The sequence below is a fragment of the Phaenicophaeus curvirostris genome, chromosome 1, assembly GCF_032191515.1.
Source record: "Phaenicophaeus curvirostris isolate KB17595 chromosome 1, BPBGC_Pcur_1.0, whole genome shotgun sequence".
Classification (NCBI taxonomy): domain Eukaryota; kingdom Metazoa; phylum Chordata; class Aves; order Cuculiformes; family Cuculidae; genus Phaenicophaeus; species Phaenicophaeus curvirostris.
Window position 1 is genome coordinate 95,498,824 of NC_091392.1, and position 71,554 is coordinate 95,570,377.

A 71,554-nucleotide genomic window follows, 5' to 3' on the forward strand; every position below is an offset into this window, starting at 1 on the left:
ATATGAAATTCAGACCCAACATGCAGATCAGATGAGCAGACCTTATTCTTAGACCTACCTTAGCTGATCCAGGTGGATGAACTTTACTGCACCTTGAAAGGAGGCTTGTGGAAAAAGGAAAATAGGTATACAGCAGTAGACCGAAGCTCCTTGGTGAAGCGTGTGGCAAAATAACTGAGTCCCCAGTTTGTTGATGGGAAGGCTTTCTTCACAATCAAGGAATGAACCAGCCTTTTAATGATGATTCATCCAATGCAATGAACCAGCCTTTTAATGATGATTCATCCAATGCGCACTTAACTATAATGTGCACAAATTGAGGGATACGTTACATTTTTGTCCCATGTGTCTTGAGGGAGGCTGGTAGTAGTAAGCTCAGCTACAGTGTTCCACTGTAGTTGTCTGCATGGGTGGCATGAATCCCACACCAGAATCTGGGTCCAGGGAGAAAATGACAAGGTCAGGTTTGGGATGCTCGACCATATGCCATGTGGCAAAGAAGGTTTTATTTTACATTTGGGATAGCTACTTTCTGAAGAACAAAGAAACTCTGAGGAAAGATGAGCATGTTTTGAAATACTGTATCTGTCACAGACAAAACTGGATGGGAGCAGAAAATGCAGAGAAAGTAAATTCAATAGAAACATGTTATTTTAAGAAAATCAAAAGAAGTCAATTATTTTAGCAGTTAATTTGGGATAGCCAAGTAGAAGCAAGCTCTGCAGATGAGACAGCCTTTTAGCAGGTTGGAGATGGGAATTGGGACCTGTGGCAACCAGGGAGTCACCAAAATGAAAGACATTCAGCTCCCTGCCTTGCCTTTGTGTGGCCAGGCACAGCTGGGGCTCAAGGGAGGGCTGGGACGGGGCAACTTTCATCCTTTTAGGGGATTCCTCTGGCTCAAGAAAGACAGACAGTGACAAAGGTATTGATAAGAATCTGGTGCTGTTTCTATTTGAGATATTACTTTCTGAATGATACAGTCTTTCATTGACACCAGAATGATTAAAAAGCATGGACTTAGAGAAAAGACTTGAAACAGATTAAGTACTGTAAGATGTTTTTTGTGTTATTTTGCTAAGCAATGAGAGTTATTCTGTCAAAAGAAAGGAACTGAAAATGATCCCCTAGCTGGTAGTGCTGAGACTGCTCAGAGTAAACCTGTTTAGCCCTGAAATTTCAACATTTTGAGGGGGTGGGTTCTCTCTGGGCAAATAACATTTCAGGTGAAGGAGCAAATGGGTGAGGGATTAAAGGTATAATTTGATGTATAAGGGTTTGGTTTTGTTCTTAATCGATGAAAAACACCTTTGGCTGGTGGCATGTCATCCTGTCTTCCAAAGAACTGCAGAAAAGTACCTGCTGTTCCCTAAAACGACCAGGCTCTGTTCATGCAGTGTCACTGTGCACGGTTCAGTGGCATCTCGAAGCAGGTGCCATGCCTTCTTTCAGCACTGTGAGACAGGATTTGAGGTTGTTTGGGTGCAGGGGGGTTGTGCCTGTGCTCTGCTGCCCTCACTGGATTTAGGAGGGCCGGTCTGCAGGCTTGGCTCACAGCTTGGGGCTGGAGGGGGAGGACCCTGCAGTCCAGCTCGCAGGGTGGGAGGACGCCGCTGGTGCTCGATTCATGACGTTTTCTGCCATCTAGTGGTCCATCAAAGCAGAAATTTTCTGCCCAACGTTTTTAAGAGGAGGAAGGAGATGGACAGGTGGCAGAGGTTTTTGGTCACTCATTCTGAAGCACTGAATTGGAGGGTGGTGGTATCACAGCACAGGGGTTTTTTTGGTCCTTGGTGTTATCGGTGTGGGTGAAGCAGCATCCTCCAGGCTTGAGCACCCTGATGTTCAGCTTGGCCACAAGTTTGCTTCCAGCATTGCTACCTGCTACCTCATAGCAATGGGTGGGTAAAATACTAGCAAACACTGGGAAAAAATTCACCGGTGTAAGCAAATGCTCCCTGCAGTCTTCCTTGATATTTGGCATGTAGCATCCACTCTTTTTGTACGACTTTACCATCACTTAAGTATTTGAGGATAACTCTTCCATTAGGATGGTTAATTCATAGAATCATAGAATAACCAGGTTGGAAGAGACCCACCTGATCACCGAGTCCAACCATTCCTATCAAACACTAAACCATACCCCTCAGCACCTCGTCCACCCGTGCCTTAAACACCTCCAGGGAAGGTGACTCAACCACCTCCCTGGGCAGCCTCTGCCAGTGACCAATGACCCTTTCTGTGAAAAATCTTTTCCTAATGTTCAGCCTAAACCTCCCCTGGCAGCGCTTGAGGCCATTCCCTCTTGTCCTGTCCCCTGTCACTTGGGAGAAGAGGCCATCACCCTCCTCTCTACAACCTCCTTTCAGGTAGTTGTAGAGAGCAATCAGATTGCAGAGAGTAATCCAGATGCTCATGTCATGATTTGCAAATGAAGTTGAGTCAGTTGGTCTGACAGTTTGGTCGTTCCTATTTAGCCACTCAGGGGAACTATAGAAGTTGTTCTCTGCAGACACTTTTGGAACATAGAAGAAATTTTAAGTGTATTACTTTTTTTCTCTGGAAGGACTTTGAGTTGCATTCAGTTTTTTATGCAGGCAGTGGCCCTACACTTGTGACTCACTGAACGCATAAACAGAAAGTAATCCCGACCAAACCTAATTTTCAGAACATTGTTTTTGCAAACCGGTTCAGATTATCGTGGGTTTCAGTAAAAACAATTCCTAGAGGAAGTGGGATGTTTTGACACTTTCGTCCAACATTTCCAGGTATGTAGAAAATGAAAGACAATAGCATGCTTTACGAGTCTGGTACTTTCCACCTTTCCCTTTGTTGTAATGAGATAAAGTAAAACCAGGAGATTGCTTTATCTTTATTTTTTATATGCTCTCCCCCACACCCCAGGGAAATTAGAGTGTATCTTACAGCAGTGGAGTGGGATGGCAGGTGATTTCTCTGCTCGTGTTCAGGTGCAGTGGGGCTGGAGGCTCCCGGCAGCATCAGGGCAGGGTCTGGCAGCCAAGACCTGTCCCAGTACCCACCCATGAGCTGGACAACCAGGGAATACTGGCTGAGCCTCATGGAAGGCAGGGATAGATCATCAGCCCTCAAATGGAGTCTGCTACCAAACAATTCAAGGCATGGGTGATTGACACACCCTCCAGGACATAGAGACGATGTACCTAATTGTGGCCAGAGTGAGGGCTTCTTGACCGTGGTCCCAGCAGCAGGTAATCTTCATGTGTTAGATGCTATACTCCTTACCCTTTTATTGCTTTTTTTTGCAGAGAAGTGCTCTTTCTGCTGACAGTGGTTGTTTTGGACCAAAAGGATAAGAGCTATCTTCCTCTCACCTACCAAGTGGCCATGGTGGCTCTGGCTGGCAGTGTTCAGCCAAACAGAGCAGCCTCCCCAGCATGCATGAGCCTCTCCCGGCTATGCTTTTGTGGTAAGGGTGATCACCCTGTGTATCTAGTAGCATGTTTGTTAGATGGCTTTTACAGATTTTTAGCTAACTTTTCAAAAGATCTAAGAACTTCTCTTTATAGAATGTCCTCAGGCCCTGTCCCATGCAAGTGAGATGTCAAAGCAATGACTCAATCACCTTTGGCCAGGATGGGGTTTGCAAAGAATTCTTGTGCTCCTCAATGACAGAGTGATGAGCAGAGCTATTTGTGCGCAAACTCACAACTGAAGGAGCTTGGTTATGCATTTGACCTAATAAGTGTGCATTTCTCAGGTTTCTAAGTTAAAAGGATATTCTGTCATCTCTGCAGATGCAGAAAGAAATAAGTTATGGTCTTAGCTCCTCTTTCCACAATCTTTGCAGGCAGTGTTAGTAGATGTGTCCGGGCTCAGGATTGTCACCTGGCAAAATAAATGCATGTAATTTCAAAATTAACTTTTGGCTGTATAAAGAGTTTTCACATTCCATGTTTCCCTTGGCATTATTGCTTTAAGATTTTATTTTTACAGTATAAGAGTGAAAGCTTATTACATAATTCGTATCTATTTTCTGGAACAAGAGTGGTGTTTCCAGATCTATGAATTCACAGTCTTCTATCTAGCATATGGCACAGCTTTATTTTCTTCTCCGCTGCAAAGCAACTAAGAAATTACTCGAGAACTGTATTTGCTAATTCAGATAAATAGGACCTCAGAAGGTAGATTTTTCAGGCATTACGCTTCAAGAATCATAAAATCATAGAATGGTTTGTGTTGGAAGGGACCTTAAACATCGTCTAGTTCCAACCCCCCTGACATAAGCAAGGACACCTTCCACTAGATCAGGTTGCTCAAAGCCTAATCGAACCTGGCCTTGAACACCTCCAGGGATGGGGCAGCCACAGCTTCTCTGTACAACGTGTTCCAGTGCCTCACAACCCTCACAGGAAAAAAATTCTTCCTAATATCTTATATAAAAATCTGCCTTCTTTAAGCTTAAAACCATGACCCCTTATCCTATCCCTGCACTCCCCGATAAAGAGCCCCTCCCCAGCTTTTTTGTAGGACCCTTTTAAGTACTGGAAGGATGCTATAAGGTCTCCCCGGAGCCTCTTCTTCAGGGCGGCTCTCAATCCATTCTCTGCCCAACCTGTCATTGTGCTTGGGATTGCCCCAACCCAGGTGTAGGACCTTGCACTTGGCCTTCTTGAACTTTGTGAGGTACGCACAGCCCACCTCTCAATCCTGTCAAGGCCCCTCTGGATGGTAAAAGCTGTCAATGGATTTGAGAGAGCAAAGAGAACAGCAGCAAGAGTGCTAGTCTGAGGAAGGGCTGAAAGAAAGACTTGCAGTCATCTAGTCTACTGTGAGATGTGATGTCTGCAAATACATAAATGCAAAGTTGTAAAGAGGATAAGAGTAAATACTTTGTGTTACAAAGGCTACTTCGGGAATGGCTTATGTTTCTTCTCTTTTTTACTAGGGAAAATATTTCCCAGGGCTTTCTGTGCTGGTGACAGATGCTGCAGTGCTAATTCTGATACTATATACTCTCTTGCCAACAAGCAGGTGCTGCAAACCTTCAGAAGATGAGAAAGTGAAGCCTTGCGCATTCACCTGACTCAGCTAAAAATATCTCTCTGAGCACTTGTCAACTTGCATATCTCAGTGGAAATCTGCACTTCATCAAGGGCTACACCCCTGGAGGACTGCTGCAAATAAATTTGAGGTTCTCCAGGATGCCAGAGAGGTTTTCCTCTTATTTTGTTCATTTATTCTCTGAGCTTGCTTCCTGGCACCCTCCTCCATAATTTAAGTCAGCTAGATTACTTCAAGACTTCTGATTTGTTTCTGGTTTGTCTTTAATTTCTCTTGTGTAGGCTAAGAGCTCTGAAGCTCCTTCCTGAAAGAGAAGAAATGACACTAGAAAATGAAAGCCTTGCATGGGTGTTGTAAGCCATTTCCATCCACTCAACCTTTTTTTCATCATGACTAGTCAGTGTCCAAAATCAAAGCATTCTTATTACTCCCCACCTCATATTGTTCATATTGTGTGACCTCTATTCTAGTAAAGTCTGTTCCCAGACTGCAAAAAAGAACAAGCTGACAAATCACAAGGTTTTCAGCCTCTGAATGGGGTAGTCGACCATCATGTGCATCTGTGAGGTCCCCAGCTGGGGAGCTTGTAGTGATGCTGTAACAACAGATTACGTAAAGTTGGTTTGCAGGTCTTGCTTTCCTATCATGACAGAAGTTGCTACTTTAAACTTGTAAATACAACTTTCCTGAGAAAATGGAGGGTCTATTGAAGCTACCATTTCTTCCAGAAAATGACAACTTCCAATGACTAAGGAATGGACAAAGAGAGCTGTAAGTTATTTTATTTTTTTTATGAAATGCAATTGAAATGCAGTTTCCCAAAGGTTCTGAGCCTCTGCAGAATTTGTGAAAATGTAGCAAAATGAGGCTAAATCCCTGATATAAAGTTAGGTAGTATTAGGATATTAAAAAAGGAAGAAAGACATTCAGCAGAAGCCACCTTGCTTAGCCATCCTTTCCATAATCCAGAAATACTAGAAAATACATAAGTTTTTAGTGTACATTAAATAGTCAATAATCCCGTCTCTTTTACTGAGGCATTGTTTTAGAACAGTTTACGTGAGAGAAAATAAATGTAGCCTCTGAGACTGCATCCAGGAATCTCTGAATAATGACTTTATGGATGACCTTGAGCTCCGTTTGAAGAGCTCCTGTCTATAAAACCTTAACACCTAGACATCAGCTGGCGTGAGGTGAAATAGCTCTGCACATTTTGATGATGGTGAACCCCTTTGTGTTACATGAAAAGCTGACTTTTTGCAACCCCAAAGCAAGCAGTGCAGAGACCTAAAGAGACACGATATCAGTTCCAGGTCTCAGTCAATGTGCTGGTGCATCTGGTTACATGCAGAAACGCTGCCTATGCAGTAGGCATGCCTTTTTCTAGATACTACTCCAACTGAGGGGCAAGTCACCCACGGAAAATATTATTAGCCACTATTTCAGATGGTAAGACATAGAGATATGGTAATTAATAAGTTTAAGACATCCTTATTAGCCAAGGCAGCTTCATTTTAGGAAGCGTTGAGTTCCAGTGCACACCTTGCTAAGATGGACTGGAGAGATTTTCTGTTAGTTACTGTTGGTTTCTAACAGCAGTATCATAAGGTTCCTTTTTGTATACTGGTAGTGTGCTTTTTGAATATGCCTATCTCTGAACGCTTTTCCCCTTTCTGAAGCTGCAGTGTGAGAAATGAGTGTGTGTAATTCACTGCCAGATGACAAGCTTGTGTCTCAGCAGCAGAGGTGGCTGAGCTGCAGCAAACACCACAGCACTGCTCTTGAGTGGGATCTTTATAATGCCACGTGCTGATGTGTGATGCCTAGAAAATAATGCTAGCTTGTCTAGAAAGTCTCCTTTGAAAAGAGAATTCAAGTTGGTTTACCTGAGAATAAATGCCACTTGGATGAAAACTCAGCTGCCATACCACTAGCTTATGGCAAACAAAGTTTTACTCCTCAATCATGCGAAACATTCACTCCCAAATTCTCCCTTAAGTCTGATTACATCTCATACCAAGCGTATTCTTTACTCCAAACCAACTGATCAACCGCATCTCCTGGCTAAAATCAATTCTACAAGACATATAATTAACTGAAAAAATTAATTGTAACATGAACTCCTCTATATCACAGGCCAATATTCATAATGTTAGTAGCTAGAAGGTCAGCCTCTTAACTGTGCTTCAAATACCAATTATCCAATGTTGCTTTAGTTATATTTCACTAACTATGGCAGTAGTATTTAATCTGTGGGTCCTCGGAGGTGTGTATGTGCTTATGAGAAGGCAAAAAGGGGAATAGGAGTTTGAAATTTGAGTTTAGGCTAAATATATAATGGCTGCCCATTGTTTAGCTGCTGTCTGAGGGGGTGTAAGAGTCGGTCAAAGGATCGATTTCTGCCTCAACATTTTCTCATCAGGTGCTAAGCCTCAGAGCAATGTGCTTTTTCTGTTTATTTGGTGTACAATGCAGGATTTTTCTGAGTTTCTTCTTGTTTTTCTGACAGATTTGTCTTCTGGCTATGGTAGTATATGTAAAATTGACCTGCTTGTTGAGGTAGCTGGAGAGCTGCATCATTTTTTAACCATTCCTTGATGAAAGCTGTATAAGTGCAGAGAACATACCTTCATATTTTGATGAGTGAAACTTGAAAATGGAACATTTCCTTCTAGCTGAATGTTACTATGTGCAGGCTATCTTACAAGAAGGTCTAACAGCAAGGTGTCATTTAAGCCGAGAACCATGCCCATCATTAGTGGGCATTGTGTGTATGTACTTCATTACAGGCTGGGGTTTCTTGGAGTGAGGGGAGGTTTGCTAGGTTTTATTCTCATTGGGATGAACTGCTTTGTTTACTTTGTGTATGCTATCCAGACAGCAACAACCAGTATTTGTGAGACTCAATAGGAACAACCTATTCTTTGGTGTTACAAAGGAGACAGGGTCTAACTGGAATAAAATCATCAGTGTGAGAAAGGAGAAGGTCCTTCTGCTTTTGACTTATCAGAAGCAAGCTTTCTTCTTCCTTAATTTAGAAGAGATTTGCTGATTATTGGCTTTGTTTATGAAATCTGAGTGGTCAACTTTATTTCTGTTAGGAGTAAGAGAAACTTTGGTTAGATTTACAACATACAAAGATTAAAGAAGTTGGCTTCAATTTTCAGCTTACTTCAAACTAAATTAAAAACCAAACAAGGTTGGAAAACTTATGGATAAAACATAAATACATTAAAAAAAATTTACATCATTGTAGACTGACTTGCAAAACTCTTCTCTCTGTAATCACAGAATTACTGGGTTGGAAAGGATCCACAGGATCATTGAGTCCAACCATTCCTATCAATCACTAAACCATGCCCCTCAGCACCTCATCCACCCATCCTTTAAGCACCTCCAGGGAAGGTGATTCAACCACCTCCCTGGGCAGCCTGTTCCAGTGTCCAATGACCCTCTCCATAAAAAATTTTTCCCTGATGTCAAGCCTGAACCTCCCCTCGTGGAGCTTGAGGCCATTCCTTCTTGTCCTGTCCCAAATAATGCTCCTATATACATGATTCTGATGTGTGTAGTAATATAGGTGTATAAAGAAAAAGTATCGTTCTCTGAGAACCATAAACAGTTTTGATGTAAAGCCAAAAATAAAACCTGGTAAAATTTTGTGTGACAAAGATATGTGCTACAAGCAGCGTAACAGAAATTGCATTCTGTTTTAAAAACAGTATCTCAGAACCTGGCAAATAAGTATGGAGCGTTCATCTGTATATGAATGAACTATACAGGACAATATGGAGAAGTGATTGTGTGAGGGACTAATAATGCAAGCAGACTTAATGAAGTGAATAAAACCAGTAGTTAACTCTTAAAAGAAAAGAGGATATTTCCATTTAGAGTATGAAGGAGGTTATCGGCTCTAGATGCAACCCCTTCAGAAGCATTTTAGTTTATTCATTTGAAAATCGAACGTAAAGCAATTCAGTGGCTTCTCCAAGCTCAGATCACACCTTGACTAAGAAGCAGCTACATCTAACTAACCTGGTAGTTTATGTCTTTTAAGTAAATGTTTGGATTTCCCTTCCCAGGCAGATGATCTGAATGCTTGTTTAAGCTTTCCTATTAGCATTAATAATGTATTTTATTCATAAAACCAAGGAGTATCAGAAGATGCTACAGATTTGCAGAGTTAGTCACGCATGTCAACTAAGCTTCACATAGCCAATTTGTTTGTGTAATTTTAGCAGTGCCTTATAACAAATATTACTTTGGTCAATTTACCCGTTGGTACTTCTGAAATATATCTATCTGAGTGCATCCATTACAGTAGCTATTATCCTTTCTATGTGACTGCCTTCCTTTCAACACTAAAATTTGTCTCTTATAAGACATTAGCAGGAAAGAAATTGAACAAAATCTCTAGTGAAAAATATTGAGAGTATACTGGGCACAGTGTAGTTTTCACATCAGTTCAAATTAGGAGAATCTCTCTAGTTAAAAGCTGTGGAGGCTCAATGTTGAAAGTGGCATGAAAATGAGATAGACTTAAGCTAACTAATTGAGGTTGTACTTAATTATCTGGTCAGGACAATTTGCTGGATTCAGCTTAGAGCTAGTAGGATACCTCGGTTTCAACCAGAGGCTTGAATGCTGCCAAAGCCCTTGAAGGCAGAGTCTTTGGCCACAAAGCAATATGTATTTGGTCCCCAAATGTTAGAGTTATGGTCTAGACTGTTACCTAATATTTCTCAATTATTCTCATCACTGTCTTTAATAGAATCAGAAGTCTCTACTATGGTAATAAAATAAGACACAGGTTATATCCAAGGTACACTAAACACTCTTTTACTTTCTGTTCTCCCCATGCTATGTTTAATAATAACAGATAGGTTAAATTATAAGGCCTCATCTTACCGTAATCTTGATGGTTGCTCTGATCTTGTATTATTAGAAGGATATACAGTAAGATCCTTTTCACCAACATGCCTTCATTCTCTGGATATGGCAGAGAAACTAAGTTCCCGCAGGTTTAAAAAATGCAGTTCAGACGGCCTCTTGCATCCTGTTAGGTTTACCCCAGGGCATATGTCTGAGACAATTCTCTTTTTTAGTTCTTCTGTCAAGACAGTGCAGAAAGGGGCGGGGTCATCATTTTACATCATCTCAGAACTCCTCTGCAATTAAAGACAAAACACATTTCAACCTTCTCTGGCTCCCCTTACGGTGTAACAAACACAGCTGCAGTTTTGGGGCTTTTTTTGAAAGATGCTCCTGCAATTGTGGTTTTAATTTTAGAAGTAGCAATATAGCAGACAGAAGGGATGCACAGTAGTATTTTAAACTTGTTCAGTCCTTGTGTATTACTCTAATTCAACATTAACAAATCAACAAGCTGAACAAATTAACTATTCACAAGTTGGTAGATGGCAGAATTGCTTGTCTGAATAGTCTTAATATGCATTAGATTAATTTACAGCAAACTTGACTATAAGAGATGATTCCTCCCATTATTTAGCCTTAGCATCCTCATAAGATAATGCCAAGTAGTTTGGGCTTGGATTTTTTGGGTTCTTTTTCAGCATATCCTTGATACCTTTTTCCCCTAAATATTTCTTAACCACAGAACCTTCACCCAAAAATTCTGTCAATGCAGAATTTCTTCATAAAGTTAAAACCAAACCAAGTTTGAACAGGAACTTTTCATACAGCGATTATCACTTCTGCTTATAATGCAAATACAACAACCAACTAAATTCTACTTAAATATTTCAATCTTTCTAGACAAAATATAGGTATGTTATGTTCTAACAAAAATCTAAACTATCAGGATATTTTCAAAGTAATATTTTAGAGAAAATAATTGAACAAGTTTCCAAAATGTTATAGTTGGAAGTGTCTGGCGAAGTATGTTGTTATCGGGAGAATGATGCTGATATTTATATACTAATATACTGCAATAGTCTTACAAAAAAAATACAATCTAGCCTAAACTTAAAATACTTATGAAAGAAAACTCCTTGAGTATACTGCACACACAGCATGCTCCCACTTCAGACAGAAAACTGGTGCCATAAACTGCATTTCTGTAGAGTGAAGACATCTAGTGGCTGAATCCAGAGCTAGCTTAGATAGTAACAAGGGCCATTAAGGAATGCATTTCCTGGCAGTGAAATTCCTGCTTGTGTTAATGTTGAGTTATCAAAGGTTTGTGCTAGGCATGTAACATTAATAGTTGGTACTTAATCTCTGTCATTCTCATTAGAAGAACTGCTTTGGGCTGAGTCTTTTTGCTACTGATTTATGCTTTTTAATAAGACAAGATTTTATCTGTTCTTTATGGTATTTTGAGATTGGTTTTCTAGGTGGTAATTCCTTGTTGGTAACTTCATAAAAGTGTCCTGAACTGTATGACAGCTACTGTAGTACATCAGCCCTTTGGGAGAGGTGAGGTGGGTCAGAGTGGCAGAAGGAACATGTATTTCCTGTACCACATATTGTGTGGGGCTTATGAGGATTCTTTAGTTTGTATTTGTAGTAGCAAATATCTTGGACATTGATCTACATTTTTGGAGCCCTTTTCTTAAAAAGACTTTGGCAAATGTGACTTCTACTATCACTGCTTAAACTTCACCATTTCCTTTATCTCCTTTCTGCTTAAGAGTAGGGTTGTGGAATTGTTTGAGAATCTGCCAGAAGATGGCAAAGAATTGGAATTTTTCATGTTTTCTTATTAAGACTTTATTACATCCTTGACATGTACATGGGAGTTTCTTGTTTTGTTTTTTCTTTTTTAAATTTTTGTGATATTACTAAATTATAAATGAGATCTCCAAATGGTATATTATATTCTAGTTTTTTGAGAAAAATCATTCCCAAATTTGAGACACTAAAATATTGTTTTGCTTTTAATAATTGTGGATGTAGTGTACCTGGACTTTAGTAAAGCCTTTGACGCATTTTTTTACTGTACCCTACTTAACAAACTGGCTGCCACTGGCCTGGGCAGGCGTACCCTCTGCTGAGCCCAAAGAGTAGTGGTAAATGGAGTCAAGTACAGCTTGAGGCCAGTCACAAATGGTTTTCTCCAGGGCTCGGTGCTGGGTCCAGGTGACAGGACAAGAGGGAATGGCCTTAAGCTGCATATGGGGAAGTTTAGATTGGACATTAGGAAAAATTTCTTCACAGAAAGGATTATCAAGCACTGGAACAGCTGCCCAGGGAGGGGGTTGAATTACTGTCCTTGGAGGTGTTTAGAAGGTGGGTAGATGAAGTGCTTAGGGATATGATTTAGTAGTTTGTGGGTATGGTTAGAACTGATGATCTCAAAGGTCTTTCCAACCTAATGATTCTATGAATTTGGCTTTAAAAACATGTTTCAAAGGATAATGAATACCAGGTAAATATAAAATAACTGCTTACAAAAGAAAGGAATGAGACCTTATCTAAAACTACATAACTAGGAGAGGTGTATGTGTTCAATTTAAGATGAGATATCATCTGAAGATGGTAGAAAAAGATAAGTCTACATGGCACTGATTTCCACAATCTGCAGTAACTCAGTAACTTTGTTTTCTACAAATCAGACGTCAGCTGAATCCTAATGTATACCAAGTATTTAAAGAACTAAGAGAACGTAATGCCATTAAAATACAACGATTAGCACAGTTCTATGGTCATTGGATATTGTTTTCAGGAAGAGGCTCAAAAACATGGAGTAAAATGTGGATAGCGTTAATTATTTGAGGATTGCTACTAGTAAAAACTTTCTTCACTTGATTCAGACATTTTTGTCATGTCTGCTGCTGCTTTATTGAAAGAAAGTGGGAACCCCCACCCCACTATGTAATGCTCCTTCTGTTCCACCTCAGGTTTTTTTTCTGATAAAATAAGGCTGTGTTTTGGGGTTGCGTTTGCCCTGTTTGTAGGTGGTTAGGCATTGGCCGTCAACCACACGGAGAGATTTGGCATTTAGATAGCAGGCTCCAGTAAGCTTGTTGAAAATTACTGTGATCACACTACATGTAACTTCAGTATCTTCAAGGAACAATAACAGTTTAGTCTCACATGCAGCTCCTTGCCTGTCACTAGTGATCACACAGTTTACAAAAGTATGTGTTGCTGCATGAGCTATGGGTGGCCCCAGCGGCTCGTTCCCATGTCTTACTGCTGTAGCTCCCTGTTAAAGGAGAGATCAGTTGCTTCATTTCTATGCAAGTTATTTCCTTTCTCCACAATATGAAGTTCTCTGCATCTTCCTGCTTTTTCCTAAGCAATATTGGTTCAATGTAATGAGCTAAGCTTTGCTAAATCAACAAACACATCTTGCACTAGGTTCTAAGATGCAGACTGAGCATGTGCCTGGACGCTCTCACAATGGGTATCAGTTCATTAAATATGAAGTTTGTTAAGAATCTACTCTGTTTTTACTGTATATAAAACACTTCATTAAGTGTAAGCATGGGTATTCTACTTACTAGATTTGTCTTACGGTAATGACAGGCTTCAGATATAAGAGGAGGGAAGAAGCAATTTAAAGATAATTAGAAAAGAATTAAGGTAAGGAGGTCTCATTTACTGCAGTGAAATCTAATACTGAATTTGCAACCTATTCATTACACTGAAGGATGGATTGAAAAAACACCTGAGGCAAACCAATATACAAAAACCTCCGAAGAACCTCTATAGCTCCTAATTTTTCTCCAGCTTTGAATAGAACTACTGAATGATACCCTCTCTTCACTGCATTGCTGTAAGCTACTCTACCTGTTAGGAGGAAAAGGAAGATTTGCTTATTTTCCTCAGGGACACAATAGCTCTTACTAAACAGAAGAATCAGATCGAGAACAAGTAAAAGTATCCACTGAAAGACAGTAGAAACTTCCTAATGAATGTGTAATCTTATTTCAATATGTTCATGGAGCACATGTGAGAATACTGGCCACTTCACTGCACTTGAATAATCCTCTGCTTTTACTTCTTCTTCCTGTGCAGTACTAGACAGAAGACACAGAGCTGAGTATTTGGATACATGTATAACATGAATAAATCTAAATTTCTTGTGCTTATTTGTCTCAGCATGGGCTTCACATGCCAACTGACACCAATAGTCCCTATTGGACGCAGAAGGAACAACAGTGACAGGGGATGAGGAAAAGGCTGAGGTACTTAATGCCTTCTTTGCCTCAGTCTTTAGTCGTAAGGAGGGTCGTTCCGTCTGTGTACAAACCCAGGAGCTAGAGGAGCATAATGAGGCTCCCGTGATCCAAGAGGAGGTGGTCAGAGCCTTGCTAGCCCGACTAGACACCCACAAGTCTATGGGGCTGGATGGGATTCATCCACGGGTATGGAAGGAGCTGGCGGATGTGCTGGCCAAACCCCTTTCCATCATCTTCCAACAGTCCTGGAAGACTGGGGAAGTCCCACTGGACTGGAGGCTGGCTGATGTTGTGCCCATCTACAAGAAGGGTTGCAGGGAGAACCCAGGAAACTACAGGCCTGTCAGTCTGACCTCAGTGCCAGGGAAAGTCATGGAGCAGGTGATCTTGAGTGCTATCATGAAGCACATGCAAGAGAACCAGGTGATCAGGCCCAGTCAACATGGGTTCACAAAAGGCAGGTCTTGCCAAACTAACCTGATCGCCTTCTATGACAAAGTGACTCGGCTGCTGGATGAGGGAAAGGCTGGGGATGTGGTCTGCCTGGACTTCAGTAAAGCCTTTGACACAGTTTCTCACTGCATTCTGCTTCAGAAACTGTCAGCCTCTGGCCTGGACAGGCGCACACTCTCCTGGGTGGAAAACTGGTTGGATGGCCGGGCCCAGAGAGTGGTGGGAAATGGTGTGAAATCCAGCTGGAGGCCAGTGACAAGTGGGGTTCCCCAGGGCTCAGTGCTGGGTCCAGCCCTGTTCAATGTCTTTATCAATGACCTGGATGAAGGCATCGAGTGCACCCTTAGCAAGTTCGTGGACGACACTAAGCTGGGTGGAAGTGTCGATCTGCTGGAGGGTAGAGAAGCTCTGCAAAGGGATCTGAACATGCTGGACCACTGGGCTGAGTCCAATGGCATGAGGTTTAACAAGGCCAAGTGCCGGGTCCTGCACTTGGGGCACAACAACTCTGTGCAGTGCTACAGACTAGGAGAAGTCTGTCTAGAAAGCTGCCTGGAGGAGAGGGACCTGGGGCTGTTGGTTGACAGCCGACTGAACATGAGCCAGCAGTGTGCCCAGGTGGCCAAGAAGGCCAATGGCATCTTGGCTTGGATCAGAAACGGTGTGACCAGGAGGTCCAGGGAGGTTATTCTCCCTCTGTGTTCTGCACTGGTGAGACCGCTCCTCGAGTACTGTGTTCATTTCTGGGCCCCTCACCACAAGAAGGATGCTGAAGCTCTGGAGTGTGTCCAGAGAAGAGCAACAAAGCTGGTGAGGGGGCTGGAGAACAGGCCTTATGAGGAACGGCTGAGAGAGTTGGGGTTGTTTAGCCTGGAGAAGAGGAGGCTGAGGGGAGACCTCATTGCTCTCTATAACTACTTGAAAGGAGGTTGTAGAGAGGAGGGAGCTGGCCTCTTCTCCCAAGTGACAGGGGACAGGACAAGAGGGAATGGCCTCAAGCTCCGCCAGGGGAGGTTTAGGCTGGACATTAGGAAAAAATTCTTCACAGAAAGGGTCATTGGACACTGGAACAGGCTGCCCAGGGAGGTGGTTGATTCACCTTCCCTGGAGGTGTTTAAGGCACGGGTGGACGAGGTGCTGAGGGGCATGGTTTAGTGTTTGATATGAATGGTTGGACTCGATGATCCGGTGGGTCTCTTCCAACCTGGTTATTCTATGATTCTATGATTCTAATAACCTTTCTTCGGAACTCCAGATCTAGCAGAAATCATCTAGCAAAACAGATGCTCTTTTGCAAGACTAAATCTTCAAATATTTTTGGCTTCTGAAGCCTAAAGCAAACATGGAGTTGGGACACTCAAAAGAAACTCAAAGAGACTGAAACTTCTGTTCAGCTATTGCTTATAATTTCTATTCTACACTTAACTTTCTATTTTATAGAATAGAACTGCACTCAGTATACTTAATATATAAGTTTTAGCTTCATGGGCAACACTGATTTGAGGCTGTTCTTTGTCAAACCTAAGTGACAGCTGCAGTAGCTCACTCTATCCTATTCCAGAGCCTGCATCTTGCACTTTTACTTGCTGTCTGCTTTTGAATATGAAAGAGGTGGTGTCTACCACCAGAAGACTCTCAAATTCCAAACTCCCTGTAGAAAGAGAAAAGTAGTTGGAAGGACAAAAAAAAAAGATTAAATCCTCATCTGACTTAAGCAGAACTGCCACAGATTGCCTGTCCTCCAGTTTCTGCTGTCCAGCCTATGTAAATGACAAATCTCAAACCTAATTATCAGTTATAAATGTGGCCTAAAAGCTATTATGTATAAGGCATCCTGCTGCATCTTGGATATGGGTTAAACAGCACATTTCACTTAGTAAAGTAAAACGTCATTGTAAGAATTTAGCATGACTTAATTACTAAACTTTAAATATATTCTCCACCTGATTCTGCATCAGCTTCCACACAAATCCTTTATGATGTGATGATGTTGCAAGTATAGATATTGTTTTAAAGAGCAATTGTCCATGCAAGAAAACTTTACAAAGGGGTAGGTTTATTTCTATTCTGCTCTTCCAGTTGGTATCAAGGCAACAAAAGCAACTTAGTGTGCTATGACCTGAAAAAGAGGAAGTAATGATTAATAAATTCACGAGTCAAGAGGTTGTACATCATGAGATGTCAAGCCAGATTAGCACTGAGGAAAAGGAACATGTAAACAATTGAACCTACGCTTGATAATTCTGGTGGGCTGAGGTTATTTGCTTAATTTTCATGCAGTCCCTAAGGGAGACAGATCAAACTGGGACGTTTTTGCGGATAGTTTGGAAAGACCTAGTTCTTCCACACTACAAAAGCTCTTCCTGAACAGACCTGAAGCATTAGACATATGCAAGATCCTATTTCTACAAGTCTTCTACTGCAATATCAAAATGTATAACAATTATTTCACTTGGTGTTCACTTACAATAGGAGGCATAATTAGGCACTTTCTGTCACCAGGAAGAAAGTCACATACGTGACAGGAACAGTTCTGTATAACCGTCTTAAAACAGACTTCAGTGTGATGGCATCAACAAACTGCTTCAAGATACAGTTTGATATTACCTTAAGTTAGAACAAAAAAACTTGTATATTCTTTAATTTTTCCTGGCAGCATTTATTTCTACTATCTTACATCATCATTATATGTGAACTACCGCGTTCTTTATCCACTTTCTTGGCAAAATAAGACATCATGAATAAATACTAAGAAAAAGGAATTCCTTTATTTTTTTCAAAAAGGACCATTTTTTTTTTCCATTCCAAGTGAAAACTTTACAAAGTAAGGTAGTTTTATTATTCCAATAATATTTTAATATAAAAGCTTAACTCACTCACTCTGGTCTTAGTTTTCTAACAGGAAGTCTTGTGGCACTGCAGAACCCTGGTATTTTCAGCCTCACTCTAATATCTAATTGTAAGTTCATCACTTGTTTAAATAGAGCCATTTCTGTGGCCACTTACCAGCAGTAAAACTTTCTTACCACCAAAGCAAAAATAAAGCATCTTCAACAGCCCAAAAGAGACTAAACTCTTACAGCATTATTACAATGAGAAGCTTTGTTAAAAAAAATTTATTTTGAAAGTTAGACACAATCTTCAAATTGTACAAAGACAACAAGCACTCAAATTACACAAAGTTAGCAGTGAGTACAATGTGAACAAAACAACAGCGAGTCTTGCCTCTCTTTATATGTAAATATAAGTAGAGATCATCCTTGCCAAACTTCCAGGGCTTTTTTTTGGTTATTTTTTTCCTGAAAACCAGCTCATAATGCTGCAAAACCTCACAGGGAGCAGTTTACTGTTCAGTTCAACAGAATTGCTAAAAGGAGCTCTGGCTAAAAATAGTCCTTCTGTCATGAGAATATCTCATACTTAGCAGAACCAAGTTTCTCTCTCAATTGAAAAACAGCTTTTCCTTTCATTTTGGCGAATGTTTCACCTCCTCCTCTAGGGACCTGCTAAATTACAGTCTTTGAAATGCTTTAAAGTATTAGAACTTGCTCATGTTTTTTTCAAGAACATGTAAGCTGAAACTAACATGGTGCATGCGTGTGAGTAGTCACAAAAGAGAATGCTCCTGTTTGTATTTCAGTCTTTGAAAGTATTGTTCCAAGAAAAGTACTTCAAAACAATTTTAGCTGTGAGTTGGCTAAAATAATATAAGTACATGGTCAGAGAAGAAAATATTTATTTTTCTTTTTTTTCTTGTATTACATTTAGAGCTTCAATTATATAAATAAAACCACCTAGAAAAAGTATCCCTCATACCTTGTCTCTACATATGTGTGTAAAATGAAAAGCAGACATTGTTATCATCCTCTCTTTCCTTTTGACACTACTCTTTACAGGAAATGCATGGAAAAATAATGCAGTGTTCTTGCAGAAAAAGAAAAACCCATGGAGATTTAAACAACTTAACCACAGCCTCTGCTCTATGAATTAGTTATTACTTAAATTTAAACATACCAGAAAACTTCAACTGTAAATATTTCCCAAGATCAATAGCAATTAAGCCAAGGTTATACTTTATCCAACTACAGCTATAGTGGCAGAATTATGTTCTGAACTTGAATGTTTGCAGGGCTCTGTTCCAAGACTGAGTGGAACCATTTTTACTTTTAAAGAAAATAAGCGTAATTGTCTTCTTGATGATCTAGGTTATGGCCATGAGTATAAACTTACTTATTCATTATTCTTTCCAGATTACCTGGAAGTGCTTTAATTTTCACTGTTTTACTCTAGTATGAATGTTTGTTGCAATGGATCAGTATCTTGACTTTCAAAAAGCTTGAAAAATGTTGTAGCTTTTTTTTCCCTAACAAAAAATATCCTATTATTATGACACAAGCATCCTACAAACTGCTGTGCATTGGAATTAAGTCAGTTCCACTCAAAAGCCTGATGACCAATTTTTGCTTTTAAATTGTTATGAGTTGGTAGCCTATGGCTACACTGATAAAAGTTCCTGTAAGGCTCATAACCTCTGCAGTAATTGTGCATTAAAAATAAATTGGTACTAGAATAATTACAGAAAATACTTACGGAATTGTACTAATTCTGTAAATTAAGGCTCTGGACACGGAGTGCTTTACAAGCAGAATAACTTTTTGAGAAACTAAGTGTTCTAATGTTGCTTTGCCTTACTGAAAATGAATGGTTTTCTTTCTTAACAAAAGCTGTCAATGTTGCTTTCATTTTTATGTAAAACTGTATAAGTGAAAGTAACTTGATTTTCTTTTGGTTGTACAAGAGCCTGTTTAATGTTAACATTAAGCTTTTCAAAAATGCCTATCACTTTGCTAGTCAAAGGAAAAATATACAGCAGCGAATCCTATATAAAATAGTTATATAGTGCAGGCTGTGTTAGCAAAAACCTGAGCTAAGTAGCCCAAATTCACACCTTTTAATCATACCATCTTCTATTAATGGAAGCCCATTTTCTCAGTATTCCATTGTTTTGTATTTGCTTCAATTCTAGGATAGCATTCATAAAGTAAAATAAATAAATTAAATCAAGGATGTTGTTTCACTGTAATAGAATTGCAGCTGTAAAAGAACTCTTTCAACTATTGTCAGGACAGAAAAGGCTATTGGCAGTGTACCTTTCACTTCGCTTAAGAAGACATATAGAACAGTTCTAGCCCAAGGCAGTTAATGATCTTAAGCTACGCCCAAGCTGCTTGTGCAATAGCAAACTATATTTTGGAAGGCGCATTTTGATATCTAGGATTAGAGGAAACATTACTACTGTCATTTCTGTCTGAAGTCTGAAACCAGTAACCAACATCATTAACAGAATTGCTATGACTGCATGGAGTCCCACTAGCCTCAATGGGGACCAAAGGTGCAGCAGTATACCAAGTACCCCGTGTGTACTGGTACACACAGAAAGGCAGCCTTCTGCTTTTTATTTTTGTTCGTTTATTCAAACAGATCTCACAGCAGAAGACATGTTAAAATATAATACAAGTGCATTCCTACAGAACCTAACTGCACAAAACCCAGTTGTTTCCAAGTATGTAAGTCTCAGTCCAGCAAAAGAGACTGCTATAGAAATAGCAACAGAAACAAAATAAGCAAGTTATTTTGTCTGGTTTTAGCAATTACTTAGTACTACTGTACATGTCTGGAATAAAAGGAATACTGAGAAATGGATACTGTGAAACTCCTCTGAGGAAAGAAAGCATGAACAGAACAGCTCGCTCCACTTGAGGGAATTATAGCATGCTTACATTGTATCCCCTGACTGGACGATTTCTATGCTGCTAGAAGATGCTTGGCACCTCCCTGAACGCAGAGCATCTAAAGGAAACACAGAACAGGGAGAAGTTGGTCGTATTCCACCACTTTCTGCAATACTCCCTCATTCCATCAAAAAACTTCATAGAGCACTTTATGTAAGTGAACTATTTAGCATAATAATTTGGAATAGCTCAGTAAGTGTGCTAGATTTTGGAGAGGGTAACATTATTGAAATTTTTCAATTTCCCACTTTAGTTTTGCCAGTCCAATAGATGTCACCTTGGCACAGAGTAATAAAGACAGCCCAGGACTGTAATCCCAGTACAGCTTTGAAGTATACAGGCTTTCCTATTTGCGCTTACAGGTTTCAAATAGCCTTTGTAGTAACTATTTTGAAAACTATTTTAATCACTTCTCCTCCTTTGAATAAAAGGACAAAGCCAGAGATATAGAGGACCTTCAGAGAAAGACAGAGAAGCCTCTTCTCCTGTGTATTGTAAAAAAACTCTCAACTCTGCAATTTAGTGGCTCCCACACCCCTGATTTAAATTTAGTATCCTTTGTCCTGCTAGTAAGAAAAAGGTATTAACCATCTCTACCAAGATATTAGTCCTGTATAAGTTTCACTTGCCAGCAAACCACACTCAGTTATTGGTTTGTCTACTCAACTTTCAAATATCAACACTGAAATTGAAGGGGATGTTTTAAACCAAGACAATGAAACAGTAGTTTTTTAAAAAAGTGGGCATCCACAGTCGCAGCAAACAGGATAAGAGTATTTTAGAAGAAAAATGTTTCCCGTTTTAGAATGTTAACAGAACTTATATAGGAATTTGCAATGGTAATCCCCCAACAGAGCAGTTGTATTAAACTAACCATTCTACAGCGTTTCAAATGTGCAGCTCCTCTTCTTGGTCACTCATTGACAGAGTACTAAACAAAGCAATCCACTGACATGATTAACAATACCTATCATCATCCTCCTCGTATATTTAGATGCACAGTTTAGGTAAGTGAGGTCCTCCATCCAAGTGCTTTTTTCTTAGAGTCACTTATAGCTGGACTGAGATTTGATAAGGTGTATGCCAAGTACATTCCCTACATTCATCATGAGTTCTACATCAACGTAGCTCTGAAGTTTACAGCAGGGTTAGCAACAGTCTGCGGCACACCACTAAGTTCACAGATAGATTGTCATTCTACAATAATACAAAATAGCTTGTAAAACCAATATGTAACACTGTATATATGCATGAATATAAAAATAAACCACACCATCAATATGTAAAACTTCACAACAATGATGAAAACTGTTTTCTTTCTCAACGGTCTTCGGTATTGATGAGTTGGTTCTCATTGTCATACCCATCAGGCAGGTATGCTTTCCTTAGCTGGTCTGACTTAGGTATCAAACTGCCATTCTTGACATAGCGGGACAGGAAGGCTCGCACAGCTGGATGATCAGCCTTCTCAAGTGGAATATTAGCTTCCAGGCACATTTTCACAAAGTCCTGGATAACGCTGGTTTTCTCTGCCTGGGCAGTACTGTTGCACTGAAGGGAGGCTGTCAGAGTCCTTTGCTTCTTCCTGACATTCTGTTCTTCAAACTCTGCCTTCCGCTTTGTGTGTGTTTTAGACTTGAGGTGGTCATTGATTGCAGACTTGCGAACATGATTCAGAACCACATTGCAGGAAGTACAGAAGAGTTTTCCTCCATCTTCGTGTAGCTCACTGCCAAACTCAGTTACACGATCCTGAGGCGTTACATACAAAGCCGTCTTTGAGCGGTTACGTGATGGAGCAGACTTCACGCCAAATCGTTCCATTGTTGCCTTTAATAAACTTTACCTGAAAGATGAGGGGAAACAAATACTGTTAAAGTGTGCTAATGATTTCAATCAAATAGTTCTGGATGCAGCCTATTCAATATTCAATACAGCACTTATTGACATCTAAAAGATAATTACCTGTGAGGTACATGTGTGAAGCTATCATTGAAAGGTTTTTCATCTTGAATTCCAAAGAGCATAGCATTCCAAAGTTCCTCAGGGGGGCAGAATAAAATACATTTTAGTTTCTACAGCTACAAAGCTCAAAAGAACCCTCAAAACTCAGTCTGTTTGTCACTGAAAGTCTAATAGAAAGGTTTCTTTTTGTTTTCTTGCAAAGCTTTTATTATTTATTCTTTGTAAGGAAGAAAGAGTGCTTTTTTCTTAGTACATATCTGGCAGTTTCTGAGTGATGTGGAGACAGCATTTTTCTGTTTACTTCCTGAAAATGTGTATTAGTTCTGCTAGCAAAACCTTAATTGTCCAAATATTAGACAAAAGGCCATTACTGTCACTTATAAAAGCCAGTAAAGACAAACAAACAAAAACCAAACAGAAAAAAAAACCCACAACCAAACCAAAAAAACCCCAAACCTGAGCTTTGATAGCACTCATTCGGGAACACTCCTCACTTTCTCCTAGCACAAACCACAATTATTAGATTCAACATTAACTCCGAGTCAAAAGCAAATGAGCAAATCATTTTGTCATTGCAACTAGAAACTGGTGAGACAGCCTAATGCAAACAGAAAACTGCATCCATTTCGATGAAAAGTAAGAATCTCTGTTTTCAAAGATGACATCTCCTTGAGGAAGACAACTGACAACTAAGAGAGCTGGATGTTTTCTAACATCACTCTAAATTATACGACGTTACCAAAGTCAGCAATAACCCAGCTAAGTGTACTGAAATCAAACAAGACATTTTTTTGTTGTTGTTGTTGACAAATTGAGTAGCTGGTGCAAATCTCAGCCAAGATACTTTATGTCCTTTTCAAAGTAAAGTTGAAGTTTCTTTCAAAGTAAAGTTTCTTGAAACAGTTCTATTCAGGTTTGAAGTTTTCTGAGCAAAATGACCACTCATTACACTAACTGCCCACTTCCCTATGGAAAAAAAAAAGGGCAGAAAGATCAAAAAATCTATTTTAGCAAATACTTTGAGGAAACATAATAGGCTGCTTGGGCATTTACTGATGACTATGAACACTTTGAATAATTTTGCACCACCTGTGCTTACAAAGCAGACTGAGTGATTGGACTACCTCTAGGCACAGTAATCTCTGTCATTATTTTGTTACACACAGAGAGTTTGCTGTTGCAACAAACAATTTCCAACTTTAAGTCAGGCTTGTCCAGCTTTCAGGACTGAATGGAATTTCTGCTGTCCAGAATGCCCTTTGCTTGCTCTGGAAATAAAGTAAATGAATAGGTAATTCAGTCTTCAAAACTGTTTTTTTCTTGAACCACTGCTATACTAAATGATGACAATCTTCTGAAAAAAAGGAGACAAAGACCTTGCTATTAGCTAATTTCGAGGTTAATTTTTCACACCACATGCTGCTTTCCAGAACCAGAAGTCCTGACTGATACTGCACAACACCACAGACCAAGATAAACCACATTTTCATTCTTTTTGTTGCTTTATGCAATTTATCCCCATGACTTTCCTGAAATCAAGCAGAAAACACAAACTCGTTTCTTACGCTTCTGATATGTCAAAACAAATGCCCTACCAAACTAGGTATTTGCAGTTATAGAATCATTTGAGTTGGAATGGACCTTAAAGATGATCCAGTTCCAACCGCCCTGCCACAGGCAGGGACACCTCCCACTGGATCAGGCTGCCCAAGGCCCCATCCAACCTGGCCTTGAACACCTCCAGGGATGGGGCAGCCACAGCTTCCCTGGGCAACCTGTGCCAGGGCCTCACCACCCTCATGGTGAAGACATCATAGAATCACAGAATCACCAGGTTGGAAAAGACCCATCGGATCATCAAGCCCAACCATTCCTATTATCCTTCCTTATGTCAAGTTTTACTTATGTCAGTTACGTTTTATCAAAACCCACAGGAATTTTGTGAGCAGTACAACTACCAAAACACAGGATTTTTGGTGGGATTTTCTTTGTCTTAAGTTTTGACATGGATTCTTTGATGCTTGCTAATGCCTGAAGTACTTCGGGTTCGCAAGCACAGAGGAAGGTGCAGATGCAGGAGGGCATCCAGGACGGACCCCGATCCTATCCCTGTGGCACTGGCAAACCAGACAACTGGCAGGAACCCGGAGTCACCCGCGTATGCCGGAAAAACACCCTGGATTCCCCACAAAACAGGTTTCACGGCTCCCCAACCCCTGCCCGGGCGCCAACACTCGATGCATTTATTCCCGTGAAGCTGTCTCCGGGTGGACGGCGCCCTTCCACCCGCGAGGGCCTCACAGGAACCTCAGTCCCTCCCCACCCGCCATCCCCGTCCCCTCGGGGCTGAGGGAGCGGCCCGGGCCTCGCACCCCGCGGCCGCCCCGGGCAGGTTGCGGGTCCTCCCTCTCTCCCCTCCCTCCTTCCCGCTGCCGGGCCCGACGGAGCCTCACGCCGCCGCCTCCTCCCCCCGCTCCCCGCGCGCCGTTACCGGGTCGGGCCTCCCCGCGCCCCGCCCGCCACCGCCGCCGCGGCACCGACCCGGCCCAGCCTGGCGGCCGCGGTGGGCGGACCCAGCGCCCCGCCTAGCAACCGCCCGGCACCGGGGGGGGGAGGGGGGGGCGGCCCCTCGCGGACTGGCTGGAGCGCGGCGATGGGCGCAGCCGCCGCCCAATGAGGAGCGAGCGCCGGGCGGGGGAGGGCGGGCGTCGGGGCGCCGCGCTCCGGGCCTGTCAGAGCGAGAGGCGGGGAGGGAGGGACGGGGCGGGGGCTTCGGCCAATCGTCGGGCTCGGAGGCGGTGCGGGAAGGGGGGGTGACGGGCGGGGCGGGGGGCCAATGGCGAGGCGGGGGAGAAGTAACGGGGAGACTTTTCCTCCAATAGGAGGGCGCTCGGGCGGTGGGGGGGCGGGGCCGGAGGTGAGAGGTCGGGCCGCTGATGGACGTGGTGTCTGGACCAATGGGAGCGCGGCTGGGGGGCGTGGCCGGAAGCGAGGCTTTGCGGTGAGGCCCCGCCCCTTCCGGCGGGGCGGGGGCGCGCTCGGTACGCGCAGGGCGGCTGCAGCGGCATGGCGGAAGACGAGAGCGACCAAGAGTCGGAGCGTCTCAGCGAGGAGCTGGAGGCGCTGGTGGCGCCGGGCCTCCCCGCCGGCCTGCCGGCCCTCCTCGACAGCCAGTATTACTGCCGCCGCTTCTGCCAGGTGAGCGCCGCGCCGGTCCTAGCCCGCGCACCGCCGGCGGGCGGCGCCCGGGCACCCCTGGGGCGGCAGCAGCGGGAGGGGACGCCGCCGCGGCCGCTGCTCCTCAGCCCTTGGCCGGGAGGGGGTCAGCGCCGGGGCAGGGGGCCCGGCCCGGGAGGCGGAGAGCCTCCCCCCCTCCCCGCCTTCTATGGGAGGCGCTGGGTGCCGCGGGGGTGGGGGAGGCCGGGATGGGGCTGGAGCCGCCGGGGAGGCTCCGGGGAGGGAGGGGAAGCGCCGCCGGCAGCGGGGCGGGGGCGGGCGAGGAAGAGCTGGGGGCGTGGGGGCTTCCCCGCTGCGGTGCCCGGCGAGCGGCGCTGAGGGCAGCGCATCACGAGTGGCTCTGCCTGGGCCGGAGAGGGGGGGAGGGAGGGCCTCGAAGCAGCTCTCGGAACGGTGGCTAAATTAGTCCACGGTATTTTTTCTTCCTTTTTTCTTTCTGGTTTTCTTTGAAAAGCAGCGTTTCTTCATGCGGGTCCGGAATTCTTGTGGTCTTTACAGGCTCTCTATGTGTGCCTTGCAAAGTAACAAGCAACAACAGGTTGCTTTTCCTAGTGGCTTTTATCAGCAGGTGTTCATGAAACATCAGTTGTGCTGGGTGTGTTTCAGCCACGCTGCGTGGTGTTTTTTCCAAAACAGAGTCTAGAGACTTTCTGTATGAAATAACTTCATTTCACCAGTTTATTGGCTGCTTACATCACCACTACAGTAGTTTTCTTCCATTTAAATAAATGTGTTTCAATGTTCTTATTTTGTTTTTTTTCCTGTTTTAACATTCAATGAGTCATCTGTTTCAATATTATTTACTGTAATATGTGTTTATAATAGTCTTGGGTAGCATACTGCTCGATAAGTTCAGAGGTTGTTGTTTGGTTTTATTGGTCCTTTTATATTTTCTTCTGTTTAGCAATTGTTCTAAACTTGGTACGTGTGAAAAAAAAAATTGTGAAGCCGGTAAAAGGAGAAACGAATGTTTGTGGAAGTATGGCATAAACTACAATTGTAAGTTGAGAAGACATGCTGAACATGCTGAACACCTGAGCGTTTTATCATGAATTTTGCCAGCTACATTTACTGTGTGTGCGATTTATTGTGTTAAGGAGGAAGCGTGAGCAGGGTGATAGCTTAATACAGTAATGCCAGTCCTGTTTCTCAGTCAAAACTAGGAATTAGTAGGGAACAGCAAGACCAGGGAAGGAATTTTCCTGTAAAATACTTCCATCACAGTTAGTGCTGGTGGAGTACCTAAGTCATTTGACCTTGAGTACTTCTGCAGTTTCTTTTGTGTAGAAAGATTCCCAAGCCCTCTCCCCTATTTTGTTTTGCTTTGAGTTTATGAACTCTTCACATGGGCAGCCAATGTTCTGAGTACATAAAGGGCTTTGTTTCTCTTATCTTAACTTCTTAAGAATGCGTAGGTTAAATAGTCCTGATGAAAGTGAGTTAATATATTAAACATGTTGTCTGCAGGGATTTTTTTGTTGTTGTTTAAATTTGGCCTGGTGTGATCAGCAGTCATGTGCTCACTCAAAATATAATCTTCCGTGTTTTGTTTGAGCATGTTTTTTGGTAATGGATTCTTCTACTAATTTAACTGTATAAATACAAGATCTTAACTAGTGTAGTGTGCTGGTATGGAAAACTAGTAGCTTTGTGACATTTGTGGTTTGACGAGTGAAGTTGTGCATGCTCCACATTAGCTCATATATACTCGTGAGATTGACAGTGGTGTAATTGTACTGATCTATATATACCTGTACACACAGAGGGGTGATAGGCCCTCAGGCTATTTAATAACTGTTTAAGCATTTTCATATCTCTTCAGAAAGTATCATGAAGTTTAGGTCACCTCTTTATCAAAACTTTTGTTGTAAAATAAAACTTTTTACTTAAATATTGCTTTGCTTTAGCTTAAGGCAGTTTTAGCCATCTTTTTTTTCATGCCCCTAGATGTCTTTTCTAGTGCAATTTTTCCCTTTAGCTCTAGTTTTTATCAGAGCCTACTGCTTTAAAATCCATATATTCTGAGGTTCATATCTTCTGACTGTTATGCAGATCAACCTCTCCATCTCATTCCAGTCCACACTGATGACACAGTTTTAGCTACCTTAATTTTTTTTTGCACTTCTAAATGTCCTGCTTTGCCTTCAATGTTCCTGTTTTTGTGTCAAAAGTTGAACAGCAGTTGTAGAAAGAACTGTTTAGTGATAATACCATGAGTTTGAACTGCTCAAGCATCCGCCTTTTTATTTCCAGAATAACAACCTATTAAAATATATGGCTGTGCTTTGATCACAGTAATGGAGCTTGGTCTCAGCTGAAAATAACATTGTTGAGATTGCCTATAGTTATGGAACTGTGTGACATTCACATATCTACGTCTCTCAGTAAGAGCTAAAGGGAAAAGGAAACAAGGTGTAAAGGCTTTTTGGTTTGTGGAGCCATTTTTCTGTAGATGGAAGCAAAGATCTCTTGGTTGATGTTAGAGTAAGAGAGTGGCTCAGACCTTGAAAACCATTGGCATGCACATGTCAGTCATCCTTGAAATATGTTGGAAAGGTAGACCATCCCTATAAAAAGCCAGATTCAGTGCTTTCAAAGCTTGGAGTATTGTAGCCAAACTTCACTTTCAGACAGATAAGTAGCATGTATAAAAGATGACTGGATGTCAGACCATTTTCCTTAAATATGTGTGTAATCACAATTTAATGATAGGAGATGAAGTCAGAATGTGGTGTCTCTAAACCCAGGTGCACTTTCTGGAATCTGTTTTTGTGCTGAAGGTGTGTGTTTTCATACAGTGTCATTACAGCCTGAATCTTCCAAGGCAAACTGGATAAAATGTTTTCTTAGATTGCTTTTTGAGATTGATGATGTGGCTAAAACAAAAATCAAGATTTCTGTGGTTGGGAATGAAAAGAGACAGTGGAAGATAAGTGCCCAGCTTACACATCTCACCAGCTGTTTCTATGTTACTTTCTCAAAACTGCTGATTTGGCATTTCTTCTTGTTCACTGTGTATTGAAACCACTTACACATTGAGAAAAGCAAGTCTGCTGTTGACAAGCAAAAGAAGAAGGCACCTGTAGCTACTTAGGAACTTGAAAGGTGGTACCTAGCAGAACCCCACCTTAGTCCAAACATTTGGAAGAGCTTCATGAGTTTCAACTTGTTATATGCCCAATTTGAAATCCTTTCATGAGACTTCTCAGGGACCAGAGCTGTTGAGGAGGGGTTTATGTGAGTGAAATACAAGTGATGAAGGGCAGAGAAAATAGCGTAGATGGTTGCTTTTTGGTATGAGGCTGGAGGGAATACTTTTATAATTAGATTGTTGACTTGGTTTGAAAACAGGCCTTAAGAGTGAGCTGGAAAATGGATAGAGCTTACTTCATTGCACTTGGAGTGGGTATAATTTTATAAACTAGCCTGAAATTGCGTTTTCTCTTCAGAATCTATTCCAATGTTAAGTACTATGAAAACGTAGCAAGTTACTCCCAGCATTTCTGTAGTTGTCTACATGGCTGCATAACTGTACTAGATGTTATTTTATGTTGTTCAATAATTACTGAAATTAACATGAGGTAATTTTGATCTAAAGTAATGAGTTAACTCGGGGAGGGATAAACACTACTTGATGTGCTCTTACTGTGGCATCAGCTTATGGCCTTTCAGTATGATCTGACTTCCTGAAATAAAGATTACCTAGTTTGCCTGGATTAGTTGATGGTATCGTGAGTCACTGCTAGAAAAATATTTCTTGGGTTTATAAACTTGAAAGCTAAGAGATAAAATTAAATAATGCACTAGAGAAGATAGTGTTTCCTGGATTTATTTTAGTAAACAAACAAGAAAAAAAAATACAGGGGTGCATGACTCAACTTTCATCTGTCTTGCTTTGTGGGAGTGAAGGTAGAAAAATATATGTCTTGTTCTTCTGAGTTTAGGCTTAATACACTTCCACACTTAGTGATGTGCTTCAATTTGAAAGTATTTTTTTGTTTTGACTGTTACTTTGAACGTCAAGTCAGTAGTTTTTCATTGTTTTATATTTTATTAAAAAAACCCCACAACAACAAAACCAACAACCAAGCACATTCAGGTTGTGCCAGACCTTTGTTTCGCTACTTTTGAGGCCTTCTGGATCCGTATTTTATCTCCAAAAACTTTTAGAGTTTAGCTAGATAAATCTTGCATGCATGGGTTCTAGTAGTGGAAAACAATCCATTTCTTTGAAGCTTACTTCTTCGAGAAAGTAAAATCTGTAGGTTTTAACCACCTTTTTTTTCTGTTGTAATGTTTTTTGGTGTTCTCGGGGGTTTTTTTCATGTTTAAGACTGTAGTTGTGCTATGTGCAGTGCACTTGGCTGCGTTCAGTCAGCTTCTTGGGAGAATTCACATTAGTGGTTAATGTGCAGGTTGGTAGGCTGAAAGAGTCGGTTTTCAGTGCTCTGCTCTTGTCATGAAGATTGTTTTCTTATTCATGTACTTATCTTCTGTACTGGCTTCTCCTTGGTTTTTGTGCCTGCTGTTCTTAGCTTTACCCTGAGAAACTATCTCCCTCTTCTGTAAATGGAATTAAAGAGTTAATATTTTAAAAAGGAGGCATTGCACAAATGTACAAATACATTGTATACTACTTTTTATGTTTGTAATGTTTTTCTCCTTCCACTTTGAATTTACCTGTTTCACACTCTCAATCTTCTTGGTATTCCTAATTCTCCATTTCTTGATGCATTAACTCAAATTTTAAGTTTTGTGTGAAAATAAGCTTTTGAATTTTGCATGGAAAAAGATATTAAGATTGTAACTTATGAAGGGGTTGCATGTTTTTGTACTTAAAAAGGATCTCCATTGAGTGATATTTCTGTACCATAGTGTCTGGTAGCCTTGCTGTGTGTGCTTTTTCAAGTTAGAAAAGGCACACTTGTTGCTATAGGTAATAGAAAAAACAAATAATTTAGAATCATAGAATCATAGAATAACCAGGTTGGAAGAGACCCACCGGATCGAGTCCAACCATTCCTATCAAACACTAAACCATGCCCCTTAGCACCTCGTCCACCCGTGCCTTAAACACCTCCAGGGAAGGTGACTCAACCACCTCCCTGGGCAGCCTGTTCCAGTGCCCTTTTGGGTAGCAACTCTTCAGATAAGGAAGAGGAGTAAGTGTAGTTTTTACTTGAAATGCATGTTAAGTTGTGTTTTTTAAAAAATATTACACAGGCACATTTATTATTATGCTACAAGTAGCCAAAACTATAATTGTAGGGTTAATATGTTGTTTTCACTGTTGTGCAAGTGACAGACTGTAAATATGTATGGAACTGTCTCTCTGAGTAGCTAAATGTAATGGGTATATGGAACTCGTCTTAAATATTATTCTTGCCTCAAGCAGACTGAGGAAACAGATGAGATCTCGATGATTAAAGAGGGAAGGGGGAAGCATTTAGCTTCAAGGGAAGAGCTTTGGCAGAAACTTGTCTCATAGGATGTGTCATGCTGTTGCTGGGTGATGTTTTTTAGTTTGCTGGAAGTGTGATTATGTTTGGTTACCCCTTATGTAATATTCACGTGTGAGTTGCGGTAAAACAAATATCTTTTTTCTTTGTCCCACCATATAAAACCATTTTAAACTTGTATCTGTTAAGTAATATTTTATGTTATCTTAAATCTTAGCACCTTTTCAAGTCTCTGTTGAGTGATAGAATCCTTTTTTTTTTTTTGTAAGGACGTTCCTAGCTTGTTTGTATGTGGAAACAACAAAACGGTTGTTTTCCACTAAATAGGCTGAAAAGACAGTTAAAAAGGTGTGATTAGTTTTTCTGGTGTTTCCAGGTAGAGCAAGTTTATGGTTACTCAAGTTCTGTTCTAGAACTGATCTTTGGTATCCAAGCTACTTGTGCTGAGCAGGCAGCCATTGTAAGTGTTGCTTTTAATTGTGGTTTTTAATTTTCAGGAAACAGATTTTTTTTTTTTCTTTTTTAAACATGCCCCCTTTTTTTGCTTGGCATTTTAAATCCTTTTTCATTCACTCTGTTCTGTGACAACCACTGTATTTGCTTATTGTAGCAAATGACAAGCCAAGTAGCTTTCTTTTTCTGAAAACTATAAACAGAACCACTCACAGAACTGTTGTGTTTTAAAATCGTGAGTTGATTTCCTTTACTGTTAAGTCTCTCAAAAAGCTATGGGAGTAACTTAATTTAAAGTCCTCATCAGGCCAAAACTTTGAAATTGGTGGATTTGTTTTGTTTCTTCTTAACCTCTTTTTTTTGTTTTGAGGAGGGATAGGAAAAGCTGTAGCAACTTCAGGCTTACCGCTGCACAAAACACTTGTGTCCTACATATTTGCAAATTCAGTTATTTGCAATATTATTTCTCTTTAAGTGTTTGGAATATAGTCAAGCCACTTTATAAATATATCTTTAATCACTTAACTGACTAAATACAGACTTATATGTTAAACCATAATATTGTAGAATTATTCTGGTTTTGGTTTTGCATTGTTACAGGTCTTTAATTGCTACTTTGTTATTGTCAGGGTTAGTTGCTTTAGCTGTGTACTTAGAAGCTTCTTATAGGACATTGATAAGACTGGTTTTGATTTTGCACTTAATAGGAAACATCTGAATCGTAGGTTTTCCTCCCAAGTTACTCAAATGTATTAAAGAAGGGGAAGTAGTGTATTGGTGTGGTGCTGAATTGAGGGGGGTGTCAGAAAGATGTTTCAGCCTTTCTTTTACTACCTGTATCTGTACTGAATGAGACAGGGAAGACAAAAGGCCCCATGTTCTCCTTATGGACAGTAGTAATTTAAAATGTAAGGACAGGTTGGGGAATGATGCATGGAGAGTCTTTTAAGGGTATAAGAATTGCACACTAACAGAATTCTTGAAGGAAATTGTTGCAGAAAGTCACATTAAAATGTTGCCTCCTTTCTGATTTTCTGCACTGTATATTGCACAGGGAACAGGCCGCTTTGTTTTGACAATTTTGTGCTCACAACATGAGGATGAACATATGCATGTCCCTTTGACTTTTGTTTGAAGAATGTCAGAGGGGATAAAGGGTTTTTTTAATTGTTTTGAGTGTTCTTTTTGGTACAGAGCTTTAGCTATGTTCTGGTTTAAGGTCCTGTTTCAAAGCATGGCATGTTGATTATTTCGAACAAAAAAAGGGGTTAGTGTCTATTCTAGAAAACGCTGTTCCCTAAGGTAACAAAAACAGACAGTAAAATATACATAGAATTGTAAAACAAACATTATTTCCCACCCTCCCTTCCATACAGAATGAGAATGTATGCAGTGTGGTTTGGAATTTATTTCGTAGTTACCGTAGCTGCTTTTCTGCTGAGAATTGACCAATTTTAGACTTTTTTTATTGTCTCCTGAGACCTACAAACGCATAGTTTCAGGTATCCATACTCTGAAAAATAAGTATGTTATTAATTTTCTTTCTGACCAGTTTGAGGTGGGGAGGGCTGTTTCTGTGAATCTTTTGAGTTGCAGACTAACTGCCTAACTAAGGCAACAATGTGGTGGTGGTGGTGTCTTCCTTTCTGTGCTGCCTCTGATAGTTCTGTGGCAGGCCAGTTCAGAGAGCTGATGCAGAAAATGGTTGATGGCTTTTTTAGAGAAAAAAAATTAGTCCCTGAACTAGGTTGCTTTGGGTTCAGATGACTAGTCTAGGTGCAGCAAGGGCGACTAGTAGGACTGTATAGGCCTTTATAAAGTATGGGCAGTAGAACTGCATGTTTCAGAGACAACAATGTCTATTATAACCATAAGCCTTTATTGCATTGTTTTTGAATGCTAATTATTTGCAGAAGCAATGTGTTAATGTTAGGACCAGGAACTTATCAAAAGTTCATACGTGCCTAACCAAAGAGCAAGATGAGGGAGTCCTGTAACTTTTCCCTCTCTTAACTATTCTCAGTTAACCTAATTTATTGTAGTTAGTAACTTTTTGGTGGCTGTCTTTTTCAGCTCATGCAGCCTCTTTCAACTCTTTATAGCCATTGCACATCCCCACAGCGCCCCTTTGGTAAGGAGCTCCACAGTGTAACTGCACACTCTGTGAATGTCCCAGTTTAGCAGGTGACAGCTGAAGGGGCACTAATTTCTCCCCTTCTTCCTCTACTCCAGATTGTGAAGGGGAATCAGGTAAGGTAAAGTAGACCTAAAGGCTGAAACAGAAAACTGATATAAAATATTTAAAACCCAAAGTCTATAAATACTCAGACAGTCAGGGAATGCACGCTACCAGCAGTGGTTACTAGAAGACACGTGCCTAAGCACAGCCACCCCAGTCAGTGAGGATGTCACAGTCCTTGCGGAGAGGTTGTGAAAATCGGAACTGGACTAGGCACAGCAGCCAGACTTGAAGCAGGGCAGCCATCGAGAAGGGCCATCCCAAGGGAGTTTCTCACTTGCATAAGGACCATGACATTTATGGTGTGACATACATTCTTTGGTCAGTTTAGGTCAGCTATCCAATCCTTTTTACAGTTCTTTACAGTTAGCACTTTATGCTACCAGGAGAAAATACCAAAACACTGCCATCAGGAAATGTTGTCTCGTTGCTTGAAATAATTTATGAATGTATGTACACTGTACCTCTCAGGTCAAAATTTTGTGAAACACTGTGGTGAGAACTACCCTTGTTTGAATATTTGGAGGCTATACACACTAAAGGACCTTGGATCCATCTACTGTGTTTCTCCTAATGCTTTTGTGTTTTCCTGTACAAGGGATCTTGTTAAAAGTATTTCAGAGAACTCTGTAGGTGTGTGAGGTGGTACTATTTTATGAAGCGTTTATGTTCCACATTAGAGCATTTATCTACAAGTCTGCTAATTCTCTTCCAGTTGACCTAGATATTTGCTGCATTAAGCTAACAAATTTTCAAAGAGTAATTATTAAAATAGATTTGGTGGAAAGTAAGAATCTACTTACAAATTGATCTCGGCTGTTGATGAGGAGAAATAGTTGCTGGTCCCTTTGTAAGTAACTGCTTTGCTTTGGAGCAACTATAACCAAACTGACAGAAATGGAGACACTGTCCATCTTGCAGAGCCTTGAACAAAGTTAGGCATGCAGCTTTGAAAATAGAAATGTAGGCCCCTTAACCTGCCTTCTAAGTGCTTTCTTTAGTTCATGGGAAATTAGACAAATCTGTGAGATTCACGGACTTTTAAATTGAAAAAATCCTGAACAGAGATGTATCTGTTTTTTTGTTCAGTCTGTGCTTTGTTGGTCAGCCTGGCTTTTGATATGGATATACAGGTATAACTAGGATTGGCACTTCGTTAACATTCTTGAAGCCAGTTACTTGTGTCTTCTGTATGGTCAAGTGCTTTACCTTCCTTTCTACAACATGGCTGATGGCATTGTGTTTCTCAACCTGCTTCTCATTTTGTCAGCATGTAGGAGGTCTCAGGTTTACTTAGCTGGAGGAGAGTGCCCTAAGCTCTGAAGTGCAGCTAATCCACTCTTCTGCTATTATTGAAACTGTGCTGTTATGACGAAAAAAATATAAAGCAAGAGTAAGTGAGCAAAGGGAGCCTGACTGTAGTGCAGTGAGATGCCACGTGCAAGAGCATAGAAGAAATAGTTTTCAGTCGCTGCTTAGAGTACTGTATATGAGTCACATCTTAGCTGTTCATTAAAGCAGAAGAGACAAGCCAAAGCCCTTGGCCTTCTGCTTGCTGGGTCACTGTAGCATAACGACTGGTCTATTACGGAATTGGTGGGTGCCTTTACTGATATCTGTTCTGTTACGTTGCCTTGTGCTGAACTCAGTGCTGTGTTTTATACATGGAGTGCTCTACAAGGACGGAGCCTTTCAAGGGACTTGTATAGAAATACCAGGTGGTCCTGGGTTATTGAGCCTCCCAATGTGGGCATAGTGCCAGAAGCTTGCATTTATTAATACAAACAAGATTGACTAGGTGACCAAGGAAGGATTTATCTCCATTTTCATCTTCATATTTCCCTATAAATAGTAATGCAGTTCCAATCAGAGCATAACTAGTCTTACCTCCATCATATGGATAAAAAAGTCTGTATTTACTTTCTGATGAGAAAAGGTGACTGGTATATTTGTGCCTTTATGTCAGCAGAGAAAGGCAGAAATAGTGCACTCTACTAAATCCCTTCATTGAAAGTTTTAGAATGGAATATCTGAGTATTGTTATAGACTCTCTAACTTGTATCCTCTTGTGAAATGGAAACCTGTGTTTTAATGCAGAGTGTAGTATCTACTGTGATTCTGTGTAAGAAGAAATTATTTCCTGCCTTAGCCTCTGAAAAAGAATAGTTTAAGGTGCTTTATAATTTATAATGTAGGTCAGTTTTTTCGATTACACACCCTACACCTGAGGGAGAAGGAGGGAAGATAAAGCAGGTACAATACTAAATACTTAGTATTTCTGACTAAAGAGAATGTTTTCCCTTTTAATATATATTTAAATGTTTTTATCATTAGGTTGTTGAAGACTATGCTGGAAGGTGGCAGGTTCCTTTGCCTCAGCTTCAGGTGCTTCAGACGGCGCTCTGTTGTTTCACATCTGCCTGTGAATCATTCCCAGCTGAATGTGAGCATGTACAATACGTATTGAGTAGCCTAGCTTTGTAAGTACATCTTATTTATTTTATTACTTTATGTGTAAATGTGTTACTTTTATAATAGCAATAGGGTCTCAGAGATCCTCAGAGCTTTTTAGAGTAATTTTACCAGGTGGCGTAGATACATGGAACCAAGAATTGTTAACTGAGGGTACAAAACCTAGAATTCAGTCTTTTTATGTCATCTGAATCTTCAATTCAGGCATTACAATGTTGTCACATGGTTTCCTGCAAAATAAATAATCTAAAGAAATAAGTGATAACTATATAGACTTTTTGGAATAATCTTATTTTGAAGTATTTGAAGACTGATCTTTGACAGTACATGATTGTAATATTTAAAGTTTTTACCGTTCTGCCTCTACTGATGTAGTAAGTGAAGTATTTAAGATAAATTTCTTGTAGTGTTTAAGAAATTAGTCAATTTTAAAATGGATTTTTATGTCTGAGTCATCAGAAAGCTGACTTGTTAAACAGTTAACTGAGAAAATGTCATATTCAACTTTACTACAGAATGTTGCATCATAAATCTTGCTATAATCTTGATGTTTCTTGATACATTGGTGGTTTTCCCATATGAAGACTGAAAGTGTCAGGGTAGTGATCAGTAGATAAGTAAAAGTAATTTTTTTCATGTTCTAAAAACCTGCTTTTCGCATTTCAAAACCTTAGTGTGGAATGGAATTTAAAAAAAGTCTTTAAGTGAGTTAGATATACTGAGCTGAGATGCAATATACTTTATTTTCTCTCAGCATATGGGGATGAACATCTAAAAGCTAGCTTTATAGTTTGGTTTGAGTAAACTGGATTCATTTGTCCAGCTGGTTAAATGGCTTTCTTGTTGAACAGTGCTTTTGAATGCAGTTTGGTATCTCAGTTCAGAATTTTACGTTTAAGTGTCTTATTCCTGCTTCATGTAGTTATGAGAAGTGAATGCTCTCCTAGTCATCCTCTTTTAGTTTACCTGGTCAGGACAACTGGGTTGCTTATCCTTTCCATCATTGTTGAGCTGTTGGTACTAATTACATAGGAGTCAAGGCTTTATTCTGTACTCTGATAGAATATAGGCTGTCTTTAAATGTTGGAGAAACTTCACCAAAGAGATTTATTCATGTGTGTGTGACATGGGACTACTTGTGGAATCATAAGACCAAGGTTTTTAAAACTGGAATCCTCAGATATCAAAGAATGACCAGCAATTGCGTCAAATCATGGTTACCCTGGGTTGTTTTTTCACTAATTTTTAGGAAAATCATGATGTTTGTATACTTGTAAATGTCAAAGCGTGGGAGGAGAAAAGGTAGAAATGCAGGTGTTTATCGTATGTAAGGTGGTCCCTTCTTGATAATCTAGAATTGGTCGCTGAGTTCCTGTCTGCTCTAGTTTTGCATGGGATACCATAAAGTGATCCTGAGACTTGGTAGTTACAGTTACCTGGGAAACCTTGCATGAGTCTCTCTTGAAAATTTGGTGTATATCAAGTCTTCAGTTCTTGGAGAGCAAAAATCTGCTTAACTATTTTCATATTCAAGTAAGATTTCCTTAGTAACCAGATGATAAACTATTAACAGTAATGACTGTTGCATTTCTTATACTTATTAGCCTTGCTATTCATCATAAGTGAACCAGCATCTGTACTACCATTAATATCAGGATTTTAATAATGTTGCCAGCATACTAGTGTTGTTAGGCAATCTTCTGATGTCTGTAATATCAAAGTAGTGATATGATAAATCCAGAAACTCCATCGTTATAAATGGATGGGTTTAAATAGGGATGTGCAGGGCTGCAAATTGGTTTAAGATAACAGGGCCAAGCTGGAATTGACTATAGTAATTTTAACTGAATGGAGACTGGTGATGAGGAAATATAAAGGAATCTATCAAGATATAAATATTTATTAGTCTGATAAGCTTGGAGCAGATGTGGTGATAGGGAAAAAAACTGTAGTGTACACTTGTTCACTGTTAACCAAAAAAAGAATCTGGAAATTAAGATCCTATTTTCTTTAAAGCAGTCAAAGCAAATAAAAATCAATGCATGCATCATTTGCTATAACTAGTTGATGCCTTAAATAAGTTCCAACTTGACTGCCTTTTAGACCATGACATGACTCATGTCTGACCTTTCCTGAGAGTCAAGAATGCTCCAAAATTTTGTTTATCAACATGAAATGAAATAATGTTTTCCAGAACAAAGTACTTACTTGGGTACTGGTTGTTTTTTTAATGCCATATTTGAGTTGAGATTCAAGTACCTAACATGGAGAAAAATTTTTTTGAACATTGAACATAATGGATGTGTATCTTAAATTTTTTAGGCCTGTTTTTGGCATAGCTTATGGCTGGTTAGGAAAAAAATTACTGCAGCATAATCTGAAGGAAATCTAATTTTTTATTATTTTTGTTATTTCTGTACAAAGCTGCATTTTGCTTACATGAATGTTAAGATCTTTTAATGCACTGTATTTCTGAAAATGTTATATAGAGGGAAAAAAATGCCTTAAGTTCCCGTTTTACTATGCTTTTAATTAACTTTAATAAAAATTTTTGTTAGGAATGCTTTGGGTGTTAACTTCAAATACATTTAAATGTAATTAGATTTAAATTTGTGGATGACTGCAGTGAATTGAGTTATTCTGCAAGGCGTTCCTTGTCCAGCTGTTCATGAAAATCTGCCTTTTGTTTTAAGAGCTGTTGCAACAAAAGACTAAATGCTGTAGTCAAAGGATTTGCTGTCAGCAAGATCTTCACTCAAAAACCTGTAGGTTGGAAGAGTGCTGGAACCTGTTTCAGGAATTATCTTCCACCTTCTCCCTCTCTGCCTCCTTATTGGCCCAGTTCATTTGGAAAATGTCTAGAATAATCTTAAGGAAAATTATTCCTATTTTCTTCTGTTACAAGACCAAAGCCTCTTCAGTCATGTTTCTAAAATTCCCTTGATAAGCAGTTTATCTTTCAGTACTGTCTTTCCCTCTGAGAGTCATGTAGTTATTGCCTGCTGCTCATGACTTTCTCAAGCAGCAGCTGCAGATTACATTAGTTCAAGACTTGGTTTATTACCTTTTCCAAAGAGAAATTAAATTTCTCAGTCTTAAAGCAGAGCAGTAGCGGGGGCACTGGAGTTGCCTGCAGATACAGGAGATCCAACTGCCTAGTTTTTGAATGAATTGCCTGTATTCCAAGTATTATTCTGGAAGTATGCTTCTGTAAGCAAAGACTTAAATTGACTTGAGCTCTGGAAATCTTCCTTTTAACAACTTCTCCTATACTGTTATTGGGATTATTTGTCTCAGTCACTGTATTTAAAATAAAATAAATAAATAAATAAAAATATTGTAAGATGATGGAAAACACGGAGGCCACAGGTCAGTTTGAATCTAGGTTTTCATATGAAGATGTCAGGGGGTACTGTGGTGTGGCAGGCCGAAATGGAACAAAATGTTTTAAGTAGAAAGTGCTTATCATACGTGAAATCATGAATTGTTGGGAATCTGCATTGACATGAAGTTTCCATTCCTTGAATGTAACTTCTTATACACTGTGCATGCTATAGTAACTTTACAGTGTCCTCTTTCTTCCTGAGAATTGCTGTATAACTGACATACGTTTCTGCTTTTGGTGAAGGTTCACTTCTGTAATGGTGAATGGGGAGACACAGTATTGAGGACATAGGAGTTCTTGAGGGAGATGATCAGGCAGGTTCTGTGATCTAAATGTCCTGAACTTATGAAAAGGGTGCAGCAGAAGGAGTTTTAAATTGTACTTAAGTATAATCTGTTTGATTTGGTCTCGTTAGCTTATCTATAGCTGTATTGTATTTGGGACTTGATGCCTTCTGAAAAATGTTTGCAGTGTAAGTAACTGATGAAATCCAAGACAAAACATCAGACCAATGTAAAGGTTTTGAAATATGAGTTTTGTTTAGAGTGTGGGCATTAGCTGAACTTTTTAGATTGACTCTGGCATGAGCACTAGTCTAGAACTTACGAAAGTCCTAATTTCAATTTTTGTCCTGTGAAAACTAAAACTTGTGGTAGTTTCATTTTTTGAATGAATGTTTTTAGTTTGATTGACTTGTCACTACTTCTGTTTTTTAGGAGTTTTTTTGAATTGCTGCTGTTCTTTGGAAAGGATGAGTTCTATGAAGATCCTTTGAAAGATATTTTAGGTTCAATCCAGGTAGTGTTGCCTACTTTATATAAACTTTTAGTATTATTTTAGTACATGTAAAGACAGGTTTTGTGGATATGTAAATATGTAACCTGGAGAAAACATGCCATTATAGTGAGAGGAGGTAGTTGCTTTACTTACATTTAAAACCAAAGGGTGTAGGGGGGGAAGGGGATGGATATTTAAAGGAAAAGCCATTTATTCTAATGTTTATCGTTAGCATTGCTATTTGAATCTACTTGGAGTAAGCAAAATGCGCTCCTCTTTGTTATACCAGTATTGTTAAAGACTTACTTTATATGTAGCCTGTATAGTAGAGGGAAGCTTTGCTTCATTATAACTAATTAAAACTTAATGTCATCCAGTGTTGCATACTAGTTCATGGCATGAAACCTTAAGGTTCCTGCTGTGGTTTTAAACAGTAAAATTGAAATTGAAGCTCTGTTTTAGTCAGCTCTTTGAGTCTGCATAAACTCTCATTGTTTGAGACTGTTGTGCTTATGACACAGCACAGGGCACAAGCACAGTCAGTCATAACCTGACTGGGACAAGGTTTTGTCTGGCTATATAAAACTGCATGAGATAAATCATCCTGGATCAAAAAAAACCAAACTTACCATTTTTGCCAGATAGGTCTTTTTCATCTGAACTGATTTGAGAGTTGAATTCACTGCATGGGAACACAACCACTTGTGCCACCATAGAATGAAAACCAGGGTTGCTTCTTCTGTTAATACTGAGAACAGAATTGTAGTTTGAAAAATAGCTGTCTCTGTTATTTTTATGTTGAAACCTGTTTGTTACTGCTGCTACAAATTAATGTGTCAGCACTATTTACCTTAATCATCAAATTCAGCAGCACTTACATGCTTAATTAGAATTGGTGGAATAATGGGGTCAAGGAGTGGCTCAGGAATGGGTAGGGTCTCTTGCGTAAGAGTAATTGGAGATTTTTTGCAGTCCTGCAATGAGTGCTTTTCAAAAACAGTCTTATCAATTGCCATGACTTTTAAACAATGAATACATTGAATATGCCTCTGCATAATTTTCTAGAGAAATAATTTCTGAATCAGTTGTGTATTCAAAATGGTAGTGAAAACCATTGTGTTGGTTACTTAATGATTTTTTACCATCACACATTTATCTGAATATAAAATAAAAATATTTAGTTGAAACTAAACGAATTCACGGTAAAGAAGCATAAGTGAAGAAGTTAATTGTATGTGCATAGAAGCCATTCTTCAGCTACAACTTTTTGTTTCAAAATTAGATACCCTTTTCTTGTGATGAAAATTCAAATGTTGATTAATGTTGACACTTTTACCAGCAAGTAACAAGGGAGAGTGTTGAACTTGGCATATGTGAAAATCATGGATGGCTAAAACATTCTGGATTATTTTAGGCAAGCAGAATTTGTTATGTAGAGATTTGGAGAAAAATTATTGCTTGAGGGCTGGTGACTCACATAGCTTAATTTGTTTTTTCCCTTGTAGAATCTGGACACTGTCACTGGATCACAAATCCAGCATCAGCGTGTCTAAATCTGTACATTGTTATGCAAATGACAAGCTCTTGCTGCATGCCTGTAGAAAACATGAGCATTCTGTCTTCCATAGTTCTGTATTATTGTTTTCAGAGAACATAAATTGTTGCTTCAGGGCTTTGTGTAGGTTCAAACAATAAATGACTTTGTAGCTTGAATTATTGACTGAGGAAATATTTAAATATGCATAGTTTTTTCCTATCTCAACTTTTGAATTGTCTAACTTTAGATGATTTTTTTTTCTTTTTTCTAATAGTTTTTCTTTTTACATGTAGGAATGTCAGAACCTTCTAAGTAAATACAGAAATATGAACCTGGAACTAGTAACCCGTATCATCAGAGATGGTGGACCATGGGAGGATCCAGTATTACAAGCAATTCTTAAAGCAAAACCCGTATCACAGGAATTAGGTATGTCATGTACCACGTTAATTTTTTAGAGTACTGAAAAATGTGTTAAGTAATGCTTTTTTTAATGTTAGGGTCAGGTGTTGACAGCGAGTGTTGCACACAATTTAACTGTTTTTCTGTAGTAAAATGTGCTGATGCTCTTCTTTAATAAAACTAATTTTTTCTTGCTAGTGGTTTAAGTCTGCTTTTGTAGTGTAGAGATGATATTATTCAGATAAGAGACTACTAAGCAGTTTACTTATAAAATGAATTTACTGAACTCAGGTGTTCAACTCCTGAAAGAGCATGGAGAGTGACTTGACTTCACTTAAGCTACTGAAGTAACATGATTAGGGAGGACCTGATCTGCATTTTTGTGTCATGGTACTCTGACTTGTTTGATTTTCATTTCAAATTGTAAATACTCATGCTTGTGACTTTTCTTGGTTCTGTTTAGAACGAGGGCTGTGACTACACCTGATAGATGCTTTCTGTTTATGTAATTCCTAGAGCTGGGAGTAGGAAAAAGATTTCTGTTCAGGTGCAAAGTAAACCTGCAATTTTGATGGCAAGTAGAAACAAACATTACCAGAATGTTAATGGAAGTTCGTATCCAGTCTACAGTAAAATCTTTACTAACAGCTTAGGTGATATATTTGCTGGTATCTCTTAAAAGTCTATTTGATAGTGGTAGAAAATACTAGTATTTCTCCAGTTACTATGGTGTAATGCACAATTCAAATTCATTACTGTGTTTATGATAATGTGTTGGTTCTTTAGCAAGAGGTAGAGGACTATAAAGTTTGAACAGCTCAGAGAGCTGCCCCCTTTGCCAGGGACAGTATTTGATAGAATAGTAACACAATTGATTAGGTAGTCTTTGTTGTGTTGTTTCTCTTGGAAAGCAGGCACTCAAGCAACATGGTTTACCCATGACTTTTATTCAATATCTGATAAACTTCTAGACAAAGACCTACAGAAACAAAATGAGAAGAAATAATCCTGTTGTTCTGTATCTTGTGACGAACTTGAGAAGTTTTGGTGGTTATGATCTGAAGTTAGGCTTCAGTCTTGATCTCTCTGTCAAAGAATTAGTTTAGTCCTTTCCCTTAGTTATTCCCTTGAACATCATAAAGTCTCTAAATGACAGGTAACAATTTGAGGATTTTTACTTAGTTTTAACCTGGCAGAGTAGAAATGAGTCTGCCTGTTGTCACTACGTGATCATTTTGCTTCCTTTTGTTGCAGGCCACTTCTCCTTCCCCTCTACTGAGGTATTCTTCCTCCTTTTATCTTTCCGTGTCCTGCACACACATACCCTTGATGTATCTCATTTGTGGTGACCAATATTTTATTTTAGATAATATCTTCTGGAAGCTTTTTCTTTCTTGCCTCACTTCCTCTAAAATCTGATGCTTGTGAAGTCTTACACAAAGCAAACTTTATGTGCTGCTTTATAGGCTGGCAGTGTTTGGTGTGTATCTTGAAATTTAGCCATATAGTTCCTCAGGGATCATAAATGAGGAAAACTGCCAATTTTTGCTGAGTCACCAACTATTACTTGCAAAAATCAGTTTGATAAATATGCTCTGTGTGAACTACATAATCCTGTCTTGGATTCATTAATTACTTGGAGGAGCTTAGGCCAAGACAAACCAAGCTGGGTCTGTCTTTACGTGAGTTTAGTGTGCTCCAAGATGTTGCAGTCTGTTTTGAGAGGGCTGGAAAGGAAAGCAGTCTTTGGATTTAAAGAAAAATAGTCGTATTGAAATATAGAAGCAATAAACTTTTAGTAGTTAGAGAGAATAAGACAGCATACTGCGAACATCTACAACAATATTGTAGACAGAGGTACACTGAGATGTAAGCAGTTAATTGGTGTCTGAGCTGATGGTTGGCATCTATCACTAAAACAAAGCACTGCACATGCTGCCTGGACAAGAACAGATGTTGTGTTCTCCAAGCCATTTTTAATGTATTCCAGACTTGGCTAAATGCTTCTGTAGTAGTTGTCTTGAAGCATTCTGCTACAGGGAGGGAGCACAGTCCTGCCAGTGGTGTAGTTGGAACTCGCAGTCTGTTTAAAAAAGTCTTGGAGGGTCTAGGAAACCTCTGTCCCTGGGCACTTGTGCTGTCAATGTTCAAGGGTGTAGGAGACCCTCTTCCCTGGGAACTTGTACTGTCAGAAGTGGGATTCTTATTTATGGAGCAGAGGGGCATACTGACCTAAGAGTTCACTACACAGGAAGTAGGAATGGTGTAATAAGTTAACCTGTGTTGTGGAAGAGGAAATATGTAAGAGGACAATCAGGCCATATTGTCTAATGCATTACATAAACATTGTCACACCATTAGCACCTCACAGTATGCATTTACTTGACAAGATGCAAACAATTCTCAAAATAAAAGCAGCAATACTGCATTTTGCATCCTTGTGTGATATGTTAACTTTTAAGAGAAGCTAGGATCTCTGATCTTTCATAAGAGACCTAATGTCTTTCATAACAGAGACATTACCTTTTTTGTAATTTCCTAATTACTTAAATGTTAAGTATTTTGAGTCTCTCACTTGAAACCATTCTGTTCAAATATTAGTTTTAATCTTAGCTTTTAGGTCTGAAAATTTCCAGAAATCGGGGCCTAGATTTTAAAGGTATTTCAGGATTTAGAATGGTGCATAGTAGCACTTTTAGATGAAGTGTATTTTCCACTTCTCCAAGCTAAGTTAAGGTGTTCAAAGCTACTTAAAGGAACAGTATGTGAATTGCATTAAACTTTTTCACCACTCTGACCTCTTTCATTTTAATGGGTGATGAGTATCCCAGTTGTTTAAATTTATAATTATAGCGTTGGAAGTGATGTCGACTCTATATGTCCGACAATCACCTGGATTCCAAGTTCTAAGAAAGAAGGGAGCTTGCTTTCTTGAAAATGCTCATATCTGCTTCTATATAGTCTGTATTTTACTAATCCTTTGCAACACCTTGCGTTGATTAGAAACAAACTGCTGAATTAGATTACTGTAAAGTAACAATTTCTGTTTCCAAGTAGAAAGACAGGTTCTTGATGGTATTTAATTTAATATGATAGCTTCTTTAGCAGACCCTTTTTTATAGCATTTGTTGACGTTGCACTATTAAAAACAACATTACATTTAAATATATTTGTTGTTTGGACTTCATATTCTAATTGCCTTTAAATCTTTCTTTTCTGTACAGTTAACAAATATTTAAGCTCTGAAAATCCACTGTTCTTTGAACTACGTGCCAGATACCTTATTGCCTGTGAACGCATCCCTGAGGCAATGGCTCTTATCAAATCTTGCATAAATCATCCAGATATCAGTAAAGATCTGTATTTCCATCAAGCTCTTTTCACCTGTCTTTATATGTCACCATTAGAAGATCAGCTATTCCAGGAGGTATTGTTTGTCAGTATACATTTTTTTTAATGAAGTGGTACATTATACTTACTGTATACAAGTTGTCAAGAGGAACATATGGAACTCTGGTTTTGTAGAACCAAATGTCATAAAATCAGATGACTACACCAGTGTTTAACTTAGTGCTGGCTTGCACTTCGAAAGGTTAAATGTTAAGCACCTACAAATCTTGTTGACCTAAATGGAATTTTTTGGTCAACTTTACTTGTAGATATATTCCCCAAATAACTTGAGAAATTAATATTTTGTAATTTCAGTATGTTGGCTATTTTAGTATTCATTATTTTAGCAAAAGCACTTGAGCCTAATTGATGTCAGTCCAGTGTTTTTTATGTTATATGGTTTTGTTAGTGTTGAAGGTTTTTTTTAAATGATGCCTCAGTGTGTAAAATGACACTAGCTGTATGTGGCCTTACTTTTACTACTGATAGCACTTATTAGGTAACAATTGTTTTCTTAACCTTGTTTTAAGAACAAGCTGCCATTGTGCAAAAAAGTGGTTTTATGTAATCTTAATTTCTCAGGCAATTATTGATTGTCATTACTCAGAAATATGGAAGAGCTCTAAATATCTCAAAAAATTCTATTCACAGATGTACACAAAAAGTGTTCCATAGTCGTCCTATGTTAATAGCAATCCCTGAAGTTTTCAGTAGCTTCTTTAATATAGCAAGGTCTGATAGGTTTTTTATTTCATGCTAGCAAATTTATCTAAATTGATTTTATTTTAATTGTATAGCACTTGTTGAGGACTGATTGCAAGAGTGGAATTGAGATCATCTGCAACACTGAAAAAGAAGGGAAGACTACCTTAGCCTTACAGCTATGTGAATCGTTCCTAGTCCCACAGCTTCAAAATGGGGACATGTATTGTATATGGTAAATACTTTATTTTTGGTGAAGCAGCTTAGCAGATAATAAATGCTTATTGCCAAAATGAAACACGCATAACTTTGAGATACAGCTGGAGTTTAAAATACCAGATAAACACAGTCTAACATGATCTGTAAACGTTCCTAGTTATATCTGTTCCGCCTGTTGCCTTTTTACACACCATCATGTTCAGTGGTAGGCTATATAGTACATAACACTTATTAACTGTTTCAAAGTAACAGAAAGGTGAGCCTTTACATAGTTGAGGCTCTAAATACCTAAAAATATGACATTTATTATTAGCAATGTGTAACAATATACAGTCTGACTCTCTGGCAGTGCAGATATTTTGCTGTTATGCTCATTAAATGACACTGCTTTTAATAACAGAACTGTAGAATGTCACCCATGTGTCTTAAAAGAGAATGTGGTTCTGAAAATGTGCTATGAATTATGCAGACTTCTACTTCATAAACAGAGCCGTAACATAAATGATGGTCCTCTAGAAAACATTTGAGAGAGAATGTTACATACACGCTGAATTGGCTTGATAGTTGGACACTTTTATGGCTAAGAAACGTTTCTAAAGACCTATAGAAACAAATTCCATTATTCTGAGGAGTGAAAGATGACTAGGCAAGATAATGCTTTTATTTAGCCTGTATAAGTTTTGTACCTAAAGTAACATCTGCATTCCTTGATAAAGTATGCTTAATTTGTTTGATTATGAAGTTGAAGGAAAAAGGGTTAAAGATTTGATTTTTTTTTCATGTCAATATAGATTACATTGCTAATCTGCATAACTAATTTTAATTGAATTTAGAATCTATATAGGATTTGCTTGTTCCCACGTTTCAGAGAATTGAAAAATGTCTCCTTTCATTTTTCTTGAGGAAGTAATGAAGGTCAGACATGAAAATACTTGGTTTGTTAATAACATTTTTCCTTAATGATTGGATAAGTAAATTATTATGTTGAATAAAAACCTGTTGAATTATGACTGACATACATTTATGGTACAACATATTGGCGATACTTAGTGGCATTTTTCATTCAGTCTGTTTAGAAGAAGATGGGCATGACTGTCCCCATAGGGCAGATTAAGAAGTTTAACCAAAAAAGGTACATAGTTTGTGTGAGCCCAGCGACCAACTTTGGAACGGAATCTAGCTTTGATTCCAAATGCTACATTTCCTGACTTATGCGTATCAGTTACATTGCTAGTGCTTTCTGGTTTGGGGCTTCAGTCTTTTTAAAAATATTAAATTAAACCTAATTTTTATACCTTTTGCTGTATTAACATATTAACCTTGCTCTTACCCAACTGATCATCAAATCTTGCATCTTCTATTTTGAACATTGCTGTTCAAAACAAGATGCCTATCCTTATATTCTGGCAAACTGGATGTCAAACATGAAATTCCAAAAGAGACTAATGTTTCATGTCTGTTTAATAAAGAAACCAGTTTGACATCTTAGTATTTTAATCTTATGTTCAGAATATAAAACTTGTGGATCTTTGAAAGGATTTAGAGCAGTTATGTCTGTGCAGCTAGAATAGCTATTTTGGTTTTTTACAGAGTCTGAGCCTTAACAATTGTGTAACCAGCAAGAGAAATCTGTATAATGCTTAATAGATAAACTGGAACAAAGCTTGTGAGGGCATGACTATACTGTCATTCAGATTTTTGAAGTAGGAGCCCACATTGTGTTTTCTTACCTAGGGAAGATTTTAGTGACTTCAGCACAGCTTAAATCATCTTGCCTTGTCCAGAATTGAGGACCTTGCAGATCCTGCAAAGATCTACCATCCAACACTACTAGCAAAGATAAGATCAGAATAGATTAGAAAGGTGTAAATAGCAAGTAGTTGCTATTGCTTAATGTGAAGCAGCCTATATGAAATCTTCACACTGAAACCGTTAGCTCTCCTATTAAGTCTGAGGAAGATGGACTTCAGGCAGCTCTGTCACAAAGCTCTTGCTGTTCTCATTGCCAGTAAGAATGAATTTAGAATGAATTTAGAGATTTAGATGATCTGCATTATTTTTCTTAAGTGAAAGTCCATCTTAAGATGGACTTCAGGCAGCTCTGTCACAAAGCTCTTGCTGTTCTCATTGCCAGTAAGAATGAATTTAGAATGAATTTAGAGATTTAGATGATCTGCATTATTTTTCTTAAGTGAAAACCCAGTTATTAAGCACAGAGCAAGCTGTGTGTGGTCTTACTAGAAATTTTTGTGTACAAGATACTGGTAAGGGATCAGTCCCTGATGATGTGATTAATGACTTTCTAATATCAAAAAAGAGATATCTCTTTAGGAAGACAGGCAAATTTTGATGGAACAAGTATAGTAGAATGGCTTGCTTTCTCTGCCAGGAAATTTCTAAATGCTGTTTTGGCTGTTTTCAAATGGTTCCTGTGCAGTAAATTCAGTAAGTCAGGGATTTTTTTCCTGTATGTTCAGTCAGCCTTTGGCCATTTAGTAAATGTTTGGTGAAGCGTGCTCTCTGTACCCCAGGAAAGATAGCCTTTCTACTTGTCAATAGTAGCAAAGGTTTTAGACCTAGCTAAGGTAGGACACGCTTAACCATTCTCTTATGTTGCTGATGGAGGCACTCAGTGGTGTGGTTTTTTGTGGGGGGTTGACAGGCTGGAATACCTGGTTGCCTCTGATAAAGAGGTACGGAGTTCTGTGATCCCACAGTAACAATTTAAATTTCCCCAACTCGTGTCCACAATAAACACAGACCTCAGTCTGGACTAAGTTCTACTAGCCAAGAAGTAAATGTCATTTAAGTACTATACTAGTATGCCATAATAACAGAGCAAATAGAAACTCCTCTTGCCTACATTATCTCGTTTATCATCTGTGTTGGGGTCAGTGACACAGAATCTTAAGTGCTGCTGATTTCAGCATTAAAGTTGGTATCCAGAGCATTTAAGTGGCTGAAATGGAGTCAATCAGCTCTTCAAGAATGCTTTAATCCCTAATGATTATCAAAATTGGAAATGAGCTTGAGAAGCCTTCATCTACATGAAGGTGTAAGACTAAAATATTTCACATCAGAATCTAGTCAAATGGTAGTTAAACTGATTTAGTAGCTTGTTTTTCACCATCAGAGCTGCTTCTTCTTTTAGTTTTCTCCATTACTTTTTTAGCTCTTTTCTTGTGCCAGCTGTCACACTTGTTTGAACACATGGCAAGCCACTTCAACCTCTAATCTCTCATAATAATATGAGTTTTCTCAAATTCAGTGTGATTAGTATTGAAATGGCTTGCTCTGAAGTAATGTGAGATGAAGTAGAAAATAAGTTGGTTTTTTTAACTGCTTAATATTTAACAGCAAAAATGTTCCTTCTTCTGTACTTCAGATTGAGACTTTTACTGAACTGTTATGAATGGTTTGGTGTACAAAGACACTAGTTAGCATCAGGCATGTGCATGAAGTTTGCAAAGACTTTCAAGTATGCAGATTTCTAGCCTGGTAAAGGCAGAGGTGAACAGTTTGTATCTTTAGAAAACATGTCAAACTAGTTTTTTTGTGGGTAGAGCTGCTTGTAGAACTCCTTTTTCACACTTTCCTCTATGTAAGCTGGATGTTTCAACTTCAGTTTTCTTGGGCTCTTAATGAAAGAAAAAATCAAGCTCGCTTGTCTAGCTCTAAACATGTCAAGCAGAATTGTAGAGTTGTCCTAAATTTAGAAGTGAAGTTGATGTTTTGTTATAGATAGTTCTGTCACTTCCCTTCATGCAGGCACTGACCTCACTAGACAAGCTTAATTTTGTCTGATATGTATCTGGCACATACTAGGGACTCTGGAAGATCAGCCAAATGTTATGTTAGTAACTGAGTTTGTGCTTTCTGAGGGAGGAGGCTAGTGGAATAAAAAGGTGCCTTCCTTCTGAAAATGGAAGTCGATTGGTCCCCTGTTTTCATTATAGTGTTATGGTAGGAATTCTACCTAGTCCTAGCTATATGTACTTCTCTGTAAAATCTTCATGCTGGCAAATCTTAAAACGAAAACTTGCTTTTCCAAGTCTCTGAGTTGAATTGCATAGAACTTATAGGTTAACTTCAATTAGCTATATTTTGTAGACTAAACTCGTCAATACCTGTGTAGGAGTTCTGTTAGCAGTCTGTTTTTCTGTTACCTGGTATCAGTAAGAAATGTTATTTGACTGAAGATCCTAGAGATATCTGAATAGCTTTAAAGCCTGATGCTTTAATGTAACCTCTATTGGCTAGAAAGACCAGTGATGACAGCAGTAAAAAAAGGAAATTGTATTATACACACAACTGGAGAACATAAATATTTCCTATCAATCGATCATATAAGAAGCTAGCTTTCTACAACGCTCCCATTTTCCACATTCCAGGCACTTTCCTGAGGAATTCCTCATCCTTGCACTAGAAGTAATTTAATCTCAAGAGCACACAGAGCTTTCTGTTCAGTGTAACATTTGTTGCCTGGGTAGGTGCTGTAGCATCAGATTTTATTATGCAGTTTTCTATACTAAGCTGAATACATTAATATCGACTATTTAATTGGCTCAGTGATAGGAGATACTCTGAATGCTTTAATGAAGTAATTGAGTTGCATTTTCTGTTATGCACATTGTGTACTATTGTGGTGTTACATATATTGGTATTATGCCTTCAAATGTTATTTTAGTTGCAGAATGTACAATGTTCTTAGTAATGCATCATGCTTAGTGATAGAGTTCTAAAACTCAGTCTAATCAAAATATTTTGTTCTGTACTTATAGGGAGCTGATCTTCATTTGGAGTAAACTGCAGCTTAAATCTAACCCATCAAAGCAAGTATTTGTTGACCAATGCTACCAACTTTTAAGAATTGCTACAAATATCAGAGTAATTTTCCCATTCATGAAAGTCATTAAGGATGAAGTAAGTTTTGTTTGTTTTACCCCACCCCACCATTATTTTTATAAACAGTTAGAGAAGTGATGTTTTTATTGTGTAATGGACACTTTCGGCAAAAAGTGAAGAGGGGATAGGCAAAGACACCATATGAACTTAAAGGTTTTGTCAAGTTCCGGAATGTGCTTCAATATTCAATTTTTTTTTTTATTAGTTAACTGAATTATCAGTTTTTGTTTGTCTGCAGCAGGTTTGAGCAATGCCATCTATAAATAAATGGGGAAATTATTATAAATACGTGGAGTAAATGTGAAAAGAACATAATTTACTTTTGTTTTAGCCTGGCTAACCCTTGTTAATTTCTGAATTCTTTCACTGGTTCTAAGCAAATCTGAAGTGCTTAGTGTAATGTAAAGTAAAAGCTAGACTAAGATAAGAGAAGATATAATTTTGCTGCGGAAAAGTATGCTGTTTTGTGCTTCAGATGTTAGTCTTACACTATTCTCTACAAACATCTGCAAAAGAGTTAATGTGCAATGCTTCACACAGGAGTGCAAGTTGTTTCCAAACAAATGGTGGGTTTTATCATTAACCTGGCTGACCAGAGCTCCTTCATATTCTATGCCCTAAATTAATTATAAATTACTGGTGCTGCTGTACAGTTCTAAATGCAATGATGTGCTGCTGTTCAAGATTTTTATCTCAGTATGTATTCTTAAGTACTTGTGGTGATGTGAATAACTTGTATTTGCATCTGAATGATCATATTTTTTTTTATTAACCCTCTACTTATGGAGCTTAGTATGTAACTTTTAATATCCATTTAAATATAGATAGGCATTACTGATTTCTAAACTCCCTGAAACTCTTCTCACTACATCAGCGTGTTTCTGATTTCCCTCCAAACTACATATTCAGGGCAGGGCAGGAATTCTTATTGGAAGGATAGTTTGTCAATTCTGAAAAGTCAAGTCGTTAAGAAACATCGCCATGAGTTGTTGTTTCACTAGTGGCCATTGTTTAAAATGGAGGGCAGTATTTTATAGCTCGTATTTTAATGCAATGCAAATAAAATTAATTGGGATGGGGACAAAATATAGAGTAACTGTCCAATTATAATGCAAAACAGCCTAGGTAATGAAGGTGCAGATGGAAGATACTGCTAGGTCAGATATGATTTGCAGCAGTCTTGTTTTATATGCCCAAATCATTACCTTTAACTATAGAACTGCACGTGGCAAAAGTATCTGAAGCTTTGTTGATGGTAGCTGTATGGCTTACGGTGCAAACCAGATGTTATTTTTGAGCACATCTGTATTTTAGTTTTGTTTGAACATTATTTTACAATGTACATACCTTTAGGTGAAGTTAACTAACAGGATGCTTTCTGAACTCATAACTGTTTAAGTAGCTGAATATAAATGGGATGTTGATGTTTGTGCATTGTTTATATTCTTTTCCTTGTAGGTCTGATATAAAAAAAAAAATAATTACTTTCAGGCTCTAGAATTCTGTGAGCCCATAAGGAAAATACCATTATGCGTTATTTGTACTTATGTATATTGTAATTTCCTTTCTGTAGGTTGGTGAAGATGGTCTTCAGATATGTGTTGAGATATGTGGATGTGCCCTACAGTTGGATCTCCGTGAAGATCCCAACATGAAAAGTCTTATTTATAAAGCAATTGCACATTTTCTGCCAAATGACTTGGAGATCCTCAGAATTTGTGCTCTTTCAATCTTTTTTCTTGAGCGCACCTTGGAATCTTACTACACTGTTGAATATTTATATAAATGTGCTGATGAAGAATACAATGAGTGCACTAGTTCTGTTCAAAACCGTGTACGTTTTGAATTGCTTCCAATTTTGAAAAAAGGTTTGTTTTTTGATCCTGAGTTTTGGAATTTCTTGATGATCAAGCAGAATTGTTTAGCATTATTGGGCGATAAAGCCTTCACTGGCTTAAGTGAAAGTGCACCGGAAAACTCTGCTGCAAATGCAGAGAAGATAACAGAGTATAGGACTCTCAGTGAGGAACGTGTCTGCTTAACAGATGTAAGCAATGGGGAGCTTGACCCTGAAGATCACTCTGAAGCCCAGTCCAAAGGTAATGCCAAAAAGAGCCATGAAGCTCTTGAGGCATCTAAAATGTTAGATCAAACTGAACCAATACACCGCTGTGTAATATGCAACAAAGAATTTCTTGGTGGTCACATTGTGAAACATGCACAAGCTCACCAAAAAAAGGGCAGTTTTTCCTGTGTACTGTGCACCAGAAAGTTCAGGCAAAAAGGACTTATGCTGAAGCACTTAAGGAATCATGTCAGGAAGATAGAAAGGCAACATCTTGCTGCAGTTCTTGAGTCTAGTCAGCAGGCTCCAGCTCCTAATGAACTAGAGCGTTCTGATATTTCTCTGTCTCTTGAAAATGGGAATTCTGATGGTTCCAAAGATAATGAACCAGAGACTGCAATAGCTCCAAGTGCTGACCTTGTGGTCCAGGTGGAGGAGGAGAATGTAGAACAGGTATTTGATGCGGTGGAAAACCGTCTAAGTGACCAGGATGATGATGCTACTGAGAATAGTAGTGACAGCTGTTTTAATAATGTTCCTGATACTCTAAGTACAGGAAGTTTGCCCGAAGATGATGAGAGCTCTAGTAAAGAATCGCCTATTCTGCACAAAGTGAATGGATCTTTTTGTCCTCAAAAAGACATTGACGCTATGGATGAAGAAGGAAGCTTTAAGTGCCCTGCTAGCGGTTGTGCTAGAGTGTTTAAAAAGATAAGATTTCTCAATAAACATGCAAGAAAAGCTCATCCGACTGACTTGAAGGTGCAGCAGCATATAATGAAATGGAATAAAGGAAAATGTCGGTTCTGCCAGAGAAAATTTGCTGATTCCCAACACTTTATAGACCACCTGAAGAGACATGTGTATCCAAATGTTTACTTTTGTTTACACTTTAATTGTAATCAGAGATTTAAGCTGTCAACTGAGCTTGCAGAACATACAAAAAGTCATAGTGTTTTTAAGGCTCAATGCAATTTTGCAGAGTGCTGTGAGCTATTTGAGGAGCTCCCTTTGCTGTATGAACATGAGGCTCAGCATTATTTAAATAAAACATCAGAATGTTCAGAAGGTGCGAGTGAAAAAGATTCTTCAGATGATCCTTCAGAACTCTGTAGTTACCAAGATGATGAATCTATTAATGAAAAAGAAACTGTAGATTTACCAGTTCCAACATGGAAATCAAGAAAGGATTCTGCAGAACCAAAGACATATATTCAAAGTGGTGAGAAGAAAGCAAATAATGTAATTCACAATGGAAATGAAAGTTCATCTGAGGGTAGTGCTACAGTTTTAAGTTTGATAGACCAAAAGACACCTGTGTTACAGCCAAATTCTGAAAACTCTAATGTTGTTAGTGACCAACTGGTCAACGGGCACAGTGACCTAGATAAGACGTCATCAAAGTCATCAGAAATACCTTTGGACAGAGTGGCAGATGAAACAAGGACAGAAAATGGGTCAGTGTTACCGGCTTTACAGAACTGCCATGATGTACCACAAAATAATACTGCTGCCTCACATTTACCTTCTAAACCAAATCAGACAACAGAGACTACTTCATATGGTGTCATCTTAACAAAACCGTATGTTAGACCATTGCCTCCAAGCTATCTTGATGAACGATACATTAGCATGCCAAAACGTAGAAAAATTTTGACTGATGAAGTAAATGCTGATTCTGAACAAGATAAACTTTGTAGCAAATCAACAGAAAGACTTAGATGTGGCAACTGCTTGACCATCTACTGTAATTCAGAAGCACTTGAGGCTCACCTTGCACAAAAGAAGTGTCAGACGCTCTTTGGATTCGATTCAGATGATGAAAGTAAGTTTTACAATCCTTTTGAGTTGATTTGTTTGGAGGTAAACACCAACTAGAAAATGATTTGTGAAAACAGGCCACCTAATGGAATAGATAAGACAGACACTACTTCTAAGCAATTGTCATGTGCCAGAATTTAGATAATTACAGTACAGTACTAAATTGGAAGTTCAAAGTGGATGTACTGTCTAGAATAAGAAAGAGATGGGGACAATTGGTAGGCAGCTCTAATGGAAAAGGCTTCTTATGGATCAGAAGAGGAAAACTTAATCTATCTTTCCTTTAAAACTGAATGTGTTGAAAAAATATAAGTGGTGTTCTAGATTAAATAATGATTTTCATTGACTGGTTTTCATTTTGATCCCAATGCATTCTCTTTTACAGGTGCCTGATTCAATGTTGTGGGGAAAATGTATTGAATGAGGAGTGGTGTAAGAAAACACTACAAGAAGAAGCATCAGTTCGTTTCCCAGTTGGCCTTAATCATAAAGCAGTCTCAAATTACTAAAGAAAACCATGACCTTGATAAAGACAAAGCACATTTTCTAGACAAAACTCACAGAGGAATAAATAGGAGCTCTGCAGGTCTTGAGTCCAGAAAGGTTGCTACAAAATCCCCAAAGTACCAGTTATCCTAAAAGCCACGTTCATTCCAAACATGTGATAGAAGCTTAGCGGCACAGTCTTTCTAGCATGAAGGCTTGAAGAAAATAAGGCAGACGGTTGAGCAAGCAGAGAAGGCAAAGGTGTTAATTGCCTTATGGAAATTAAACCACCCAATCCTGAAACCTACTATAGTTGTAAAATGTGTGGTTAAAGTATAGCTATCTACACAGCTGGGAAGGAATCATTCAAGAAGGTGTTATAATGTGGATAAAAAAACGTGTAGTGGAACCATGCATTCTTCTTTCAGAGTTTTAGTACGTGATTCCATTATCTGCTGAAAAAACATAGAGCTCATTTAATAAACTTAGAATCCAAAAAGAGGAGTGTAGAAAGAAATCTTAAGATGGATGGAATGCTCAAATAGCCAAAACTTGAAGTATGGGGCATGCAAGGAAAAGTGAGTTGATGCAATATGAAGTGTGAAAGTTACACGCAATGGAAATCAAATGCATGCACATGAAGCCCTGTTCAAGGCTATAGTAAATGTGCACGTTAAGTGTCCTGTAAAACATCGTTGTAGGTGCAGGAAGACTAACACAAGAAATACATGCATAATTGTGTGGCTGTTAGCAGAAGCAGACTAAAGCAAATACAGAATGTGAAGGGGGTTAAGCTTGCATTAACTGATTTCATGCAAGTAGAGGTCCTTCAGCTGTTGGCATGACTGAGAAGAACTTCAGATGGCTTCCCGTTTTAAAAAAAAAAATAGTTTAGAAAAGGCAGACAAAAGCAGAGCACATGTCAAGTTGGAAAAAAAAAAGATCAGGAAGAGCATGTTTCACAGATGTGATATTGCTTAATGGTGATAGGTCACAACTCAGTACTGTAACTACTTATTTGCTGTCTAGAGGAAGGGAGAAAACGTGTATTGGCTTGACCTTAAGACACATTACAACCTTATCTAGTAGTATCTCTTGAAAAGCTAGCCTTTCCCAGAAGTTAGTGAAGGAGTTAGACTTAAATGTTAAGCACTTTATCCAAAATTCACTGTTCATAGAAACAATTAGAATGTGGAAACAGGAAATTTGAGTCATTCAGTTCCTGCTAGGTGGGTGGACTAGATGACCGATAAAGGTCCCTTCCAACCCAAAGCATTCTATGATTCTGTATGCAACTTTGAAATACTGGACATTTAGAAACCAAAAAGATGCTGTTGTAGTTTTCAGTCTTCTCACCCCAACCAGAGGTGTGGTAGATCTGCACATTGTCTAATTACTCTGCTAACTTATCCTCTAATTTACCTTATACTGCCTTGCCACCAAAAAATGCTTTATTTGGGATCCAGTTCTGTGCGAGTAGCTGAAAATTTTAATGTTATTGTAGGCACACAAGATACAGTAATGAAAACTGATCTTTATAGATGGAGTAATCACAGAACTGTTGGACAGCAAAGACCAACTATTCCTGCCTAGCTAGTTTGCTTACTGAATATTTCATCACAATGCGTGTATGGCATAATAAGATGACCATCTTGCTTAAATCAAAGGGTACGTAAAAACTAAGGAGTAAAATATCAAGAGGTGCGTAAAAGATCTGTTTATTGTAGCAATGGCTCACACTTGCAATACTAAGGATTTTATTGTGAAGTAGGCTGTTGAGTAGTTCTGGAACTTCAACTTAATTATTCAGTAATGCCTCTGCTAATAATCCTCTGTGAAATTAAACAGATATTTGCATTAGTTTTGCTTCCTTTTCTCTTCCTGGAGGTAAAAAGAACGCAAATTCAAAATCCTACTCTTTTTGAATTCTAGAAAATTTCTGCCTTAACTTTGAGTTAGATTAACTTAAAAGGTTATAAAATTATGATCACAGGTATGTGTGCATTACATTAATAATGATGACTGGCCCACTTCTAGAGATTTGTATGACACTTGAGGCACCAAAGAATTTTTTTTGCAGTAGCAAAAAACTGATTTAAATGCATCGTTCATTATATATACATATATATATACACACACTATCTATTTACACATATATAAATACGTTAAAAAGGTTTTAAACATAAAATTAGTGGGGACCTTATCAACCAAATGCACTTTCACCTTTTTTTTTTTTTTTTGCTTTCAAGTTACCAACTAATTTTTAAGGACTCTCTTATGATCTTGAATGTTCCCAGGCTCCCCTTTCTCTGCTTACATTGTTAATCTCGTTAAATTTGCTTAAATATATTTGGAAAAAAAAGGTTAATTTTAAAATATTACAGTTTTAAAAATCTGAAAACTCGGATAACAAAAATGTTTGTGTGAAGTCTTTTAAATGTACCTTTAATCTTTGGTGCTTTTTTGCCTTTTCCTGGAGCTCTGTGTGTTTGAAGATGCTTTAAAACCATGATTGAGAGTTGTATTTTCTTTGGTTTAAAGTGTATAGATAAATGCATCTATGTACATGCATAAACTGTGACCATAATTTTTTGTACCTGCATTAAACTAATTTTTGTTTAAATATGCTTTTCTTGGACACCACCATTTGTTTATACCATGTGTTCAGTATCTATACTTTGGACAACTGTAAAACTGAATTCTTGTGTAGGTGAACATTAGAATCACCTAACACCTATCAGAAATAATGCTAAATTGACTTAAAGTAGCAAGTGGGTGGTAACAATAAGTACTGATTTTTATTTCCAAAGACATTGTATTTTCATTAAACTACTCTCTCATACCTGTTAGCATTCTCAGCTAGTTGCAGTATTGAGCAACTTTAATTAGGAGCAAAATGATTGTTATAATGTGTGTGGGATAATTCTACATGCTTTTTAAGGATTCTTTAGCATGTTAAGTATTATCCTCCACTAAGCCTGCAGCTTCTAGGGCTGGAAGAGGTGCGGAATTGGATTGAGTGGAATTGAAAGGTTTTTTTTCCCAAGCATTAAGCATTGTAGGGTACAATTGGAAACACTTTAAGATGTATTGCTTTGATTCAAGAAATGCTGAAGTACATGTGTAATGGAAGCATGCCAATATCTCAAAGCTGCCTGAAGTTATACATGAGCATAGGAGCTTTTTTGGATCAAAGTTTGTGCATTTCATTGATGATAATCATGTTCCAATAACATTCCTCCAGGTGGCTCTAACTTGGATTTAGGCTTTCTTTTTAAGACTGTCTACTCTAACCTGATCATGGTTCACCATAAAGGTCATGTAAGCTCTTATTTTCAAAGAGTTGCTGCTTGGCAGGCACCTTTCACAAAAAAAAAAAAAAATATTGAAAGTGGTCATATCTGTGGGGAAAGGTCACTGGTACTTTGGTTAATTAGCCATATTCATTAAAACTATAAATTGTATAGTTTGGATAATTTATAACATTAAACTTTGTGATTTTAATATCACATTGAAGGTTCAGCTGTACTCATTTCTTTTACTGTTTAACACCAGTGGTATGGACAAAAGACTCAAAAGGGGGTGGTAGTGTTACTATTTTCTTAATTTATTTGGTACTGTATAACACCTTTCTGATTAAATGCAGTGTATGCATTTTGGGACTCTGTTAATTTGTAAAAGCTGTTACAGGTTCAGCAAGTAAGGAACTTTGTGCTTCCTTGTTGAATGTTAAATTATTTTACTTTGCATTTTATATGGAGTACAAATTAAAACTGAGCCATCAAACTGCAATAAATCAACAGTAGTGTTTAATTTTAAAAACTTTTTTTGTACTGTACATAGATTTGTTCAATAAAACATTGTCTTTGTTGTTGATAGAAATTGATCTTGTCTTTTGGGGAATGACTCTGAAAGTACTGTTGCAATGTTTATAGTTATCGTGATATCCTAGGCATATGGTTGTTGTACAGCAATCTGGTATTGATGTTCCACCTGTGTGGATATTTGTATTTGAATAGACATTGTATTCAAGTATATCCAAGGATGCCTGAGATTACCAGGAAAACTAAAGCAGAACTCCTGAGTCTTTTCTCCCCCTCCCCCTTCTCTCTAGCTAATTAACTATCTGCTTTGGTAAATTTGGGACCTCTTTGTTAAATAAGTCTTTGGAAAGTCATAATATTATTACAACTTGCTTACAAACAAGAGCAAAGCATGTCTGTGTGTGAGGGAGAGGAATAGCTTTGTTGGTCATCAGTCTGAGATGTATGAAGAACTTGCCTATATGCTGAAAAAGCATCAATCAGCGTTTGAACCTTTGGCATCAGGCTATCCATTCCTCAGATGTGACTGTCTTTAACAATCTCGAAAACACTGGGAGCTTTAAGAACCAGACTTCTTAATTTGCAAGTATACCCAAGTAATTTACAAGCATCATGGATACAAGCATATGGATGATATGCTCCCCGATAAAGAGAATTGATCACCAGGGGAAATTGTAATCTGCTCAGCCCAGATCTCTAGGCAACGCAGGCCTGTGAAGTTTCCGATCTGGTGAGAAAAGGCTCATGAAGAGTGGGTTTTAACATGCATATAGGGAACAGCATAAGGCTGGCAGGGCAGAGAGAGGCAGTAGTGTTTGGGAGGAATATATTAAAGCTTGCTAGGAAAAGTTGTATGTGGTATTTCAAGAAATCAGAAAATCTGTGTTCGATTTAATGTCTTGGATTGTATTTATTCGTGCGAGGCAGTGGCTTCAAAATGCAGGTGAAGTTCAACACTCTGAAGCTATTGTGTAAGGCTTGAAAGCTGAATTTTGAGCCACAGACAAGTCTGGATGCAGCAGTTTTAAGATATCTCTGCTTCTAGTTTGTCCTCCATCATAAAGTTGTTAAAGATTCTTCAGTGGCACTGTTACAAGTACCAAATGCTGGCTTAAACCTCCCCTCCTGGGAAGATTGGTTGGCACAAATGCAGAGAGCTGAGCCTCAGTTGTGGCATTTCATGAGCTTATGTTTGTTTCCAGTCTTGCTGCTCTTAGCGATAGTAACTTCTAGTGTGTTTTCCATTGTTTTGTTCAGTCCCCTCGATTGAAAGCTGTAGTCCAGAAATAAAGACAGTGCAATTTATTTTTTTTTTCACGCCAAAAAGTTAAATACTGTCATCTGAAAATGCTGGGTTATTGAGATTTATTATTCACAGTCCTGTAAATTCTTAATGTCCTTTGATCTCAGATTTTGACTGTCTTCTACAAAATTTTGAATGCTGCCTTTTTTTGTTGTTGTTGGTATCTTGAAGCATGTATTTAATTTCTGCTTTGTATAATTTTGACAGGGTCTTTGCTAAAAAAAGTTAAGTTCGGGTATAAGGGCAAGGGCTCTCAAATCTCTGGTATTGTAGCAGGCAAAATAGTCACCAGAGCTGTGAGGTATACATAAGCCATTTGATAAATTCACTGTGAAATATCTTAACATACCAGCTGCAAACTTTAGCGCCCTGGACTTTATTGTAATTCATTTGACATGCTAACAATTCAGGCAGAAGGAAAAATTTCTCAATAGAATTACCTGGAGTTTGCTTAGCTTTCAAAGGAAGTGGGGGGAAAGTCTGTAACTGGTATTTCAGTGAAGTTTAGTTCCTGCCAATCCAAATAACCTGTCTTGCTGGTGCCAGAGCAGTGCCTACGGGACTTGAGAGCACTATCTAGCACTGCCTGACGGTATATTCCTATGTATCAATATCATTAAATCCAGTACTTTGTCTCAGTGCTTGACTTCTGCACTGCCTCATAGGGGAAAAAAAAAAAGGGATGGTTGACTTTTTAGGGATATAATTTGCAGTAAATAGAATTTTGAGTTGGGGGAGAGGGACAGGATGGAGGAGAGGATCACTCGTAGTGACTTTCTGAATTATAACTGCAGTTTAATGTTGCAAGGGCTCTATTCAGCTTTTGTTTATATAGACTAATGATTTTCCCATTTATTCCTCTTCGGGAACACCAGTTTACATTCCTTGACAATGATCAAAGTCAAGTTTGAATAAAAACTGTGCAGGTTATTCTGAGTTATTGGAAAGACAAGATAATTAAACCTATTTCAGAGATTTTTCTCTGTTCCCATCACCACCTCTAAAGGGAAAGCCCTTAAAAATTATAGGTGTAAACCTGCAAAAAGTGATGGCCTTCATTTAAAATAAGAAGAGATCTGATCATTAAAGAGACTCCAATCACTGTGATGACAATGCACTTTTCTTCTCTCAGGATTAATGGGAACGTGACCACTCTAAGGCAACCGGCCAAAAAGAATTTCATTGAGAACATAGTAAATGTCTCAAAATAATCTAATTTGAAAAATGGCATCTTGCTTTTTTTTTATTTCAAGTCCTAGAATATTCAGTTAGCTATTACTTCAGTGAAGGCTGCAAATCTAAATAGGTTTATTGAAATGTAAGCAAAACTTAAGTGAAAGGTCATTTGTATTTCTCAGATGCATTTCCTTAAGCTGGCAGGATTAATTTTAAAAATTCAAGATTTCGGCAGCAAAATCGCCTTGGTGGCAGGTAGGTTGTCCCATTTTCTGATGAACCAATTTTGCTTTGTAAACTAATGATATATAGAATTCTGCGCTGCGTGTTGTGTAGAGAAGTCCTTTAACATGAGTGCGCAAGTAACTGGCCTTGTGGAATTTTTAATAGCTGTATGGCAAGGGCAGGTATATGTCTTGTCAACAGAAGCTGTTACATAGCACTCTAGCTGTACACGAGGGGAAATTTGGCACAGCAGTCAGCAAACATTGTGTTGAACCTTTCCAAATGCTGTAGGACTGAATTTTCATCTGAAAGTTAGACTTAAAATTCATAAGCAAAATTGGTTCAACTGTTCCTGGTTTGTTTTGCATTCATAGTTATAGCTCCAGAGAATAGCTGTTTTTCTAGCAGAATATACATTGGTTTTTCTTCTGGTGAACCTGGGAGATCTGCATGGACAGTATTTTAGACTTTAAAGAGGAAACAATGATCTATTAGGTTGGTGCAAAAATAATTGCCATTTGTAACTACCAGCTTCAAAGCAGCCGATCTCAGCTTAGAATAAAGTTTATTGATTGATATATTAACCATTAGAATCTATGCATCTTTTGCTAACAAGAAAAAAGTCTGTATTCTGGTACCATAGAATTCTGAACCGATGAGTTCTTTGAAGGCATTTTGAGCTGCTGCTTGGTTGCAGAAAACCTCTTGCAGGAAGTTGTCAAGATGCTTAAACAATTAGACGGTTGGTGGGAGAGAGGTCTGGTGAGTAAGCCAGGTGAGGTAGAGTTTCTCATCTTCAACTCGTACAACAAAGTTACTTGAAATTGCTTTTTTTCCCATCTTTAATTTGACAGCATAATACAAAAAAGAATAAACAGTGAAAACAAAATCACTAGCATAAATACAGTTAAATAAAAGCTTAATCCAAAATAAGCATCACAGTTTATGGTGACAAAAATGGCAATTATTTTTGCATCAACCTAATAAAACAAATGTATGTGTAACATGGTGGGTAGGAGCATGTTCTGTGTTCATGTAGATGTTCTATGTTAGGTTTATGAGATCTTGAGGGTGGGCATTTGTTACGACAGATCTGAATTGAGCCTAAAATAAGGAAAAGTTGAGTTGTTCTGTCACATCCTAGTGACAGAACCAAGTAATTTTAACTCCTGTCTTCAAGTGGTGGTCAGTGTATCCTTACAGACTCTAGTTCTTCCTGTTTTGAAATGACAGGCAGTTTTAGCATCAAAAGTTGTGCTCCTCCTTAAAGCATGGGTTTGATGAGGGTGCCTGCTTTTAGTGCCATAGTGAGGTCAAGGAGTTGTCGCACCTGCATTTTTCTCAGCACCAGCCCTCATGTAGCTTATGGACCTTAGCTCACCTGAAGCTTCCACTGTCATCCTTTTTGCTTTTCATTCATCTTTCATTTCCATCTTTTCCTTATTCTTTTCTCTCTCTAACCCATAATGTGACTGAGAAGATACTGGCATGTGAAGGAGCAGCACAAGCTTCAAGCCTTGCATGCAGCAGAAAAGCAGCTTTGGCTTATAGAACATTTCTGTGTTCTTGCGGATGTTTGTAACTTGCTTGGTCTAAGTTCCCAAGGCGTCCAACAGATCCCTCTGTCCCAAGTGGAAGATTTGCTCCGTGCCACAGAGGCTGCACCTCAGATATCCAAAGGTCGGCCAGTCAAGCTGAAGTGACCACTGCAGATGCTACCACAGCTTGAGGCCTATCAACATTGACTTCCACAGACCGTTAATGCCAACAGCATGTGCCTGACCTCAGCAGGAGCACTGAGCTGCCCCCAGGGACTCAAGGGTGGCTGCTGTCGACTGCTGGGTCCTGTTGGGAGCCTTGTTGGTGTAAAGCCTTCCTCTCTGAGCATGCTCTGACCCCAGGGAGCTCCTTGGGAATAGTAAGACTGGATGTGCTGGCTCTACATCAGTGATGAAAATACATTGTTCAAGTAAACAGGTGTAGGAAAATTCCACTTTCTGCTCTTCTTTAGTAATGTACAGGGAGGGTTGGACTTGGTGATTTCAAAGCTCTTTTCCAAACTAGCAATTCTATGATTCTTTGCAGCTATAGCTGGTTTTGCAGGGGATAAGGCAAGGAAGTTGCAGTACACCCTGGGGGCCAGCAGTGGAGAGCAGACTGGGTTCTGAGCACTCTGTAGCAATGCTGTGCTGGCTTGAGTGGGGGAACACAATTAGCGTGATGTGTTCACCACCTGAAGGAAAGGAAGGCTGATACTTAACTACAGAATCATAGAATGGTTTGGGTAGGAAGGGACCTTAAAGCTTTAGCATCCAGTTCCATGCCCCCTGCTAAGGGCTAGGACACCTCCTATCCAACCTGGCCTTGAACACCTCCAGGGATGGGGCATCCACAGCTTCCCTGGGCAACCTGTGCCAGTGTCTCACCATCCTCATCATGAAGAATTTTTTCCTAATGTCTAATCTAAATTTTATAGCCATTCCCCCTTGTCCTACCACTACCTTCCCTTGTCAAAAGTCCCACTCCAGCTTTCTTGTAGCCCCCTTCAGGTACTGGAAGGCCACTATAGGGTGTCCTCTGAGCCTTCTCCAGGCTGAACAATCCTAACCCTCTCAGCCTCTCCTCATAGCAGAGGTAGCAGAAGTCCCCCAGCCCTTGGATCATCTCTGTGGCCTCCTCTGGACCTATTCTTACAGTTCCATATCCTTCATATACTGGGGAATCCAGAACTGGACACAATGCTCCAGGTGGGGTCCCACAAGAGCGGAGCAGAGGGGCAGAATCACCTCCCTCAACCTGCTGGCTCCATCATAAAGTCCATATATATATAAAAATATATATATAAGCGGTGCCTGCTGCCATCAGCTCTGTTTGCAGCCTTTTCTTATCTTGAAGGGCGGGCAGAGAGCTGGAGCCAGCTCCAAATTAACAGCAGTCCTGACTGTTGCGAAGTTCACAACAACGCTGCAATTAGACCCGGGGAGCGATCGCAGAGGCGGCCGCAGGACAGGAAGGCGGCGCTGCGGGGGGGGGGGCGGCGCCTCCCGCTCGGGGCGATGGCGGCGCTGGGGCTGAGCGAGCGGGAGCGCGCCGGGTGCCGGGAGCTGCTGGAGCTGCTGCGGACCGAGGAGCTGCTGGCGCTGACCGACACCGTCACCAACCGCATGGTGCACCCGGAGAGCCGACAAGGTGCGCGGCAGCCTCGCCCTGCTCCCCGCTCCCTGCCGGCGGGGATCGAGGGAGCCTGTTCCCTGCTCCTTCCTCCTTGCTTCCCTGTTTCTCTGCTCCTTCCTCCCTGTTCCCTGCCGGCAGGGATCGCTGGAGCCTGATCCCTGCTCCTTCCTCCTTGCTTCCCTGTTTCTCTGCTCCTTCCTCCCCATTCCCTGTTCCCTGCCGGAAGGGATCGCTGGAGCCTGATCCCTGCTCTTTCCTCCCTGTTTCTCTGCTCCTTCCTCCCTGCGCCTTCCTCCCTGTTCCTGGCTCCCCTCCCCCTGCCGGCGGGGATCACGGTTCCCCGTTCCCTGCCCGGGGCGGCTCCGGGCTCACGGTGGGGGTTGGGGTTGGGGTGGGGAGGGGAACGCTCCTTCGCCCCGCGGAGGCTGCAGCCGCGGCTGCCTCGGTGCTGGCTGCGGGGAGGCTGCTCCTGCGGCGGGGAGAGGCCTGGGCCGAGGAATTTAAATTAGGCTGATAGAATACTTTGGGTTGGAAGGGACCTTAAAGATCATCCAATTCCAACCCCCCTGCCACGGGCAGGGACACCTCCCACCAGACCAGGCTGCCCAGGGCCCCATCCAGCCTGACCTTGAACCCCTCCAGGGATGGGGCAGCCACAGCTTCCCTGGGCAGCCTGTGCCAGGGCCTCACACTCTCACATTGAAGAAATTCTTCCTAATATCTAGTCCAAATATTCCCTTCTCCATTTTATACCCATTGCCCCTTGTCCTGTCACTACAAGACTTTGTAAACAGTCCCTCCCCAGCTTTCTTGTAGGCTCCCTTCTGTTACTGGAAGGTCACTGTAATATTTCCTTGGAGCCTTCTCTTCTCCAGGCTGAACAAGCCCAGCTCTCTCAGCCTGTCCTCATATGGAAGGCGCTCCAGCCCTCGCATCATCTTTGTAGCCCTTCTCTGGACCCATTCTAACAGCTCCATGTCCTTACATTGAGGATTCCAGAACTGGACACAGTACTCCAGATGAGGTCTCACTAAAGAGGAATAGAGGGGCAGAATCACCTCCCTTGACCTGCTGGCCACATTTCTTTTGATGCAGCCCAGGGTAGGGTTGACCTTCTGAGCTGCAAGAGCACATTGCCAACTCATGTTGAGCTTCTCATCAGCCAAATTAGATTTAGACTAGACATTAGGAAGAAATTCTTCACAATGAGGGTGGTGAGGCACTGGCACAGGTTGACTAGGGAAGCTGTGGATGCCCTGGAGGTGTTCAAGGCCAGGTTGGATGGGGCTTTGAGCAGCCTAGTCTGGTGGGAGGTGTCTGCCCATGGCAGGGGGGTTGGCACCGGATGATCTTTAAGGTAATTTAGGTATCTTAAGGTATATCTGACCTATAACATGAGCATCATTGAATATTCTGCCCTAGACAGAGAAAATACTGCCATGTGAAGGAGCAGCACAAGCTTCAAGCCTTGCATGCAGCAGAAAAGCAGCTTTGGCTTATAGAACATTTCTGTGTTCTTGCAGATGTGTGTAACTTGCTTGGTCTAAGTTCCCAAGGCGTCCAACAGATTCCTCTGTCCCAAGTGGAGATTTGCTCTGTGCCACAGAGGCTGCACCTCAGATATCCAAAGGTCGGCCGGTCAAGCTGAAGTGACCACTGCAGATGCTACCACAGCTTGAGGCCTATCAACATTGACTTCCACAGACCATTAATGCCAACAGCATGTGCCTGACCTCAGCAGGAGCACTGAGCTGTCCCCAAGGACTCGAGGGTGGCTGCTGTGGACTGCTGGCTCCTGTCGGGAGCCTTGTAAAGCCTCCCCGTCCATGCAGGCTGTGACCCTAGAGTGCTCAGACCTGGCTTGCAGTTTGTGGCAAATTGGCAGATCTCAAGCAGGTCTTTTTCTCTCAAAGAACACCCTTCACCCTCCCCCTGGTGAGCTTCATGCAGTGTCATGCCCTTTCTAATGCCCTGTTATTGTTTAAAAATTATATTTAAGACCCATGTGCCTCTTGCTGTTTGCATTAAATGACATTTGATTTCAGGCTTTTAAAGGCTAAATCACAAATCAGATGTTTTTTGTAGAACCCAGGACTTTCAGGTGTTGCCATCCCCCATCATTTTGTAGCTGTTGAGACCATTAGGGAGAGGGGAGTTGATTTTGCCTCTCTACTCTGTTGTGGGACCACACCTGGAGTACTGGAGGTCAATTCTAGGGTCTCTAGCACAGAAGGAACATAGATCTGTTAAAGCAAGTCCAGAGGAGGGCCACAAAGATGATCCAAGGGCTGGAGCTCCTCCCATACAGGACAGGCTGAGAGAGCTGAGGTTGTTCAGCCAGAAGAGAAGGCTCCTGGGAGACGTTATAGCAGCCTTCTAGTACTTAAAGGGGGCTACAGGAAAGATGGGAACGGGCTCTTTATCAGGGAGTGTAGTGATTGGATGAGGGAGAACAGGTTTGAGCTGAAAGAGAGGAGTTGGAACTGGATGATCTTCCAGCCCACATCATTCTAGGATTTTGTGATTTGTTTCATGACATTTAATTTTGTATCTGAATTACTTCAGGACACTCAGCATATTGCCTTGAAATATACTCATCCAAAAACCTTGAATGTGTTTTGTGTGATACAAAACTGACCTGTAGGATTTGCTGAGCACATTTCTTAAAAAGGTCTTATGCCTTTAGTTTTTGCTTCTTTTTTTTATCTACTTTTCACAGTGATTGTAGGTTTATTTAAAATATGTTAATTTTTAATTTCAGCTATTAGCCTCTTCTTGTTTAAACATACGATTTTTATAGGTATCATGTGAAGTAGCCAACCTCAGTTCAGGTGAGAAATGGCTACTGCAACTACTTCAAAAGTGAAATGAATTTCAGTTTCATGTTTCTTGATTTTGCCACAGAGCCTTGTAGCTGATTTTCTTAATGTAACATTTCAGTGCACACTATCATTGTGTGACAATACGTGGTGTTTTCTTACAAACCTGGGAGTAGTAACTTTATTAATGTGGAAATGAAACAGATTTAATTCCATCTCTGTGTATCTTCAGGAACCTAGGTGGAAACTCACTTCCACTACTGTGTATTTTTTCAAAGAAAAATGCAAACTTCTGATACTAGAGTTCTTGTTCAGCATACAAGGAATCAGAGCTTACCATGGTTATCTCTCTGTCTGCATTTCTTTCAATTTTCTGTTTATGGAAAAAAACTGACAACTTGCATTTTCTTCAGAAGAACAGTGTGTGCTCTGACTGAATTGTGTGATCTACCCGTTTGATGCAGAAATTAAAACTCACATTCCATATTCAGAAGAACTATAAAATACATGTCTGTTTCTTCTTTCTCTGTGTAGTCTTGCTTCCAAGAAGACATGTAGATGGTTTGTTTTGAATATCCTAGAGCTTTTCAAATGGAAAGTGAAACCAAGCTCAGGTTTTGCTAAGTGAAAGTGCTGTGTGGTGACACAAAGCCAGAAGACCTAAATGATTTAATGTTACATGAATTTATTTCCTGCATCTCAGGAAGTATAGGCAAAATGCGTTGTGCACAAGAATCTTTGTACTTCTTGAAGCACTTGAAGTTTCTAAATGGCTTGAAAATATTTGAAAAATATTAGTAATTTCATTTGGAAGTAAAACTTGCATCCTTCAAGCTGAAATAATACATAATTCCAAGTAGTCATGAATGCTGGAAGTAGGGATTACAAGATAGCAAAGTCTTCAGTAAAACCAACACTTTCTTGAAATATGTTCTTAGGTATCTTCTGTGTCTAATATGATTAGTTTGCAAACAAAATTTAAAGTCTTTGCATTTCATTTAGATTTGTCTTGGTTTGTGTTTGGTGCTGGTCATGAGTTCAAGAAATGGCTTAGGTTTGCATTTTAATCATGAGAAAAGCAACTGCTAACTTAAATTTCTTTACTTGCAGAAGCCATTCAGGCCATTTTGGTTTACAGCCAAAGTGCAGAAGAACTTTTGAAACGCAGAAAAGTCTATCGAGAAATAATTTTTAAGTATTTAGCAGCACAAGAGATTCCAGTTCCCCCTTCCTCTGAGAAGCATCAACTCATTGATTGTGTAAAGCAATACTGGAGTGGGAAGCTCACAACATATGCCTCAGAATCAGAAGAGAAAAAAACACATGCAGAGGTGAGTGCTGCTTTCTGAGATGCTTGAGGATGCTTCGTGTTGCTTTTGCAAGATATCCAGTATAAATGCTCTAATGTACATCCAAATATCCAAATTGTGTTTAGGAAGGTACTGAAAGTCTTTAACTCTTCCTTTTTTTGATTTGGTTTGGTTTGGTTTGGTTTGTTTGGTGTTTTGTTTTTTGTTTGTGTGTTTTTTTTGTTTTTGTTTTTTTTTAGGTACATAATTTAAAGATATCTGTGCCAACATATCACTTGCAGAGCACAATCTTCTGCTCTGTCTTGCGAAGTACCTTAGTGCATTTGAATTCTAGTGTGTGGGATCTTCTCAGTGCTTGCAGTTTTTAAGTTATACTGTAAGCCAAAATAGAAGTTATGCACAATTAATTCTGTGGATTCAGGGACAACTGAAAACACTGTTATTAATACAGAAACCCTGCATAGCCCCTTGTAATTTTTTTTAAGTTTTGGTATAAATCAAGGGTTTACAGTCATCCTTCAACCACATCAGGGATACCATTGGTAGGGCACGTCTGTCGATAGTGGTCTAAAATGTTGAGCAGGAGGGAGGGAACAGAGAGAAAAGTGCCTGTATTAAGTGGCTTTGCACTGTGCAGAGACAGTGCAATCAAAGTGATGCTGTCTCTAAGCTGATTTCCTTCTTAGTCTTTCAGTTAGAGTGCAGAAAGGATTTTAGTGAAATTATATAAATGTATAGAAATGTAAAGTTTGGAGCAGTGCCAGGTCTGTGTCATTTTTTTATCTTGATATTAGTAACACTTAATACGGTGTAACTAAATTTGTTTTGGAAATTATAGATTAGTTTGGAGTTCAAAATCTTGCCTTTCAGCAAATCCTTGTGGTGTAATGAACTTCAAGTGTTTTATTAGTCTTGGATCTTTACCGAGTAGTTCTAAGTAGCCACCTTGCTCTTTTAAGTGCTGTACTTGTGAGACCTACTGGGCAACAGCCCCACCAGCTGGACTGTTAGAGCTCTGTAGCTGTTGATAACCTGTTGCGTTGAGCTTTCTCTCGGGGATTAGCGTATAAGAATTATAATTTAGCTGAGAATCGTTTTCAAAACAATTTTTTGTGTGCATCCTTTGGGAAAAAAAAAGGGTTGCTCTTGAAGGGACACTTCACAAGTATTAACCAAAGTTTTATGATTGAAGGTAAATAAATTAAATTCTCCGAAGTTGTTGAAACACATTCACAAAGAGTGAGAAATTCAACTGGCTATTTATCACATACATCTTTCTTTGCCTTTGTTTTCTTTTAATTCTGGTGGCTCTAACCGTTTTGAACAGATGGATAACATGAATTAGAAATTCAGAATTAGAAACAGAATTAGAAATTAAGTACAATTTATTGTGAAACAAATAGAACATTTCTACTTTGAAGTCTCCAAACTTTTCACACTTAATACTTGCTTAAAACATACTTAATTTAGTACTTACTGGGCTTAGATGTTAGCAAACTTGTGATGTTTAATTTACATCTAAAAATCTTGTTATCAAGTTCCAAATGCTGAGAAGCCCTACACAATTACTGTACATTTATTTCTTGTTCAAAAAATGCTTTGCCTTACAGTTGGAGGTCATGTGTCTTTATGTTGGAAAGTTTGGATTATTTTTCCTAAGTAAAAAGTCTTACCTATTGTAAAAGAAAGCAGAGGGTAAACAAACTGTGTATGCACAAGTTAAGTAGGCTCACAGGAGTGTTGCTTGAGCATCTGATTGTTGCATTTTACAG

General features: G+C 39.4%; 3 protein-coding genes across 6 annotated transcripts in view; 2 read left to right on the plus strand and 1 right to left on the minus strand.

Moving 5' to 3' along the window:
* Nucleotides 1-17,391: 17,391 nt before the first annotated feature.
* On the minus strand, nt 17,392-24,999 carry CGGBP1 (CGG triplet repeat binding protein 1). Of its 3 annotated transcripts, XM_069868936.1 has the most exons (3): nt 24,894-24,963; nt 22,403-22,479; nt 17,392-22,283 (listed from the first exon to the last, which is right to left on the minus strand). In XM_069868936.1, exon 3 carries the CDS (start codon nt 22,259-22,261, stop codon nt 21,758-21,760), a length of 504 nt encoding a protein of 167 aa, XP_069725037.1. In that variant the 5' UTR covers nt 22,262-22,283; nt 22,403-22,479; nt 24,894-24,963; the 3' UTR covers nt 17,392-21,757. The 3 variants fall into 3 exon arrangements, with proteins under 3 accessions (XP_069725037.1, XP_069725048.1, XP_069725028.1); XM_069868947.1 differs by lacking the exon at nt 22,403-22,479 and having other exon boundaries at nt 24,894-24,999; XM_069868927.1 differs by lacking the exon at nt 24,894-24,963 and having other exon boundaries at nt 22,403-24,110.
* Nucleotides 25,000-25,416: 417 nt separating this feature from the next.
* On the plus strand, nt 25,417-58,574 carry ZNF654 (zinc finger protein 654). Of its 2 annotated transcripts, XM_069868960.1 has the most exons (9): nt 25,417-25,600; nt 36,125-36,270; nt 40,364-40,445; nt 42,255-42,390; nt 45,588-45,790; nt 46,551-46,690; nt 51,456-51,597; nt 53,153-55,469; nt 55,851-58,574. In XM_069868960.1, the coding sequence occupies exons 1-9, from the start codon at nt 25,469-25,471 to the stop codon at nt 55,856-55,858; spliced, it is 3,306 nt and encodes a 1,101-aa protein (XP_069725061.1). In that variant the 5' UTR covers nt 25,417-25,468; the 3' UTR covers nt 55,859-58,574. The 2 variants fall into 2 exon arrangements, with proteins under 2 accessions (XP_069725061.1, XP_069725071.1); XM_069868970.1 differs by lacking the exon at nt 25,417-25,600 and having other exon boundaries at nt 36,159-36,274; nt 40,367-40,445.
* A 6,961-nt stretch (nt 58,575-65,535) lies between these two features.
* Nucleotides 65,536-71,554, plus strand: part of C1H3orf38 (chromosome 1 C3orf38 homolog) — a 12,111-nt gene continuing 6,092 nt past the window's right edge. The window contains exons 1-2 of the mRNA XM_069868983.1: nt 65,536-65,668; nt 69,583-69,803. Of these exons, the coding sequence (XP_069725084.1) occupies nt 65,536-65,668; nt 69,583-69,803 (354 nt within the window). The remainder of the gene's footprint in view (nt 65,669-69,582; nt 69,804-71,554) is intronic.

Bases quoted from the DNA above. Each gene is read 5' to 3' on its own strand.
- CGGBP1 (XM_069868947.1), bottom strand. From the start codon at position 22,261: ATGGAACGATTTGGCGTGAAGTCTGCTCCATCACGTAACCGCTCAAAG.
- ZNF654 (XM_069868960.1), top strand. From the start codon at position 25,469: ATGGCGGAAGACGAGAGCGACCAAGAGTCGGAGCGTCTCAGCGAGGAG. The intron at 25,601-36,124 runs GTGAGCGCCGCG...TTTTATCATTAG, and splicing joins ACTGCCGCCGCTTCTGCCAG to GTTGTTGAAGACTATGCTGG. The intron at 36,271-40,363 runs GTAAGTACATCT...TCTGTTTTTTAG, and splicing joins GTATTGAGTAGCCTAGCTTT to GAGTTTTTTTGAATTGCTGC.